Source organism: Nicotiana tabacum, chromosome 7 (assembly GCF_000715075.1).
Source record: "Nicotiana tabacum cultivar K326 chromosome 7, ASM71507v2, whole genome shotgun sequence".
In the NCBI taxonomy this organism is placed as follows: Eukaryota; Viridiplantae; Streptophyta; class Magnoliopsida; order Solanales; family Solanaceae; genus Nicotiana; species Nicotiana tabacum.
In genome coordinates this window covers 73448489-73520577 of record NC_134086.1, presented here as the reverse complement: position 1 = coordinate 73520577, position 72089 = coordinate 73448489, and the positions used below count along the sequence as shown (strand labels likewise).

Below are 72089 nucleotides of genomic sequence, written 5' to 3'. Positions count from 1 at the left end.
GAAAAAAGCAAAAGAGAAATGAGCGGGAACACAAAAGAGAAAGAAACAAAAGAAAGAGAAGAGCACAAGAAAGGGATGAGGTGATGAAATTTGAAAGAAGGGTAAAAAGAAACGAGGAACGAAGTGCCGGGATGACGCATGCGATCGAGCAAATGCATAATAGAAATGATTAATTGTATAAATGCATTCATGCCAACGTGCGGTTGTTAAATCTGTTAAAACCTAATCGCTAACAAAGTGGTTGTCTAAATGTGTGAGTCCAGGCAGGTGGTTAGTTGATTGGCAATTCTGGAAACTCACCCGTACAACACCCGGTCGAAAGATCAAGTAAAAATGACAGGGCAGGATTCGGAAATCAGCATTGTAGACCCTTCAAATGAAGTTGAGGTAACAGACGTGGGTGCTATGAAAGAAGAGATGAGGAAATTAAAAGCAAAAATGGCTGAAATGCATCGGGCATGGTCTCAGGGACATCCGGCACCACTATATCCTGCTAATCCATCTAACATCCCACCCCTGGCTCAAGCTCAGGAGACTACCACTCCCCATGCATCTTCAGCTTTCCCCTATCATGCCCAGGGTTATGGTACCACTTCATACGCTCCCCCAGCTCCACCCCCCAAACAGAACCCTTCCCTACCTATGGTCCTTGTCTTTGTGGCACCTCCCCCAGCCCCATTACATAGATCGTCCAATGAGCCGCTATTCCAAGCTCACGACACCCAATACTACCCTCCTGAACCCACTTTCAAAGCGCCTGAGCCATATACCTATTCTCCCCATTTTGAAATCTCGGGAGAGGTTGAGAAGCCGGTTAAGAATACAGAACAGGAGGAAGTGATTCGTAAAGTCAAAATCCTAGATCAATCCTTCAGGAACATGCATGGTTTAGGTAACCAAGTCAGCGTCGCATACAAAGATTTGTGCCCTTTCCCTAATGTTCAGTTGCCTGCGGGGTTTAAAATGCCGAAGTTTGACTTGTATGAGGGGCACAGTGACCCAGTAGCCCATCTGTGTGGCTTTTGCAGCAAAATGAGAGGTGCTGGGGGAAAGAATGAATTGTTGATGGCATATTTCGGTTAAAGCCTGAGCGGGTCCGCGCTGGAATGGTACACGAGGCAAGACCCCGGCCGATGGTATACATGGGATGATTTGGCACAGGCATTCATTGGCCATTTTCAATATAACCTTGAGATAGTCCCCGACCGTTTGTCATTGTTGAAACTGGAAAAGATGCCTGGGGAAAGTTTTAGAGAGTTTGGTTTCCGCTGGAGGGAACAAGCAGCGAGGTTTGATACTCCGATGAGGGAGAGTGAGATGGTAGATTACTTCTTGCAAACATTGGAGCCTACATATTTTGGTCATCTGGTGACCTCCGTCGGAAAATCGTTTAATGAAGTGGTAAAGATGGGAGCCATGATTGAAGAATGATTGAAATCTAACAAGATCTTGAGCTACTCGGCCTTGAAAGCAACCACCCAGGCCATCCAAAGCGGTACTGGTGGTGTACTTGGAAAGAAGAAGAAAGAAGAAGTTGCTACAGTTGAAGCTAGTGCTTGGTCCAGGCCCAATAACCCTCCACTCTACTACAATCAACCCAGACACCACCACCCAAACTACCAATATACCCCATATGGCCCACCGCAACACTACTATCCACCACCGGAACTGCACTTTTCTATCCACCACGCCCAGACCTACACTCAGCCCCCGGTGCACTCGCAATGGCGTACACCGAAGCCCCAAAACACACATCCACCCCCCACAAAACATATATCCCCCTCCCAGGGCAAATAGACCAGGAACCAACTTCCGCCCAAACCAAGCTTTTAGAAGTGAGAAGGCCCCAAACAGAAAAACATTTACTCTGCTGGGAGAATCTTACACTGCTCTCTTCCATAGATTGAAACAGTTGGGAATGTTGACCCCGATTGAATCCAAAGCACCAAACCCCCTTCCCAGAAACCTGGACCATTCTGTTAGCTGCAAGTATTGCTCAGGGATGCCGGGGCATGATACTGAAAAATGTTGGAAGTTGAAAATGCGATATAAGAGCTCATTGATAATCGCCATATTGAAGTACAGGCTCCAGAGGCCCCAAACATCAACTAAAATCCATTACCAGCGCATTATGAGGCCAATATGATCGAACTGATACATAAGGGGGCCGAGCCTAAAAAACCTTCGCATGTGGTTATGGTGATTCGTTCTACGGAATCCAAAGAGAAGACAGTGAGTGCAAGGTCAGTGGTTCAGTTAAAAGCAATAAAAGACAAGTCAGTGTTGGTAATGGGAAAGGGACCATTTGTGGCTGCAAAAAAACTAGAGCCAGTCAAATTAGTGGTACCAGGGTCATCATCTGCACCCGTGGTAGTTGTGAAAGCGGCCTACGTAGAACCGGTTGTCATAAAATCGGTAGTCCAGTTACCCATGGTTGATAGTAAAGCCATACCGTGGAGATATGACAGTAGTGGTGACATACAAAGGAAAGGAAATTGAGGAAGAGAGTTGCGAAGCACAAGGACTAACTTGGTCGGGACGTTGTTTTGCTCCCGAAGAGTTGAGAAAGGCTAAGGGCACTAAAGACAATACAATGCCAGTCAAAAAAGCTGTGATGGAAGAAGAGGCAGAAGAGTTTCTGAAAAAGATGAAAGTGCAAGATTATTCCATTGTTGAACAACTGAGAAAAACACCAGCCAAATCTCGTTGTTGTCATTATTGATTCACTCTGACGAGCATTGCCGAGCTTTGATGAAGATATTGAATGAGGCTCATGTGCCCGACAAAATTTCAGTGAACCATCTGGAGACAATTGCCAACAAAATATTTGAAGTGAACAGGGTAGCATTTTCTGATGATGAATTGCCTGTGGAAGGCACAGAACACAACAAGGCTCTTTATTTGACGGTCAAATGTGAAGGTTCAATGGTTACTCGGGCACTGATCGATAATGGGTCGAGTGCTAATATTTGCACGTTGTCCACATTAAACAAGTTGAAGATCGATGAGGATACAATCCGCAAAAATAGCATTTGTGTTCGAGGGTTCGACGGAGGGGGAACAAACACAGTAGGGGATATTGTACTCGAATTGACTATTGGCCCAGTCGATTTCACTATGGAATTTCAGGTGTTGGCTGCTGCAGTATCCTACAATCTTTTGTTGGGTCGACCATGAATTCACGCGGCCAAAGCCGTGCCTTCCACGCTGCACCAAATGGTCAAGTTCGAGTGGTACAGGCAAGAAATCATGTTATATGGGGAAGATCCCACATGCGCCATAAGTGATGCCATTGTGCCCTTTATAGAAACTGAAGATGATAAGGGACCATGGGTTTATCAGGTCTTCGACACGGTCCCGGTGAGTAGAGTGCCCGAGGGTAAAAGCATGCCATGTCCCAGGGTGGCAGTTGCGACCGTCATGGTAGTATCAGAAATACTGAATAACGGGTTTGTGCCAGGGAAAGGTCTGGGGGCTGAACTTCAGGGCATTATTCAACCTGTGTCCCTGCCCAAAAATCTGGATACCTTCAGATTAGGGTTCAAGCCAACAGCGTCAGATGTTAGAAGGGCCCATAAATTGAAAAAGAAAGCTTGGGTTCTTCCTAAACCTATTTCACATTTGTCCAGGTCCTTCGTCAGGCCGGGTAGCAAGAAACAGTCATTGGCAAAGGTGTCAGGTTCATTGATTAGGGCAGAGGGGAATTTGGATAAGGTGTTTGAGAGAGTATTTGCTGAAGTAAACATGGTTGAGGCCGGGGAAGGGTCAAGCGGAGCAGATATATAGTACATCGGACCACATGCTAACATCAACAATTGGGAAGCTACTCCTCTTCCAATTCGGAGGGAGTCGTGGTAGTGGGTTTTGTTTTCCTTTTGTCACCTGGATTATTCCAGGGCTTGTAATCCAGTTTGCTATGTTCCATCCGTTTGGATGAGTTAAAACCTTGTTACCTTTACAATCAATGAAATGCGATTTTCTTCGTTCCTAATTTTGTTTCCGTTTTTCTTTTTGTACAGTTCTTTTTATGCTGATATCAATGATATGACATGCACGAGAAATCTTCGGCCCAGTTTTAAAAGCCAATCTAGCTCAGAAGTAATAATACAAGAAATCGAGTGTGATGATGTGGTGGATTGTAACAACGATGAAGCATATGAGGAAATTAGTAAATAATTAAGTCATTTTGAAGAAAAACCCAAACCTAACCTAAATGACACAGAAGCAGTTAATCTAGGGGATCAAGACAATGTGCGGGAAACTAAAGTAAGTGTTCATCTGGAGCCACAACTCAAGGAGGAGATAATTAAAGTATTGCAGGAGTACAAAGATGTTTTTGCATGGTCATATGATGATATGCCAGGTCTAAGCACCAATTTGGTGGTTCATAAATTACCCACTGTTCCGGCACTTCCCCCTGTCAAGCAGAAGCTGAGAAAGTTCAAAACGGACATAAGTGTGAAGATCAAAGAAAAGATTACCAAGCAGTTTGAGGCAAAGGTCATTCAGGTTACACAGTACCCCACTTGGTTAGCTTATGTCGTGCATGTGCCGAAGAAAGATGGCAAGACCAGGGTGTGCGTCGATTATCGAGACCTTAACAAGGCAAGCCCAAAAGATAATTTCCCACTACCCAACATCCATATACTGATTGACAATTGTGCCAAACATGATATTGGATCTTTTGTGGATTGTTACGCGGGCTATCATCAGATTCTAATGGACGAGGGAGATGCAGAAAAGACGGCATTCATCACGCCGTGGGGAACATATTGTTATCGGGTCATGCCGTTTGGTTTGAAAAATGCTGGGGCAACTTATATGAGGGCCATGACAACCATCTTCCATGATATGATACATAAGGAAATCGAGGTATACGTGGATGATGTGATCGTGAAGTCTAGACAGCAATCCGACCATGTCAGAGATTTGAGAAAGTTCTTTCAAAGGCTTCGCAGGTATAATCTTAAGCTCAATCCTGCAAAGTGTGCTTTTGGGGTGCCATCTGGGAAGTTGTTGGGGTGTATAGTCAGCCGGCGGGGTACTGAATTAGACCCATCAAAGATCAAAGCCATTCAGGAGTTGCCACCTCCAAGAAAAAAAACCGAGATGATGAGTTTGTTGAGAAGATTGAACTATATCAATAGGTTCATTGCTCAGCTCACGGCAACTTGTGAACCAATTTTCAAGTTGTTGAAGAAAGATGACGCGGTCAAATGGACTGATGAATGTCAGGAGGCTTTTAATAGGATAAAGGGGTATTTGTCGAATCCACCCGTGTTGGTTCCGCCAGAACCAGAGAGGCCTTTGATTCTATATCTGACAGTTGTGGATAGTTCATTCGGCTGTGTACTGGGGTAGCACGATGTTACGGGCAGAAAGGAGCAGGCTATCTACTATCTCAGCAAGAAGTTCACATCTTACGAGGTTAAGTATACTCATCTGGAAAGGACATGTTGCGCCCTAACTTGGGTGGCACAGAAGTTGAAACATTATTTGTCATCTTACACTACTTACCTTATATCTCGCTTGGACCCATTGAAGTATATTTTTCAGAAACCCATGCCCACAGGGAGGCTTGCAAAGTGGCAGATCTTGCTTACAGAGTTCGACATTATCTATGTGACACAGACTGCCATGAAAGCATAGGCATTAGCCGATCATTTGGCTGAGAACCCCGTCGATGAAGATTATGAGCCTTTGAACACCTATTTCCCCGATGAAGAGGTGATGCACATTGATGAATTGGAACAAGATGAGAAGTCGGGATGGAAACTTTTCTTTGATGGGGCTGCAAATATGAAAGGCGTGGGAATAGGAGCGGTACTTATTTCTGAAACAGATCAACACTACCCTGTTACAGCTCGGCTTCGTTTCTACTGTACGAACAACATGGCAGAATATGAAGCGTGTATATTGGGATTGAGATTAGCTGTGGATATGGGTGTACGGGAAGTCTTGGTCATGGGTGACTCGGACCTACTGGTACACCAGATTCAAGGAGAATGGGAAACGCGAGATTTGAAGCTTATACCGTATCGGCAGTGTCTGCATGAGCTTTGTCAGCGTTTTCAGGCCATAGAATTCAGGCACATTCCAAGGATTCATAATGAGGTTGCTGACGCTTTGGCTACTTTGGCGTCGATGTTGCATCATCCAGATAAGGCTTATGTTAATCCATTGCAGATTCAGGTCCATGATCAGCATGCTTACTGTAATATGATAGAAGAGGAAATTGATGGCGAGCCGTGGTTCCATGATATCAAAGAGTACATTAGAGCGGGAGTATATCCGATACAGGCCACCGGTGATCAGAAAAGAACGATTCGGCGATTGGCAAGCGGGTTTTTCTTTAGTGGAGGAGTGTTGTACAAAAGAACTCCAGATCTCGGGTTGTTGAGATGTACAGATGCAAGACAAGCCACAACTATCATGACGGAGGTACATTCCGGAGTTTGTGGACCGCATATGAGTGGGTATGTTCTAGCAAAAAAGATTCTCCGAGCAGGTTATTATTGGCTCACGATGGAGCGAGATTGTATCAGTTTTGTGCGTAAGTGTCATCAATGCCAAGTACATGGAGATTTGATTCATTCTCCACCATCAGAATTACATACGATGTCCACACCATGGCCTTTTGTTGCGTGGGGCATGGATGTTATTGGGCCAATTGATCCAGCAGCGTCAAATGGGCACAGGTTTATTTTGGTAGCTATAGATTATTTTACCAAATGGGTGGAAGCTAAGATGTTCAAGTCTGTGACTAAGAAAGTTGTAGTCGACTTCGTACATTCAAATATCATCTGTCGGTTTGGGATTCCAAAGGTAATCATCATAGATAATGGGGCTAATCTTAATAGTCATTTGATGAAGGAGACATGTGAGCAGTTTAAGATTACTCATAGGCATTCTACTCCATACCGTCCCAAGGAAAATGGTGCGGTTGAAGCAGCCAATAAGAATATAAAGAAAATACTCCGGAAGATGGTTGAAGGATCTAGACAGTGGCACGAGAGATTACCTTTTGCATTATTAGGATATCGTACCACCGTTCGTACCTCGGTGGGGGTAACTCCTTACTCATTGGTATATGGTACCGAGGCAGTAATACCCGCAGAAGTGGAAATCCCATCTTTGCGAATCGTTGCAGAGGCTAAGATCGATGATGATGAATGGGTAAAAAGCCGTCTTGAGCAGTTAAGTTTGATTGACGAGAAGAGATTGGCATCAGTGTGTCATGGCCAATTGTACCAACGAAGAATGGCAAGAGCATACAACAAGAAAGTACGTCCAAGGAAATTCGAAGTCGGACAGTTAGTACTGAGGCGGATTTTGCCTCATTGGGCTGAAGCAAAAGGAAAGTTTGCCCCAAACTGGCAGGGACCATTTGTAATAACCAGAGTGTTGTCTAATGGAGCATTGTATTTGACAGATGTAGAAGGAATGTATAGAAATGGCCATCAATTCCGATGCAGTCAAGAGATATTATGTATGATTTCTTTATTTTCTGAATATATCTGTTTGTATTTGGCATATCTTAAAGATTGAAATGAGGAAGGCATTTTGTCCTGCTATCCAAACACTCTTATCCCTTGTTATCCCCTTTGAGCCTTACTTAATTTTCATACCCCTCTTTCGGAATCAACGGCATGATCAGGGAACACAGGTGCCGAACATAAAAGAAAGAAGAGAAAAACAAAAGGAAAAGAAAGAAGAGAAAAACAAAGGAAAAGAAAAGAAAGAAAAAAAAAGAAAAGGAAGAAGAAGAAAAGGAAAATAAAGAAAAGCAAAAGAAAAGAAAGTAGAGAAAAACAAAGGAAAATGAAAAGAAAGAAAAGGAAAAGAAAAAGAAAGAGAAAGAAAAGGAAAGAAAGAAAAACACAACAACAAAAGTTAATTATAATACAGTGAACTACGTTTGACTTGATCCCGAAAGGGTACGTAAGCAACCTTACTCCGAGGTTCAGTCATACCAAAATAGAAATCCAAAAATCCTCAAGCAAGAAACTGGAGCAAAAGTGGTGATTGTTGTGGAAATTGGAGTCCGAAAGTTGTAATTTGAACCCATTCGAATTGTTTTGAGCCTTGCATACCTTTATTTCTAACCCAATCCAAAAGCCTACATTATGGTCCAAAGAAAGACCTTCTGATCAATTTTAGGAAACGCCAAATCAAGCAGGTAACGGTAATTCGTGGCAGTGGCAACACTCTGGTTCAAGCAAAAAGAACAAAAGATGAAAATGAGAGAGTCTTACGGGTGAAAACCCTCAAGGGCACCGTAAGGCGACGGGAGCTGAGAGAAAATAAATGAGAGAGTCTTATTGGTGAAAACCCTCGCGGGCACCTTGAGGCTAAAGTGAGTTGGAAAATGTTTAAATGGCAAAAGGTTTGTGGGTGGAAAAATGTTTCGAGGTACCGCAGGAAAGCAAAGTTAAGTTCTGGGTAATTCAAACAATTGATGGAAGTTCTGGGCAACAAAGTATGGCAATCGAAAGTTGGTTATTTGGACAGATTGGGCCGATCAATCCAAAATGCATGTCATAACCATTGGTACCAGTTGTCTCGCTCAGATAAGTTTCTTTTCCTTCTCTTTTTAAAACAGCCATCTGGTTTTGGATTCTTCTTATCCTTGACTCAAAAATCATCGCATTTCATTTTCTTTTGAGGGTTTTATCTAGCTGAGATGTTTCAGTACTAGTCTTGGTCAATGCAAGTAGAAAGGACTTCAAAGCTCACTACCGGCTTCTAGAATTGTAAAGCACAACGTGGTCAAAGCATGTCAAAAACAACTTGATGTCAAGTGGAATACAGGGAATTAACGGAAGTTTCATCGGTGAAATGATTGGGGAATGTCGTGGGGAAAGGCAAAAGCTTAAACAAAAGGTCAGAAAAATGAAATAACAGCGTGAGTGTAAAACATTTGAGTCGCCGGATGTTGGGAAATTTAAAAGTTGGTCAGAAAGTCAAGCGATTTAGGGTCAGTGCATGGAAGGCAGTCAACACAAAGCAAGACAGTGGGAGGTTTTTCAGCAAGAAGGCCATCAACTAACCACCGTTTTAAACTAACGAAATTTTCTTTGATTGTAACAGGGGCAGAAAGTTAGTCGTTGAGAAGGAATTCTCCAAGAAGGAAAAACAAGCAGTAATCATATTTAATCGCAAAATGCAGTCTTATTAGATACAAGATAATCCTGAATAGCATATGGGGATATAATTTGGTTGCAAAGTTTGCATGATTAGAATAGATGCAAGTTGTCAGGACCTTCCTGGATAATAGGACATAATTCATATACCCAGGTAAGATACCTTGGTACAGTGAGAAGTAACACCTTAGGTTCATAATTGTTTGGAGAAGTCAGGAGCCCCCCTAGATAACAGAGGAATACATTCAATTTCAAATTCAGAAATCAGGAGTCCGCCTGGAGAATAGAGACATACCATTCAAATTTTAAGCAATCAGGAGCCCGCCTGAAGAACGGAGGTGACACAATTCAAGTTTTTAGCTTCCCGTCAATCTCTTTGTTTATTCTGAGGTAAGGAACCCGCCTGAAGAACAGAGGCACGGAGTTTGAAATTCAGAAATCAGGAGTCCGCCTGGAGAATAGAGACATGCAATTTAATTTTAGCAATCAGGAGCCCGCCTGGATAATAGAGGAGTAGTTTCAATTCTAAGTTCAACAGTCAGGAGTCCGCCTGGAGAATAGAGACATACCATTTAAATTTTAAGCAATCAGGAGCCCGCCTGGAGAACAGAGGTGATATAATTCAATTTTAGTTTTCAATCAATCTCTTTGTCTATTTTGAAGTCAGGAGCCCGCCTGAAGAATAGAGGCATACAGTTCAAGTTTCAGAAGTTGGGAGCCCGCCCAGATAACAGAGGAATACATTCGAGTTCGAGTTTATTTAAGTTCAGCAGTTTGGAGAGAGGGAATAACATCTCAATTCACCAGGGGAATAGCAACAGGGAAATTTATCAAGAAAGCACAAGACAATGAGGCAACAAGGAAACACAAGACAACAAGGTAGCAAGGAAGTACAAGAGCAAGTTTGAAGAATTTAGTTAGAATTTTTGTAATTCATAGAGTATAGTTAGTTTAGCTTCTTTTATCTTTGACACGGTGTAATAAGGGAAGTCAGCAAGTAGCAGCAACAGCAATCGTAGTGAAATCACAGCTCCCGGTAGTCCCAGCTACCGGTCATTCCTAAACTAAACTGACCTGATTCCTGTTTAGCCCAGGATATGTAGGCAACCTCTGAAGCAAGACGCGGTCAAACGTTTCAAAAATGCTTCACACGGAATTTTCAAACGGGCAAAAATCGCTCGTATTTGCTCACCTATCTTTGCCCGAAAACATTTCATGTTTTCAAGCAAAGAGGGGCAGACGTGAGCACGTGATTTTTGCCCTAAACATGATTATACCCAAAATCCCAATCAAAATAAATTTTCTTTATTTTTACAATTTTTGTGCATTTTGGTGTCATTTTCTGATAATTGTTGCATTCTATTTGCGCATGTTAATTTTTTATATAAAATACAAAATATGCATTTTTGCATTTTTTAGGTTTTAGTTTTAGGGTTTTTAGTATCAATTAAGGTTTAATTCGTTTAGAAAAAAACATGAAAATCACAAATTAGTGCATTCTTGCATTTTAATGATTTTTATTGGGAATTTATCATGAAATAGTTTTTAAATAATTTTAGGAATTAATTAGTCTTTGTTTTGAAACAATCAGGATTTCATGTTAGTTTTACATCTTTATAAAATTAGAAAAATTATAAAAATTGTAAAAGTAAGAAAAGAAAATAAAAAGAAAATAAGAGTAGAAAATTTGGTCTTAATAAGGACCCGAAATTTGGACCAATTTGTTGGAAATTTTCAGGCCCAAACGCCCTAAACCCGTTCCAAACTGGACCAGGCCCAATCCTTACCCGGTCCTCCTCCCAGGTGTTGAAACAACATCGTTTCCCCAGCCCCAATCATGACCGTTGGATCTCATCAATCCAACGGTCCGGATCTAACTAGGATGTTTGGTATATAAGTGTCCGAAACCCCCCCCCCCCTCACCCCCCATTCGGACCATCTCCTTCATCCTCACGAACCCTAATCCACGCCGCCATCAAATCCCTCGCCGGCGGTGAACGTCACCTACACCATTCAAGCCCAAAATTACACCACTCGTCCTCCTCACTCTCCTCTTTCCATTGCACCCACTGGTCCCCCTTGAATGTTTCCGGAGCTTGTCGAATCTTCGATTGAAGTTTCCGGTCAGATCGCGGGTTTATCCAAACCAGCCCAAAGTCACACCACACAATCCCCGGTCTTCCCTCAACACTAATCCATGATTATTTTCCTTCAAATCTCTGTGAAACGGCTCGAATCGCAGATCTAAGAATTTCTGGCCAAAACCCTAAACCAAAATCTTCATGATTTCGAACCGTAGTATCCTTAACCAGGTGTTCTCTTGTAAGAATACATGGTTAGGGATGTTGCGTGTCAAAAATCTGAAAGGATTCGGACGTCAGTGACTGGCCGGAGTTCCTTGTGCTTCTGTGAGTCTTTCCTGTTTCTTTTTACTCGCATGGTTGAAGTTTTAGTTACAGTCTTGGTTTCATTAAATGTTCTATTAATTTTACGGTTTATTTTTGTGTATTAGTATATTCTGTCAATTGCTGTTAGTTCTGAGTTTGATATTTGAATGGTTGATTGTGAGTTTATTGGTTAAGAATTAGTTTAATTTCATTTAATGTTGATCATGTTAGCTTAAGCTTTGCTTTGATCGATCCTGGTTTCTGGTTTCTCTTAGTTGATTGAGTTGGTATAATTGAACAATTGGGTTTGGTCAGTTTGATTAGTTGATTTCTGAGTGCTAATTAATCAGTTTCAGTTAGTTTTGGATTAACTTAGGGGATTGGTTTATAGTTGTTGAGGATGAGGGTAGAATCAGTAACTTTGAGAAGCCTTCAGGGGTAGTTTGGATATGGAAAAGGGTAATTCTGATAGGAATAGTAATATCAAAGTATATGGAAGGGCAGTATAGGTATTGTATGGGTAGAGGAATACCCTAGGGCTTTCTAGAATAGGATTTTAGTGCACATTTCAGCACATTAGGGATGTTTACTTGTTTAGCAAGTCAAGAATAAAGGGACTAAACAAAAATAAGGGAGGGACTAAAAAAGAAGGCCTAAAATCTGATCTACTTTCTCTTGTTGCCTATATAAGGACATGAAATGCCTTAGGAAAGGGGGCTTCTTCTTCTTCCTTCAGCTCTGAGCTCAAAAAATCCCCACCAAAAGCTCTCCTCCCTGCTTTCAATTCAGCTAGTATTTCCATTCCAGTATTCAAAAAATAAAAATAAAACATCAAAACATGAAGAAATCAAAAACAATTTTACAGTTTCATTACTAGTCTTGGATTTCAGTTGGGTTTTGGGTCTAGCAGGATTGCAGAGGTATTTAGGTTCAGCTGTGAGGGCTAGGAGTACATTTCAAGTGTGTGTTGAATTGATCTGTGGAGTCTGCTTGTATTTCTGGTTTTCAAAAGCAGTTCCTGGCATGTTCTGTGGTGTATATTGTTAAGTTTGTTGCTGTTGCTGTTCAAAGTAGCTGACTCTTTTCCTTCTCATATTTTCCTTTATTCAGGTACACAATTGTATCCCTGCTGAATGTGAGCTCAAATAGGCAGAAATGAATTATGTGAAGAATGAATTTACATGCAGAATTGAGTTCTGATTTAGCTAATTTCCATATCTACGTATTCAGTGTTCAATTCATAGATATTGTTTAAAGTTTTGCTTGCTTTAGTGCTAAATGGACCATATGAACTGTTATATTTTAGAGTCATATGAGTACTATGAAATGAACAACAATGTTAGTTGATTACATGATAGATTGATAGTAATGTTGGCATGGATTGATTCAGAAATAGCTCGTCTGCTTTATGTTATTGAGATTGTGTCTATAGCTTGGTTTTCACCTTGATGATGTCTAAGAAACTCATCAGAAGGTCATTGGATGAATTAGCCTGTATATAAAATTGGAATTCAATTGATTAGTTTCCTTCTAATTCAAGTAGATGTGTATTATTTCCCCTTGGTTGATTATTGAATACTTTAAATAGCTTAGAGGTAATTTCAAAGGGTTGTCTGAGTAAGCTGGAATCAAAGCCTTGCTGGGCTCGACGATAAGCCATCTCAGGCTGTCACGCGAGCAGCCTTCCTGAGTTTGGGCTTCTTAAGGAATTCGATCCCAGGTGCTGATGTCTGTCGCATGGGCTTCCCTTTCGTTTGCTTGACCAGATTTTGGGCCGTTTATGAGGCCCATCAGTGGTCCAGCCCATTGTGGAGGTTGGACTACTGAACTTTATTTAGTTTACATGTAATTAAGTTCCCTTTCTTCTTTTAGGGATAGTTGATCACTAGAAAATCGTAGTTACTCTCAAATGGGGTTTTTTTTAAAAATGTTAGAAATGAACTTCGCCCAACAAAAATCATGTATGCGGGCTGTCAACAATTGGTTATTAAAATGTTTAGAATTTGGGATGGCCATTTAGCGAACTCCACGGACTTCCCCAAAATGATATTACGTTAGAATCTTTAGGCGCGATTTTAATTAAAGTACCTTCTTAAACTCGGGTGCACATTGATGCGACCCAAATCCAAATCTCGACGAAGTCGCAATGTGTTGACAACCACGGGTGCATTCATTGTGACGTGGTCCGAGACACGTTTTCACAACGTCGTAATTCTTATTAAATAATAATAATAATAATAATAACAATAAAAGCGGTTCAAAATTAAATAAAAGGCACATAAGCTAGCATGTATTAAAATCAGATAAAATCAAATACAACAGTTAAGCGACCGTGCTAGAACCACGGAGCCCGGGAATGCCTAACACCTTCTCCCGGGTTAACATAATTCCTTACTCGGATTTCTGGTTCGCGGACTGTTAACAGAGTCATAAATTTCCTCGGTTCGGGATTCAACCGGTGACTTGAGACACCATTAATCTCTCAAGTGGTGACTCTGAATAATTAATAATTAAATCCCGTTCCGATTGTCCTTTAAATGGAAAAACTCATTTACGCCTTACGGGTGTAGGTAAAAAGGGAGGTGTGACAGCTAGGACTATTCTTCTTTCTAGTAAACTGCCCATAGTTTCTGGACAGAATCTGTGTACATTGCATACTACATCATAAATAGGTGCATAACTAGACCTCTTGTTGAGAAAAATCCATATGAGTTACTTAAAGAGAGAAAACCAAATATATCTCATATTAGGGCATTTGGATGTAAGTGCTTTGTGCACAATAATGGTAAAGGTTCCCTAGGTAAGTTTGATCCCAGAAGTGACGAGGGAGTATTCTTGGGATATTCTTCATATAGTAAAGCTTATAAGATCTATAATAAAAGAACTATGTGTGTAGAAACTTGTACGTGTGGTTTTTGATGAATCTAACATTCTTTCTAAGAGGCAGGAACATGAAAATAAAGAGATTGGGTTGGTAAGAAACTCAAATGACACCACATCCCAGGCTGAAGCTGCACTAGAGGAAAAAGACAGGTGATGGAACATGTCTTTCTACCCAGGGCAACCTGACAAATGGAACTGAACAAAGAAGAACTGATCCTTAAACCTTGAGGGAACCTGTCCATGAACCTGTTCCTCATCAACTAAACATTGAAGGAACATCTAGTGGAAACCAGCTAGTTGTGAAACCTTAAAAGTAACAAAGTTCTCATCCCATTGAGAACATAATTACTAATCCAACCTTTGCAATCAAAACTAGATCTTCTTTAAAGAATCTATGCGCTTTTGATGCTTTTCCATCTCTTATTGAACCTAAAAATGTTGTTAAGGCTTTGCAGGATGCAGACTTGGTGAATGCAATACAAGATGAACTCAACCAATTTGAGAGAAGTCAAGTTTGGAATCTGGTACCAAGACTCAAGGACAGATCAGTAATTGGCACAAAATGGGTATTCAAAAATAAACTTGATGAAGATGGAACGGTTACAAAGGACAACGCAAGATTGGTGGTTCAAGGATATAGTCAAGAGGAGGGCATAGACTATGATGAGACATTTTCTTCAGTTGCAAGATTGGAAGCAATTAGACTCTTTATAGCCTTTGATGCTTACATGGAATTCACTCTCTATTAGATGGATGTCAAGGGTGCCTTCCTTAATGGCTATCTGAAGGAAAAAGTGGTTATCAAGCAACCTCCGGGCTTTGAAAGCAAGAAATGTCTTGATCATGTGTACAAGCTTGACAAGGCACTTTATGGGCTCAAGCAAGCTCGAAGAGCATGGTATGAAAGATTATCAAAATTCCTGCTTGAGCATGTCTACAAGATAGGTAAAATTGACAACACTTTATTCTTGAAAGAAAATGGTAAAGACCTCTTGGTAGTTCAGATATTTGTTGATGATATAATCTTTGAAGCAATTACTGATAAGTTAAGTAAAGAATTTGCTAAACTATGGGGAGTGAATTTGAAATGGATATGATAGGTGAGCTTAATTTCTTTTTAAGCTTACAAATGTCACGCCCCGAACCTGGGGGGCGAGACCGGCACCCTGTGCCTCACCTATCCTTGTGTACCAACTTGCAACTAAGGGACTCTGAACATATGATGTCATACTTTGGCCATGGGCCACATTGCCAGACAACTGCGAATGCTAACTAAATGTCAATATAAAACTGGGCCAACAAGGCCGTTATAATTATTATAGTTGACAAACCAACCAAATATACATACATGGCCTGCAAGCCCAACATACCACACTAACTAATAGGATATGTCTACAAGCCTCTACTGATGGATATATTGTGGTCGGAACAGGGCAATAAACTAAAATATAACATATATATATATATATATATATATATATATATATATATATATATATATACAAGATGTACATAAGGCTCTAGACCCGGAGTTTCCCAAGGGCATGGAACTTATCGATCAAGCTGAACTCGGGCAACACTTAATAAGGAGGCCTACATATCTATTTGTCTGAACCTGCACGCATGAAATGCAGCGGCCCCAGAAAAAGGGACGTTAGTACGAAATAATGTACTGAGTATGTAAGGCAATATACTGAAAGTTGAAACTGAACTAATAATATAATAATTGTAAGTAGCTGGAAGTCAAAGATAATCTGAAGATATGCTTACCTGCTAATACTGACTCAACTCTTTCAATATAGTAAGTACAATAGTTGTTCGGCCCTGTAAGGCTTGCTCATAGGCGCACGACCATACTAGGCTTTGTATATCGACCAACTGGACTAGCTCATAGGCGCTCGGCCATAGTAGGATTGGTATGTAACTTACCATCTGATCAGAGATTGTCCAATAAGGGCCTGCCCATCGATTATAACTTGATGGTAATGAAAATACTTTAATACTGTATATTTAAACACTCTGCTCTCTTGACCGGAAGAAGAAAATACTCAATTGAATATGAAGTCCCGATAAGGAGAATATTGTAACTAACAAAACTAGGAAAATATACGTAATTTGTGAGACTAGCAAAATATATGTAAATTCCGGGATATGAATTTTTCCATATTCCTCGTTATCAAACTTGTGTAATGACGAGATCAAGCAAAATAAAATAAGGGCTTAGCCTTAACATACATGCTCCTTGAATTATTTGCACGAAATGAAGCTTCTGCTCCTTTGAACTTGAACAAAATTGATGCTTGGACTCTATAAAATTAGAACAAAATTATTTCTGCTTGTCTAGATTTTGGGGCGTTAGTCCCTTTTGTCCAAATCAAAAAGCTAGTCTACTGAACCATCACGTTTTCTTGGAATGAATTGAATAAATTCATAATCTTGCTATTGTTTGTCTTTGTAATGGAATGAATTGGAATGGATTGGAAAGACTTGTATTTGTAATGGAATGAGTTGGAAAGACTTGTAATGGAATGAATTTGGAAAGACTTGGAAGAAAATCACGTTTCTGTTGTTCTTAAGTCTTTAAGTAGTAAGAATGTCATATTGTTTCTTGTTTGATCAAATGAAGCCCAACTTCCTAAATGCCTTACACGTAATTCAATCAAGACTATGAGTCATTTACCTTGAATATGGGGCTGCCACCTCATTTATTTGATACTTATCCAATATATCCCCCATTAATTAGGTAATGTCCCGTTACCCGGTAATTAACCAATTACCCGCAAAATTGAGAATTATTCTCACTTACTTGAAATATTACTCACTTTTTACATACCTTATACACCTTACTATTATGGTTATGTAGTACCTTATATGGTAATAGTCCATAAATACCGAGTATTTTAGCTCGAGCCGTATTTTATCCCAACATGACAAACTTGGACGAAAATTTATTTTCTTTGACTTGATCCCCCTTTCACCTTTACTAAATCACTTGTGAAATAGCATAATCCTTATAATCTCTAAATAATCTTTTACTTGGACTCACTTATTTGAAATAGCATAATCCTTATAATCTCCAAATAACCTTTTTCTTGGACTGATGTCAATTACCTTACGACAAATTCAATGTACAATACTACAGGGTGCAACATCATCGTAACTTAATATTGCGAAGCGTAACATCATCGTAATGTAATACTGCAAGGCATAACATCATCGTAATATATTACTGCAGGATGTAACACCATCATAATATATTACTATAGAGCATAACATCATCGTAATATAATACTGCAGGACGTAATATCGACATAATATTGCGGGGCGTAACAACAAATTAAAGAAAATTCAAATGGAACTATGATCCATCAGCAGAAGTATGTAAAAGAGTTACTTAATAGGTTTAAAATTGAAGATTCCAAAGAAATTGATACTCTTTCAGCAACAGCCACAAAATTGGATGTAGATGAACCTTGCTCATCTGTTGATCAGAAGTTGTATAGGGGTGATTGGCTCTTTGTTATATCTCACTGCTAGTAGACATGACATTATTTTTAGTGTAGGCCTTTGTGCTATATTTCAGGCAAATCCAAATGAGTCTCACTTGACTGTTGTCAAGAGGATCCTGAGATACCTAAAAGGCACCACTGACCTTTGTCTATGGTATCCAAAAGGTAGTAATTTCAACCTAGTGGGATATGTTGATGTTGATTATGTAGGTTTTCTTGTGGATATAAAGAGCACCTAAGGTATGGCATACTTTCTTGGCTCATGTCTTGTGTCTTGGGCCACCAAAAAGCAAAATTTTGTAGCCTTATCTACTGTTGAAGCTGAGCATATTTCTGCTACCTCATGTTGTGCTCAATTTGTTATGGATCAAACAACAATTAATGGAATTTGAAATTGATGTAGGTTGTATCCCCATCTTTTGTGATAACACTAGTGCAATTAGTATGACCAATAACCCGGTTCATCACAAGAGAACTAAGCGCATAGATGTTAGACATCATTTTTTGAGGGACAACTATGAGAAGGGTTTGATCACTGTAGAATTTCGTGCTACTGACAAGCAAATAGCTAACATCTTCACAAAATCTCTAAGTAGAGATCACTTTGAAAGGAATAGGTTAGAATTAGGGATGATTAAGATTACCTAAAAGGAACTAGTCCTAACTCAAATTGGTTAGAGAATTTGTGAGTTTTTGTATAAAATTCGATTATATTTTGCTCAGTCTCATACTTTCATCAATATACTCTTGTACCATGTGCTAAAATAACTCATTAATCTCTAATGATATTATCTCTATATTCTTGAAAATTTCAAACTTACACAAGAGATTTCTCAGTGAAGAACCTAATTAATCAAGATTACTTGGTACGTACTCTCCTCTCTGCATATTTTAGAATAATTATATTTGTATTATGACCAAGAGGAGAGTCCCATTTAATCTCAAACTCTTTTGAACTTATCCATTATGAAATAAACTAGTTTCATTCATACAGAGTCCAAAACAGCAATAAGTGCCTACATTCTAGGGACAGTCTTCAACGTCTTTTCAAACTGACTTCCACTTTGATTAGACTTCTGAAAAGTCTGTCGTTGCCCAATTCAACACCTCCTATTTAAATTGATTAGGCCTTAGTTGTTTCTTCACTCATTAATTTCCAAGCCATAAAAAATTCTCTCTATATTTTCTCATCTTCCAAACACACACAAACTCATCTTCTCTCATACCCAAACACAGAAATGGCAAACCTCTCTGAAAATCTATCACGACCCAAACCGATGGGCCACGACGGGCACTCGGTACCTTACTCAATTGAGTACCAACGTGACGTATCTTTCATATCATTCTATCATAGGTAAATGGACCGGAGTAAGCATGAGGGAATACAAACTTATACATATGAAGTACGAGCCTATAAGACCAAAATAGCCACTCGTGTACTAAACATGGGCCGACAAGGCCATACAATCTTTTACGTACATGACATATATCTACAAGCCTCTAAGAATACATAATTTTCATAAACGTCGGGATAGAGTCCCGCCATACCAAACAATACACGTCTAAATTACACTAACCAAACAAGCAACTCCGAAACAAATAGGGCACACCGACATCTTCCGCTGAGTTGATAGCCTACTTGGAGGGCTCTCGACCTGTCTATCGGGACTTGCGGGCATGAAACATAGTGTCCCCAGTGTTACACCCCATGTTTTCGTGCATGAGTGTACGTTGTAAGTCAATTGATATAAGCTAAGAAATAAGATTATATTTGAAAGCATATAAAGTAAGTTAATCATGTTACCTTGGATGTTACAAATATTTAAGATCATGAATAACGAGTACCAAGAGGGTTGGAAAGCTTAAAATCTAAACCATTTGAAGAAAATAAGTTTCGTCGAAAGTCGACAAGTTTGGAAAGTGACCCACTTAGGCGGTGGTCGACCTACTTCCCTTTATAAATGATTTGGATGCCTATTTTTAACTCATTTTCAACTTAACTTCATCTCCAAACTTCTCCTAACCCTTATAAAAAGATACCACAAGGGTTTGAAGTGATTACACCATATTTCAACATCAAAACTTAGTTCTAGTGAAGAACAACACCTCTTTGAGGTTGTGTTGTCATTGAGGAAAGTTGTGGGTTGTGTTTGGCTGAAATTCTAAGTTGTTGCTACTATCTAAGGTGAGTATAACATCCTACTAATTGTGCTTAAGCTTGCTTGTATGTTGGTTAAGTTGTTAGGATGATAAACTACAAGATAATACTTGGATTAGCTTAAGTCACTTCTATGGTGTTGTATTGCCATTGAGGGTTGTTGTAAGCTGAATATAACTTGGATTTCAACTTGAAGTTACTGTAAGAGGTATGTGTATTGTGTTCTTGCATGTGCTTAAGGTTATCTTGATGTTGATTAATTTAAATGAATGGAGTAGACATGAACTAGTTAATAAAGTTACTAATTGAAGATAGTTGGAGTTGAGGATTGTTTATTTTGTTATAAATATATAGTATAAGGATGGAATCATTAATGAATGACTTCATTTTCATGTTAATGATACTGTTAAGTTAATGTAAGAAGTCTATAAGGGACGATATGGGTTATAAGAATAACAATCAGAGCTTGCTGCTCGTCGTGAAGTAGTTGTGATTTGTTGTTGTTATATGGTGTCTTGTTATTGATATTTATATGTTGATAGATTTCTCTAGTTGTTGTTGTTGGTATATGGTATTGGAGGAGGCCCTTGTTACAGGGAAAATACTGCCCGAATTTGCGTAAATGAGCTACTAGCTTAAGTTACAGACTTAGCCTTTGCTCAGCACTAATTTTGAATCTCTTTATACTATGATAGATTGAGTTGACTTGTTTGAAGAGTGACTTGGAAGGTATTAAGGACTCAACGGGTTTAAGGTATGTTAAGGCACTTCCTTCTTTCTTTTGGCATGATCTAAAGTGAAATGAATATGCTATTTCATAACGGATCTACTCCTAGCAACCAAGGTTGTCCATGTTGTTCTTTCCTTATAAAGTTATTCTAAGAAAGTGTGTATGATCCTTGAATCCTACTAAAGTTCATATTGAGGCTATGGATGTCCATAATGTTAATCAAAGGTGCAACGACCTTAAGTCACTCCGAAAGGTTTAGAATGTAATTCCATGAGTCTAGCATGCATTATATATAGTATCTATTTTAATCTACCGAGCCACGCTATAGTCGGTCGGGTACGGCACCTATGGTGCAACCACTAATCAATTGGGTTTACCGAGCTCCATGTGGCCGGGTACGATTCTACCGAGCCTTATGATGGCCGGGTACGTTTTTACCGAGGCGTATGTTTTTAAAAGTTTATGTGTATATATGTATTATGCATTTCATGTCAGTAGCCCCTAGAGGCACTCAGATGTTACAGGTTGTATCTCCTTTGTCTCTCTTTACATTACTGTTCTTGTTTATGCATTCCTGCCTTACATACTCTGTACCTTATTCATACTAACGTCCCTTTTTTCCTGGGATGCTGCGTTTCATGCCCGCAGGTCTCGATAGACAGGTTGACATTCCTCCTAGTAGGCTATCAGCTTAGTGGAAGGTGTTGGTGCACTTTACTTACTCCGGAGTTGCCTATTTGGTCAGTATGCTTTGGACATGTATAAGTTGGTATGACGGGGCCCTGTCCAGACCTTTATGACTTTTATATACTCTTAGAGGCTTGTAAATAGATGTCATGTATATGGATAATTGTATGGACTTGGCAGCTAATGTTTTGAGTGTAGAAATGATCATGTCGGACTTATAGGCCTGTATGTCACATGTATAAGTTCGTATAACATGTTGGGTCGTCATATGTTGAGTATTTCCTTATGTTTTATTCTTGTTATCTCATGACGGGCTTTCTCGCTGATTTACCTATGATATTATGATAAGAAAGATATGTCACGTTGGTACTCGGTTGAGTAAGGCACCGGGTGTCCGTCGCGGCCCTTCGGTTTGGGTCATGACAAAAGTGGTATCAGAGTAGTCCTGTCCTAGGGAGCCTACAAGTCGTGTCTAGTAGAGTCTTCTTTATGGGTGTGTTGTGCACCATACTTAGAAGCAGGAAGCTACATGGCATTTAGGACTGTCACTCTTTCTTCTTACTCTAGATCGTGTGGTAAAGCTCAATTGTAAGAATTCAAACTTCTAAATTCTCTTTTATTCGTAATACAATGATACCTCATCCAAACCGACAGTTGGTAAGAGATTGAATATTGTTATGGAAGAGTTGAGTCAATGGAACTAGATTTTACATCATGATTATGATGAATAAATGTAAAGTTTTTAGTAGATTATGTGTGTACTAAGACGCGTAAGTTTCTTGATCAGGAGGCCTAAGGCATAAATATCTATCCACCCATATGGTTAAAAAGCAACGAGAGAATCAGAAGGTAAATACAAGTTTAAACAAGTAAAAGAAGCAAGGTGGTGAAGGTTACGAGGTATCCAGTTAGTGAAAATTTTGAGTTTTTACAATTCAGGCAGAGAAATATATGTATTCTGAGTTACCTTCAACAGTAACAGAGGTATGTACAATTGACCACACTTATCTTAGTTATGCCCTATGGGAGCTAACAGATTTTGTTTAAGAGAAAGATGGTATATCAGGATCGAGTTGGGGTTTGAGTAACCTAAAATGGTGGATGGGTTGTTAGAATAGGCTGTCATTTTCGAAGGATATCACAAACGTGGTAATAGTTCTCCTTGTGAGATACCCCGATGGTGCACTCTAGAATAGTACACTTAGATATAAATACTAGAATGTCCAGAAAAATTTAGGGCACTGGAATCCTAGAAGGGATAAATATTTGCCTTTGTATGGATCTCGTTCCTAGTAAAGAGAGAATGTTAGGTGACCCAAAGAGCCAGTAAGATGAAGCAAGGGGAGCTAAAAGTGAAAGAATGTTTTGTTGAAGTTATCAGAATAAAGTGATAGACAGAAATATTAGCCAGAAAATAAAAAGAGAGTAATTGAAGCATTATGAGTAAGATGTGATAAATGGATGATAACGATAAATCAAATATGACAGAATGACAGAGTCTATAGTCAAGTAAAGGAAAAGATAAGAGGTGACAGGCCTTGAGACAATATAAGAGTATAGGCCAAAGGTTATATCCTCATTTCGAGAAATGGGTTGGTGACTCGAATGTGATTACCAGAAGGAAAAGTTAGACCCCAGTAGTAATAGAATTTAGTATGGGATAGTAAACAAGATAAAAAAATCGAACATGAATTAGGGATCGAAGGAATTAGGAATAGTCGGCATCACGAGAATTTCAGATATCGTGTTCAAAAAATAATAGAATAGACAACAGACGAAAAACCTTTAAAGGTCATTTAGGAAGACGCTTCCCTAAAGCAAGCACTCTGAGAAGAGTTAATCTTAAGGGACTAGGTGTGCCAGTTACACTAGGTGTCACCTTCGTGCGTAAGAAATTCAGTTATCCCTGGTACAGAAGGGTTACCATAAGGCGAGTAAGGGTCATTGATGATGTGAAACGATGCCAAAGATGAAGAGGTAAAACATCTATTGGTAGATCTTTGTAGCACTAAATTTTAGTACTCTCATAAATAGGGAAGATGGTGTGATATGGTATTAAGTCGGAGTTATTGGTTCCGGTAACTATGGAATAATAAAGCAAGAATGTGGTAGAAATGTGAAAGGAATAATATTGTCTTTATATAGATCCTATCGATATGTCGCAACTCCAGAAATATATGAAAGCACGACGCCAGGCAGAGGCAGTAAGAGTTCCCAGCCAGGATATTATTGATAAATAAGTGCAAATAGACACTTGATACATCAGGAGCAGTGCAAGAGGTAAATTAAGACAAAGGACATATACCAAGAGAGATTACACAGAGTATAGATATGACAATGGACCAATGAGTAGTTAGTAGTTGATTCCAGAAGAGCCTAGTTATGGTTAGACAAGAGGATACAGATAAATCATGCAGATTGTGCAAGGTAAACGTAGTGAACCCCAACATAGTGAATTCAGTCTCGCAGATATAATAACATCGTGGTCCTTGAGAAATATTTGGATAGGATTTGGGGTAGTTAAAGTTACCGTATAAGTGTTACATAGATAAAAGAAAGTGCCACCAGGGAGATAGTCAAAATTTCAGTTTAGAAGCAACCCTACGAGCACAAGGGCGCGAAGGTAGGTAACTAAGGATAATTATAGGCGAGTAAGAACATCAAAAATTCCTTCGATGATATGATATAATAAGCTCACAGCTTTACAAGAGTTAGAGGATCTCCCATGAGTACTATAATGAAAGGATAGCTGTGGAAATAAGGAAGAAGGCTTTAACCAAAGCATATCGAACTGAAGAAGAAATGATCTTGAAACAACAGTCTCACTACAACAATGTATACACTCTAGAAGAAAGTGGCACTTATCATGACTAATGAATGGGAAGAAAAAAACCAAAAGTGATATTTGAGATAATATGAGTTATAGGAAATTCAAGTATTCATGAGCAATAAGATAAGTCAAGTATTCATGCAACAAGTGGAAGAACAACCAGAAAAAGTAATTATTTACATTTAAAAAAAATTGAGAAGGCACGAAATGGAATCTATGGTGCTAGCAACTTAAAGGAAGTTTGCGAGTAATATAAATAGATATGTGTAGGTCGTAAGATAAATTATCACAGAGAGACAAGGTTTTATGTGGATAAGGGTAAGGATAAGATAAAGTGAGTGAGATAGTGACAATAGTAGGTAAGGCGTTGGGATTAATCCCATCAAAACAAGAGACCTGATGGTTTCCGTAAGTTATAGAAAGCTCGGTACAGCCTGAATGAACACAGAGGAGTCTAAGACTATGAGCAATTAGAAGAGATGAAATGCTACCCCAGTAGTAGAATAAGAGTGTAATTATGATAGATAAGAGGATGACATTTAGGCCTTTGATTGAGGAATAATTTAAAGAAAAGAGATTTTATGAATTGCACGGGATTGGAATGCCCCCACAAGATGAATCATGTCAAGATGCTATGAAATGTAGTTATTGAAGTATAGTATCGTCCCTAGGTGGATGGGGAAAATCACTTCAGATGTTCTCCGATGAGACGTGTGCCCTAGTGATAATGTATTACGTAAGAGGTTTCAAGTTATCAGTGGTAGATTATGGATCAACATTAAGGTGAATCACCAATGGATGGATAAAAGTTGCAAAGTATGAGATGAGGTTAGACCTTCATTATTAAGATGAACAGTAATGAGGAAGCATTAAATGGCTTAGATTTATATATATAGGATAAGCAATGGGAGAGTAACCTAGAATTAGGTGGCAGAACTCGATAATAATAAACAGAAATAAGAGTTATGGTATAGTATGACCTACCTAGTTGTAGTAAAGCCATAATTATAGATAACTGACGCTATGAAACAAGATATAGCAAAAGTCATAAGTTCTACAAAGTACCGAGCGAAGAACTTTAGTACACCTACAACTTGTCATCTATATATGTTCACAAAGTGAGGCCTAGAGATTAGTTAAAAGCTAACAAAAAAAGGAGATAAGAGTCACATAGGCGCACATTCAAGGTTAGAACCGTACACACTGCATGAAAGAAGGTAGAAACAGTTATGAGATTGGAAGAATTTCGACCACAAGTCATGGTGTGAGAAAGAGGCCTAAAGGGGGGAATGCCCTGGCCTTTGGATAATTTAACTAAACAAGTCCCTAGAGGGAAAAGACAATATTAAAGTACTCGTAAGAGCTATTGCTGAAGAGACGGATAAGTGCATCAGTCAACATTCGAGGAAGAATGTTCCAAAGGGGGGAATGATGTTACACCCCATGTTTTCGTGCGTTAGTGTATGTCGTAAGTCAATTGATATAAGCTCAGAAATAAGATTATATTTGAAAGAATATAAATTAAGTTAATCATGTTACCTTAGAGGTTACAAACATTTAATATAATGAATAACGAGTACCAAGAGGGTTGGAAAGCTTAGAAGTTAAACCACTTGAAGAAAATAAGTTTTGTCGAAAGTCGACAAGTTTAGAATGTTATAACATGTACCATAGGGTGAGACTATGGTTCTTAACATGATAAGGATGTTATTTTATGATTTATTTTAGTTGTATGATAGTCGTGTATTGTATTTTGAAGTCAAGCGAGTTGTGGAACAAAAGTTGGCAAAGGTCATCACAAGTTGCATTCATAAAGTGCTGAAATTTAGGTCAAATGTAGCTGCACTTTTCTCCCAATATACTTGGAATCAAGAGATAATCTACACATTAAATTAAATATCTACGAGTCTATTTTCTAATACATTAAACCGTTTATCGATACGACATCGGAGCAGAGACATATTCGCGTTTTTGCGAGACCACACAAGCAGCTTCAAATGGAACCCACTTAGGCGGTGGTCGACCTACTTCACTTTATAAACGATTTGGACGCCTATTTTTAACTCATGTTCAACTCAACTTCGTCTCCAAACTTATCCTAACCCTTTTAAACATATATTACAAGGGTTTGAAGTGATTCCAAAGTGATTACACCATATTTCAACATCAAAACTTAGTTCTAGTGAAGGACAACACCTCTTTGAGGTTGTGTTGTCATTGAGGATTGTTGTAGGCTGTGTTTGGCTTAAATTCCAAGTTGTTGCTACTGTCTAAGGTGAGTATAACATCCTACTAATTGTTCTTAAGCTTTTTGTATATTGTTTAAGTTGTTAGGATGATAAACTACAAGATAATACTTGGATTAGCTTAAGTCACTTCTATAGTGTTGTATTGCCATTGATGGTTGTTGTAAGCCGAATATAGCTTGAATTTCAACTTGACGTTACTGTAGGAGGTATGCGTATTGTGTTTTTGCATGTGCTTAAGGTTATTTTCATGTTGATTTAAATGGATGGATTAGACATGAACTAGTGAATAAAGTTACTAATTGAAGATAGTTGGAGTTGAGGATTGTTTCCTTCGTTATAAATATATGGTATAAGGATGGAATCATTGATGAATGACTTCATTGTCATGTTAATGATACTGTTAAGTTAATGTAAGAAGTCTATAAGGGGCGATATGGGTTATAAGGATAACAATCAAAGCTTGCCGCTCGTCGTGAAGTAGTTGTGACCTGTTGTTGTTATATGGTGTCTTTTTATTAATATTTATATCTTGATGGATTTCTATGGTTGTTGTTGTTGGTATATGGTATTGGAGAGGCCCTTGTTACAGGGAAGATGCTGCCCAAATTTACGTAAATGAGCTACTAGCTTAAGTTACATCTTTAGCCTTTGCTCAGCACTGATTTTGAATCTCCTTATACTATGATAGATTGAGTTGACTTGTTTGAAGAGTTTCTTGGAAGGTATTAAGGACTCAATGGGTTTAAGGTATGTTAAGTCACTTCTTTCTTTCTTTTGGCATGATCTAAAGTGAAATGAATACAATATTTCATAACGGATCTACTCCTAGCAACCAAGGTTGTCCATGTTGTTCTTTCCTTATAAAGTTATTCTAAGCAAGTGTGTATGATCCTTGAATCCTACTGAGGTTCATATTAAGGGTATGGATGTCCATAATGTTAATCGAAGGTGCAATGACCTTAAGTTACTCCGAAAGGTTTAGAATGTGATTCCATGAGTCTAGCATGCATTATATATAGTATCTATTTTACTCTACCGAGCCGCGCTATAGTCAGCTAGGTACGACACCTATTGTGCAACCACTAATTAGTTGGGTTTACCGAGCTCCACGTGGCTGGGTACGATTCTACCGAGCCTTATGATGGTCGGGTACGTTTTTGCCGAGTCCTTTTTTAGGCCGGGTACGATATGATGATGATGATGCCCATATAGGCGTATGTTTTTAAAAGTTTATGTGTATATATGTATTATGCATTTCATGTCAGTGGCCCCTAGAGGCACTCAGATGTTACAGGTTGTATCTCCTTTATCTCTCTTTACATTACTATTCTTGTTTATACTTTCCTGCCTTACATACTTGGTACCTTATTTGTACTGACGTCTCTTTTGCTTGGGAATGCTACTTTTCATGCCTGCAGATCCCGATAGACAGGTTGACATTCCTCCTAGTAGGCTATTAGCTCAGCGGAAGGTGTTGGTGCACTCCACTTGCTTCGGAGTTACTTATTTGGTCAGTATGCTTTGGACATGTATAGGTTGGTATGGTGGGTCCCTCTCCGGACCTTTATGACTTTTATGTACTCTTAGAGGCTTTTAGACAGATGTCATGTATATGGATAATTGTATGGACTTGGCAGCTAATGTTTTAAGTGTAGAAATGATCATGTCGGACTTATAGGCTCGTATGTCACATGTATAAGTTATATAACATGTTGGGTTGTCATATGTTGAGTATTTCCTTATGTTTTATTCTTGTTATCTCATGATGGGCTTTCTGGCTCATTTACCCATGATAGTATGATAAGAAGGATACGTCACGTTGATACTCGGTTGAATAAGGCATCGGGTGCCCGTCGTGGACCTTCTGTTTGGGTTGTGACATCCAGGCAAAAAGGGATGTTAGTACGAATAATGTATCGAGTATTTAAGGCACATAAATAAGTACATAATAGACATGGAAGAAGTATTGAGTAAATAACTCAACCTGTATGTCTGGATAACTCTGTAAATTATGAAATACTTATTGTGTCATGCATATGCATACGAATGTCATGTCGTGCATAGGTACATGTGTTTATAACATCATCAAGCCTCTGAGGGCATCCCATCATATCATCTCAGCCATTATGGGAAAATCATTAACGTATACCAGCTGATCAGGTGGTGGTACGTATATAACGCCATAACCTTTTCCCATATTCCATATACGTATATACGCGTATATAACGCTATCTGGTCATGGGTCAATGTAAATGAATGCAATCCATGCGAAGTACGTTAATAAAATCTCTCGGAATGTCATAAGACTAGTATGCCTTTGAGTAATATCATGAAGTAAAAAAAATTCAACATACGTATTTTTCTGAGATCCATGAATAGAAGATGTAATAATAAGACAGATGGGAATTTCAAGAACATAGGCACCTCTAATACTTCTATGAATATAGTCATTTATGGAAGTTGTGCATTTGCTCGTTTCTTTTGTGTCGTATAGATCATGCCAAAAGGAAAGAAGGGATAGCCTTAACATACCTGGAGTAGGGAAAAATTCTGTATGATATTCTTCGGAAAGGTTGCACCGTACTCCATTTGAATCACAAAATTTTACGTTGCTAAATCTTGTTGGAAGCATTTTGTTGCAAGTAGGATTGCTAATGTTTATCTCTTCTTATTACAAAGCCTTGGTATTGAAAATGGTCGGGAAGAGTTTGCATTTGATTGAAAATGTCTTTGAGAATGAGTTATCAAAATAGTAACGTTATTGAATGTTGTTTTTGAAAGTTTACAGTTGAGGTGTCTTTTGATTAAAGAATTAGGATGGCACCTACTAATAATTGACTAAGAGTCATTATTAATAAGTGGGTTTGCTGCCATGTTCTCACCTTAATACTTATCCAAAATTTTCAATTTATTTAATTAGGTAATATCCTGCTACCCGGTAATTAACCAATTACACGAATAATTAAGAATTGCCTCAAATTACTTAAATTTCTACTTATTTTTAATATACTTTATATATCCTACTATCATGGTCATATGGTACCTCGTATGGTACTAGTCCATAAATATCGGGGTATTATAGCTTGGACCGTATTTTATCCCAAATTGCCAAACTTCGACGAAAATTCATTTTCTTTGACTTGTTTCCCCTCTCACCTTCATGAACTTACTTATCACTTTTTTAAAATAGCATAATCCTTATAATCTCTAAATAATTTTTTCCTTGGACTGATGTTAATTACCTTATGATAAATTCAACGTACAATACTACAGGGTGCAACATCGTCATAATTTAATACTGCAAATCGTAACATCATCGTAAAGTAATACTGCAAGGCGTAACATCATCATAATATTGCGGGGCGTAACAAAATCCCTCATCACCACCCAAGGAAACTACACCAACACCATCTATCACACCTTCAACCACACCTACCTCTAAGAAAGGAAGATTCAAGATGATGGCTCGCAAGGTTGTTGTTGGTGGAGAGAAAATCAAGAAAATTAATGAACAATTGAAAGCGAGTCGGAAGAAGAACCCTAGAAATCTGATGAATCATTCAAGTCTGCTACTGAGGGGGAAGAAATTGTTTCTTCTAAGATAGAGCAGGTAATATCTGGCCCTAAAGTTACTCCTAAAATCATCTCTGAGGTTGCTACAAATCTAGAAAATTGGTTTGTTCTGGTAGGAACTGTGGCTGGGGTTGAAATAACTGAGTCTGGGATAATTGGTGGTAAAAATAAAAAGAGAAAAGAAAAGGAGAGTGAGGGTGCTCAAGGTGCTATGAGAGGAGTGGGAAAAGGAGTGGCTAAATCTTCACCCACTTCTGTTGGTTTGACTGAAGAAATAGATGCTATGGTAGTGTGGAGTGAAGAATCTGCCGGAAAAGAAGAAAATGTGAGAGAGAAAAAAAGGAAGTGGGTCTGGAGAAGCTGTTGAGGGTTGGTTAGATTGGGGAAGAATGTTCAAGAACCTATTCCATCTGAACATGAACCCCTTGCAGACCTACTAAAAAAGGTGTCTGACAGTTACCTAAAAAGAAAAGGAGTTTAGGAGTTAAAATTCCTGGTACTTCTAGGGCAAACAAGAAAAGAAAGTTTGTCTCGTCTATCCCTGTAAAGACTCCTTCTATAAGAGAGAGAGCTACAAGGAGTCAGAAGAAGCAGAGTGAGGCTGAACTGGAAAAGACCTTAGAAGAAAGTAAGAGAAAAATTGCTTCTAAGGGAACGGAGAAGGTGGTTGAGCCTGTTGAGGCAGTTGAGATTGAAGAGATGGACTTGGTTCTTCGTGATGAAGAGGAGGCATAAGAAATGGAGGTTGTGACTCCAAAGGCAAAGAAAGCCAAGACTTCCACAAAGAAGTTTGTTTCAAAAACAAAGTCTGCAGAGCCCTCTACTTTGGCTAAAAGAACTAGGTCTGCATTGAAATCTAGAATGTGAAAGTTGTGGAGGAAGAAGAATGGAGTGGAGAAGAAGAAGAAGAAGAAGAAGAAGAAGAAGAAGAAGAAGAAGAAGAAGAAGAAGAAGAAGAAGAAGAAGAAGAAGAAGAAGAAGAAGAAGAAGAAGAAGAAGAAGAAGAAGAAGAAGAAGAAGATGATGATGATGATGATGATGATGATGATGATGATGATGATGATGAAGAAGAAGAAGAAGAAGATGATGATGGTGATGATGATGATGATGATGAAAGGTAGACTCCTCATGGACTTGGAGAAGGAAGGTAGGGGTGGCAAAATGGTTAAAAGAAAATAGTTAACCACCCATATTTTCCACTAAAAAATAGGTTGGATAATAAACTTTTTAAAAAATGGGTCAAAATATGGATAAGAACCATATTATCTATTTAGAAAATGGATAACCAATGGGTCTAACTTTTACATTTGTAAAGCCTCAAATTAGGGGTTCCTCAAGTTAGGGAGACTAAGAATTATCCCAAAAGTGATCATGTGCTAGAATTCATGGATAATATGGTTAACCCTATTATCTGTCGGTTAACCCATTTTTTATCCGTATTAAATATGGGTCGAGTCAGATAATTGATCTATTTTTTTATTACCCGTTTTCGACTCGAACCATATCCGACCCGACCGCTCGTTTTCCACTCCTAGAGGAAGGCATATTGATGTTGCTGGAGAAGTTATAATTGTAGGGTTGGAAGAACATGGTCCTTTAGATTGATGGGAAACTTGCAAGAACTAAGATTGTGGAGTTCATGGCAAATTGTGAGATCAAAAATGGCATAGTCACCAGTGTGGTGAAGGGGGTGACAGTGAGTTTTGATGACAAGGAATTGGGAGAGATCTTAGGTGTACCTTCTGAAGGGTACAATGATTACAACAAGCTCAAATGGACAAGTCTAGAGAACCTCCCTACCTCCCATGCCATTACAAGGAAGTTCGGTGACGATGAAGAAGAACTTCAGCCCAAGGCCATAAACAAAAGTGATATGAAGCCAACCCACAAAGTGTTGTTCGAATTTGTTAACAAAGTTTTGCTGCCTAGGCAGGAAAGGAGGTACATTGCCACATTCATGGACATGGTCCTTATGGAATGTCTGGACAGTGGAAGGCAAATCAATTGGCTTGGATTTATTATCCAGCTTCTTGATAATGTTCTAACTGGCACCAAAACTCATGTCATACCCTATGGTTTTATTCTCACGGTTGTACTTGCACACTTCAAAGTACCTATCAAGAAATGGAAAGTTTGTACAAGAAAGGATCACTTTAGGGCAAGCACTATGACTGCTTATGAATATGAAGTCCACACCACCCCCAAAGAACCTCATTCATCCAAAAAAGTACCTGTGAATAGCAAAGTGCGAGCTGTGGTGCAAGAAAGTGAGGCTAAAGATGCTAAAATTGAAATGTTGAAAATGAGGTTGCAAGAAGTAGAAACTGAGAGAGATTCTCTCAGAGCTGAGCTGGCAAATGATAACGAGATGAATGATGGCATTCTTCATGATATGCTAAAACTGCTCCAAGCCAAGAACAAAGAACCTAGTCCTTCATAGCCTTAAGACCTCCTAGCCTAGTTAGACCAACCAGTGACCCGAATAGGATTTTTTTTATTTCTTTTGCTCATGATCTAGTGTATTTATTTCTCTTTATGCTTTGTGGATGACTAGTATCAATGATAATCAACTATTTTTGTGCTCTAACTATTTGTTGATGCTTCTTAGATGGCTAATATCATTAGATTGATAAATGAGATTTAACTTCATGATTTCATTTGAAGTAGCTCAGGTGGCCATGAGTAATTTCTGTTAAACTCTGGTTATTTAACATAATTATGTAACTTTTTTATGATGCCAAAAAGGGGAAGATAGGTTGTGCTTCTACTTTGGGACTGCGATGTTTATAACCTAATGAACCTGGTCCTTAATGATTAGTGATTTTAAAATGAAAAGTGTTCTAACTTTGTGTTGATGTTGAGCTGAGTTGAAACAGGGCTTATGCTTATGAAAAGCACAGAGTTTGTCATCATCAAAAAGGGGATATTTGTTGGCCCAAGTGAAGTTTGTTTTGATGGTTGACAAAGAAACTCAACTATGAACTAGGTCCATAGACATTGTACACAGTAACGGGCAAATTCTAGCATAAGGGATGTACGTGAAGGAGACAACTTTAAGTTATTATATCTAATATATCTTGATCGAAAAGGTTGCATAAATGATAAGGAGAATGACTCCTTACTAGAAGAGAATTTATGGGAGGAGTTAAAAGTTGAAAATAACTAGAACTCTTCCACCAAGGAAGAGTATAGCATTGGAACTCTAGTTATTTCCTATTCTACTAACTCTATAAATTACAGGATGTTCTCATTTTATAAGGACGCACAAAAGCTGAAGTTAAATGTGAGTTGAGGGGAAAATAGCAAGGCATATTGCAAGCAATTCTTGTGTAATTCAAGTGTGCGAACCTGAAGCTACATGAACCAGATAGAAGAACTAGTTCCAAGTGTCTGTCTTTTATTCTAGTTTCATTGTAGTAGGTGTTTTCAAATTGTATTTAGCTTTATCTAGAAGTAATTGTATTAGGTACTCTGAGTATTCAAGTTAGAGTTAACTTGACGTTGTCGAAACAGTTAGAGGCTGGTTGCCACAACGAGATTAGAGGTAGTCCTTAGGTTTATAAAGAATTTTGTAAATACTGTTTTGACTCAGTGATTTAGTGAAGTGTTGGGAAAAAATCCTACTGAGTAGTAGGTCGTGGTTTTTTCACCTTTTGAGACGGTCTTTTTTCACGTAAAAATATTTGTGTTCTTTACTTTTTGCATTTATTATTTCCGCAATAGTAGTATAAGGAACACATAGAAGAACCAGGTCCTTCTATAATCTGTGCACCACACAAATCACTCACGCTCTTGTGTGGCATTACAGTATAAAACATCACTGTTATAGAAGTGTAATGCTACAAAGAGCGTACTGCTATAAAGATGGATATTATTGTTATGGGTAAAAAGTTGTTATAAAAAGATAAAATGTAACATAAAATATTGGGTCCTAAATTTTTGACTTTTATATTAAATACTACTAGTCACTATTGTGTAAAAATACTATTATAAAAAGATCTAATTGTATCGGATCGAATAATATAATAAAATTTAAATATAAACTATTTTTAAAAGTAAAAGCATAAATATAACCCCTCTTTTAAAATCGTTTCAGCTACAAAGTTAACAATACACACGCATCTATACAAAAATTGTCTGGACGTGCTTTTATTACAGTGCATCTGCCCCAGGCCGGAATGTCTTCTACTTCTGTCACAGTGGGATGTAGCAAATAGTGTCATTTTTTGCATTTGCACATATATAAGACACAATGCCGCGGCAAACCTTCGTCCTTTCTGCATGCGTGGTTGTTGCCAAGTGTTTACTTCACGTGTTCACTTTGGATCTAGCAGTGACATCTTCTTAATTCGGTTATTTTGCTATACTGGTTTGTTTGCTATTTTGCTACTATGATTTATGAAGACAAATACCTGCCTCATTATGTTTCCCCTGTCACTAGCTCTCCGACCAAATGGCTCAACGGAAATAACACTCCAATAAGCATTTTTGGGTCTATAGCAAACCCTGTAGTTTTGTCCTTAATGTAATCATCGACATGTTAGCCGATCTCTCATGTTTGAGTGATATGTGTCGTTTCAGTAAAGTTGGATATCAGCACTAACGAAAATTTAAACGTCATGAGTGTTGAATTAAAAAAAAAAAACAACTATATATATAAATTTAAATTTAACTTTGTTTGTACAAGATTTTTACACATATTTGTTCAATCTCAAATTATTGAATTCATCAGAACTCACCACGCTATTGCTAGAATTCTCCACTGCTAAATTATGCTCAAAGACTAGTGAGTTAATACTTGAATTTGTATTGTAGTAAGAGAAAAATGAAAACTTACTACTTCAATTCTCCGCATTCACCCACCCTTTTTTAAATGCATACGGTGCAATAATATCTAAGCTGTATGTGGTGTAATGGAAAAAACAAAGGGGATAGCGATCAGCAAAAGCATCAATACTTATCAACTCGCCGCATATTTCCGGTGCCAGCTACGTTCATGTCGTTTACAAATTGTCCGTACACCGTACTCACGTGACATGCACGCAGTTACCTAGCTAGCCTTATCACACTTCCACTTGTTCACTTCATTTTCTTCTCCACGTTACTCTTCGTTCTCTTCATTATCAACACTTGTCAATTTGCATGCATGCATGCAATGTCTCAAACTCATCTTTCTCCACTATAAATCCCCACGAACAAAATCCACTTCTCTTCGTCCCCATCAACACTTCTCCATCACAGTTCAATAATTATGGCGATTTTCACCAAATCGAAGCTTTTGTTTCTCTTCTTCTTGATCCTTTCTCTTTTCCTTGCTTCTCAATGTGATGATGAAAACCCTTGGGGCCAAGATCCGAGGCGCGAGCTCGAGAGTTGCTTAAGGCAATGCCAGGTTCAGAAAGAAAGACAAGAAAGCCCTGAACAGCAACTCCAGTGTCAGAGAAGCTGTGTTTTGCGTTATGAACGTCAACACAGGGAGAAATCTGAAGAAGTGATTGAGGACATACCGACTCATCACCGTGACCCCGAAAGAATTTACAGAGAGTGCCAGGAACGTTGTCAGAGGCAAGAACATGGACAGCAGAGACAGTGCCAACAACGTTGTGAGCAGGAGTATCGGAGAGAACAACAACAACAACATCGTGGCCACCAGACTGGAGAAGATAATCAAGGACGAGAAGGTATGGTGATTGTTATACTCGAACTATTTTATTTTATGTGAAACAGTAGAAAGAGTTTTTCTTTATTACCGTTTAGCAAATGCTTTTTAAAAGCATTTTGAGTGTTCAATTAGTGTGGCTTATCTTATTAATTCACATAGTTTTATATTAACTTTTTACATATTTTTAATTATGTAAATTTTAAAATTGGAAGTTTTATGTCCTTAGAAAAAAGTTCACAAATTTTATGCCCTTAAAAAGTAATCTTCTCCTCAATTCATGTAGCTAATTGGGTGTTACCGTTTTTCTAGGATTATACGAGCTTTACTTTGATCATAATTTAATTATATGCATTTTAAATATTTAAAATTATTAATTATTTTAACTTATATTCCTTCTTTCGTTGAGCGTAAAATTGGTATTTTTTTGGAACGGACCAAAAAGATAATAGTTTCACGTAAACTGAAACGGAACGGACCAAAAGAAAAATAGTTTCACGTAAACTGAAACGGAACGGACCAAAAGAAAAATAGTTTCACGTAAACTGAAACGGAACGGACCAAAAGAAAAATAGTTTTTCGTAAACTGAAATGGAGGGAATATTACTTTTGATTATAAGTTTATTATATGCATTTTACATATATTTTAAATTATTTTATTTAGCTTATATTACCTTTTAATTATAAGTTTGTTACATGCCTTTTAAATATTTTAAATTATTAATTATTTTAACTTATACTATTATTTTTTCTATTGTCTTTAAATATATAAATTTTATTTAAAAAATTATTATAATTTTGGGTCCAAAATCACCGTCAAGGCACTAGAAATCGGATTGTGTCTTAGGAAATAGTTAGTCTGTCTAGTATAAAGTGGTACCATGCATGCATGTCTCCTTTATCTTAGCATTTAGCAATAGCAACATATACATACGTGTATGCGAAAATATTAAATTTATGAAACATATTTTCTTTTTGGTCATTTCAAAAAGAATGATCACTGTCTAAATTTGCTAACAATTTAGCTTCAACTTACCCTTACCTTACCCTTAACGAGAAGCTTTTATAACCACACAAATACTCTGGCCCTTTTTGACTTGTTTAGGACTACAAATTTCAAAAGTCTTTCATTTTTTTTAAACTTCGTACCTAATCAAATAGGTTCACGTAAATTTGAATGGAGGAATAACTAACACCACAAATAAATAAATAAACTGCCTTTCTTAAATTCTTTTTTATTTATTGTTTCTTGTCTAACAGGTCGTGAACCGGAGAGGAGATTCAGAGAATGCCAACAGAGATGTCAAACACAAGAACATGGTCAACAACAGAAACAATGCCAACAACGTTGTGAGCAAGAGTACAGAAGAGAGCAAGAACAACAACGCCGCGGCCAAGGGGAGATCATAGAAGAAAATCAAGGACGAGGCCAACGCGAACCTGAGGAGAGATTTAGAGAGTGCCAACAGAGATGCCAAAGACAAGAACAGGGCCAACAACAGAGACGGTGCCAACAACGTTGTGAGCAAGAATACAGGAGAGAGCAAGAACAACAACGTGGTGGCTCGGAGGAGATCCTAGAAGAAAATCAAGGACGAGGCCAACGTGAGCCCGATAGGAGATTCAGAGAATGCCAGCAGAGGTGCCAAAGACAAGAACAAGGCCAACAACAGAGACAGTGCCAACAACGTTGCGAGCAAGAATACAGGAGAGAACAAGAACAACAACGAGGCCGCGAGGAGAGCGAAGAAGATAATCAAGGCCGTGACCCCCAAAGGAGATTCAGAGTGTGTCAGCAGAGATGTCAGCAACAGGAACAGGGACGACAACAACAGAGACGGTGCCAACAACGTTGCGAGGAAGAGTTCAGGAGAGAGCAAGAACAACAAGGACGTGGCCAGGAGACTGGAGAAGAAAGGGAGAACCCACAAAGAGAAAGAGAAGAAGAGAACAACCCCTACTTGTTTGAATCTCAGAGGTTTAGGTCACGATTCAGAGCCACGCATGGTGATTTTCGAGTCCTTCAGAAATTCACCGAAAGATCTGAACTACTCCGAGGAATAGAAAACTACCGAGTTGCAGTAATTGAATTTGAGCCTCTGTCTTTCATGCTTCCTCATCATTGTGATGCTGAAGCCATATTTGTTGTGGTTAGAGGTAATTAATTATTTCCATTTTGCTTATGTTCTTTGAGTATTAATTAAAACCAAGTGAAATGGTAATTACAGTAATGTTAACTTTCTTTTCAGGAAGAGGAACCATAAGTATAGCAGAACAGGATGAGAAGAACTCCTTCAACTTGGAGCATGGAGATGTAATCAGAGTTAATGCTGGTTCAACAATCTACATGCTCAACAGGGATAACAATGAAAGGTTCTTTGTTTACGTGCTAGCCCAGGCTGTCAATACCCCTGGCCAATTCCAGGTAATAATAGTAGTATTATATGTTGCGTGACAAAACCAAATTATTCTCAACAATTAGTTTAAATTTTGGGGCTATTGCTTATGAGTATTTCTATCTTCATTAGTTAGAATTAGTCAAATCAGGACTTGGTGTAGAAGTATTCAAGATAACAGCCTCCAAAATTTTCACTTTGAGAGGAGTTTTAAAGTAACTTCAAAAAGTTATTGGGACGGAGATATTTTATAATTGTTCAATATTTCTAGTTTCACCTTTAAAATTGGTCAACTGATATTAGATGCTACCTACAATTTGTGAATACTGATGTAGTTTATCTTGGTTCAGGAATTCTTCAGTGCTGGAGGTCAGAATCCAGAATCCTTCTACAGAGCTTTCAGCAGCGATATCCTGGAGACTGCTTTCAATGTAAGCCCGCTTAATTGATAGGAGTATTCAATTATTTAATATTTCACTCGATCATTTTTATTCTCAGAGTGTATTTTGTTTATTATTATTCATTAGACCCCAAGGGACAGGTTAGAGAGGCTATTTGGGCAACAAAAACAGGGGATAGTAATCAAAGCATCTGAAGAGCAAATTAGAGCAATAAGCGAACACGCTTCGCGCTCCACTAAGCAACAAACTAAGGGTCAGACAACAGGTCCTTTTAATCCGTTGAAAGAACGCCCATTAATCAGTAACAAATTTGGGAAGTTCTTTGAAGCAACTCCAGACAGATTTGAACAGTTGAGGGATTTGGATGCTGCTGTTGCTTTCATGAACATCAACCATGTAAGGCTTTTCATAGTTAACTAATCAAAATAATGTAATCTATAATTACTTATCAATATCAATGTGTTTTAGCCAGTTCTAGAACGTTATTTAGACTTTTACTATTTCATCTGTTATGGTTTAGTTACCTGCAACTACCCAATAACATTCAAATTTAACAGTGTCAACCCCAAATTTTGTTTTAGTTCTTAGTGAATTGTAAGATAAAATTTGAAACATAATTGCAGGGTGGAATGGTACTACCATACTACAATACAAGGTCAACAAGGTTGGCAATGGTTGTAGAAGGAACTGGGCGTTTTGAAATGGCATGTCCTCATCTTGGTACCCAAAGCCAGAGGCAAGGGTCCCGTGGAGGAAGGAGAGAACAAGAATCAGAAGAACAAGAAGGTGGAGATGTCCATTACCAGAAAGTTCGTGGAACTTTATCAGCTGGTGATGTTTTAGTTGTCCCTGCCGGCCATCCTATTACCTTTATAGCCACTGGAGGTTCAAATCTCAGGATTGTTGGTTTCGGCGTCAATGCTCATAACAACAGAAAGAACTTCCTTGCAGGTATATCAGTTTCCTCTTATTTTACAGTATTTGTGTATTGACGTTGTGAAATTTTACGGTACTAGTGTATTTTAACATGTTGTGAGTGTGTCTAAAATTCTTTGGCTGGTTTGAAATTTTAGGACAACAAAACATATGGAGAAATGTGGACAGAGAGGCCAAGGAGATTTCATTCAATATGCCTGGAAAGGAGGTAGAAGAAATCTTGCAGAGGCAAGATCAATCTTTCTTTGTGGCAGGACCAGAACAGCGCGGCCAGCGGCAGAGGGAGAGGGGTGAAGAAGGAAGAGGACAACAGTATCTGTCTTCAATTTGGGACTTCGTTTTCTAAGTTGTAGATTTGCACGAGGCACTAGTAATGATGCAGCTGTGAGAACCGAGAGCTTTGTGAGTAAATAAATAAAGACTCTCAGAGTAGTACTGATATAACTACTACAAATAAATGTGGATGTGGGTCTTCCTTCTAAGCTAAGGTTGTAAATGTTTTTGGCTTCTTGTAGTTCTTTATCATGTGCTATGTAAGTTATGTGAAATATAAATAAAACTCCCCTTTTAACCCTAAAGAATGAGTACCTTGCTCTGAGCTCCTCGTATTCCTTTCTTTTCGGGAAAATGTGTTGGAAAATCGCGTGATTTATAGTTAGATATGTATATACTACATGGGAAAAGAAGATTTTGACTTCCGTATGGGAAAAGAAGATTTTGACTTCGGTATGGGAAAAGAAGATTTTGACTTCCTTTACGGAAGTAACAAAGTCACAAGAAGTAACTGGAAAATGAAATTACTACCTATATCAAATAGGAGCATCAACTTCAGAGCACATGAACATGGCTTCTCCAATTCAATATTAATCACCAAAATTTTGCATATAATAGTCTCCCACGGCAAACAAATCGAAGAGAGTTTGGAAACAGTTTTGTTTCTGAATGCGCAACGTTGTTTCTGGTTTTTCTGTTTAACTTTTACTAGTCCTTAAACTTTCACAACTTTCAGGAATCAAAATTAATTCTCCCTTCATTTTATATGGTACTTTTCTTTTGGGTCTCTTTAGAAAAGATTGATACTTTCTTATTTGCATCTAATAAAAATATATCATGTCATATGTTTTTACCCTTAAAAAAACGTATAGCAATTAAATTTATACGCGGGTTTAAGAATATGTGAATTAATTCAATATTAGTGATTAATGACATTAGATTAAGTAAATGAAAGACGTAATAAATGGTCAAACCAACGATAAAAGTGATTCCTGGCTCGGTTAATGGCTCAATGAGGAACCTGCCTTCAATTCCGAGCTTGTGTCTATGAAGAACTTATGGACAAAAATAAGAACTTTGAATAATAGAGAAAATAGAAGTAAATTGCCTTGGTATGCGTGTTGCAATGTCCTTGATAAATACTCCTTCCGTTTTATATTATATGAGGTAGTTTGACTCGGCACGGAGTTTAAGAAAAAAGAATAAGGCTTTTGAAACTTGTGGTCTTAAAAGCTTAAGGTGTAAAGTTTGTGGGGCCATGATATTTGTGTAGCTATAAAAGCTTCTCATTAAGGGTAAATGAGTTAAATGAAAGAGTTTAAAGTTGAATTATTTCCAAATTCAGAAGTGTGTCATTTGTTTTGAAACAGACTAAAAAGGAAAGTACCTCATTTAATATGAAATTGAGGAAGTAATAAGCCTCCCCTTTATATTTTAGGGGAGTTTTACCCTAAGTACACTCCTAAGAAAGGTAAAAATCTTCCATTTCGCTAATCACTTATTTTCTGTCGATACGTGCCAAGATTCACGATGTGATATCCGGTTGGGCACGGACATCACGGCCCTTTTGTTAGTCGTGTGCGGTTGTTTGGTAATGCTCTCTGAGGTCTTGAGGCTCGAACCGGTCCCGGGGGACGTGATCCCGAGGCCCCCGAGGGCAGGTGTGTTGCTCGAGCCCCGATACAATAGGCTCCTTGTTCTGACTCCAACTTCTTAAGGTCATGCTCCTGCTCCGTTTGCCTCATCAGGAAATCGAGGTGCTTAGTGGGCTTGATTATTTCCCCTCATTTCTCAAAGAGTAGGCTTGCCGAAGCGATGGAAATGACAGATGACTCTGGTTCTTTCCTTCGTACGTTACGACAAGGGAACCAAAATGTCCCATCAGTCGCGTCATTCTGACTTCGGACACATGTCACTCATCGACAGGTTGCCCCCGAATGTGAAGTGTCGGTTGTTTCCATATAAAAGCTTCCTCATTTGTTCTATTTCTACTTTTCGACTAAATTACTACCTTCGAGCTTTCCAGCCATCATCAAACTTTCTTCAAACCTTCATATCTTCGTCCTTGTTCTTTAATTTCCATAGGAATTACTAGATTTTTCCTATATCTTCATACTCTGTTCTTTATCTCCAAAACTTTGCATTCTTTCCTCAAATTTTCAAAACACTCCCCCAGATGACAATGGCTAAAACATCGAAAATCGTTCCTCAACAAGTTGCCTCTTCATCTTCTCAAGCGGTCGCTGGTACTGAAGTGGTTGCCCTTGAAACAGTTTCCCCAGTTGTGGTTGCTAATGAATCGGCCGCTGAGTCTCCCTTGACAGTGTTCATTCCCGGGGGTCCTAGGACGCCATTACTACTCACGTAGAGGGGTATTTAAGTGTTTACACTTATCCCTTCACACTGGGCACAATGGACCCCATCATTCTAGTTTTGCAAGAGGTACGAGGTGTGCCTCCGCTACTTCGTAAACAAGATCGAGTCTCGTCGGTTCACGATCGACCACCTACTCCGATTATACAGTCCCTGAATGTTTCGAGGGGAACTGATCGAGCTTACTCGTCGGGTCAGCAAGGCCCCCTTCTCAAGCATCGATGAAGACCGAGAACTGAGCTGGCAGAGATGCTTCGTCCGAGTACGGGACCAGAAAGAGGTATCGGACCTAAGTCGGGAGCATACCGACTTGGTTGAAAAGGTAAAGGTCTTCAAAGTTAGAAACGAGGAACTAGTCACAGTGGCTAACGACCAAACCTCGCAGGTCCAGCAAAATATCGACCAGATTGACCAGCTTCGAAAGGAGATGGATGAGATCCAAGCTATGGCCGACGGGTGGAAGAACAAAATGGATCTGCAAGGAAACCGACCAGACAAAGCTTTCTTCGGTAGAAGTTCAACTCCGGGTGGCGAAGGAGAAGGCTGATACACGGGCTCAGCAAAATGAGGACCTCCAAGCACGACTGGGCTCGGCCATCGCTGAACAGGATGCCCTTGGTTAGGATCTCGAAACAACGAGGTCCAGGTCAGAAGCAATCTCGACTGATGCTAACGAAATAGTGGCTCAATACAAGGCCGATGTTGAAGCAAACGAGGCCACCTAAAGACTACTGCTGAGTACGTGAGGCGGCTATCCCGAAGGGAGACCCTCGAAGAAATTCATGCCAGAGGCTTCATCATATATGCCGAGATTGAGGAGGCAAATAGACTTGAGTTCGAGGCCAAGAAGCTAGCTGAACCACGAGGTGAAGAGGGCTTCGAGGGCTCTGAAGAACCCAAAGGCCCCGATGGTTCTGGTAATGAGTCGGGTTCCGGTGAACATCAGGCGTAGATGCCTTAGGATTTTTTTTTGTTTTTGTATCCTGTATATATATTTTGTTGAGGCCGTTTTTGTTGGGCCTTTGTAAAGATATTCCAGAATATATAAAATTTTCTCCTTTGGAAATTTCAATTGTTTTAGCATCTTTTCATGTTCTTTATTCTTGCAAATATATTTAATGCCTTAGCATAGAATCTAATGTAGTAATAAGTCGTTTGTTTTTCGGAGGTTCAATCAGAACTTGGCCTCGATACAATTTTTTATTTGCTTGATGTGTTGAAAACTCGAAGCGACCGGAATTGTTTTGAGAATGTTTAGGTCTTCTTAGACGATGCTTTTGTCGAGGGTAACCTTTTGGCAGGTTTTGAATTTTTATTGAAGGCCTTATGATTTGATTTCGGGCTTCGGACGTCTCCAAGCTATTTCTTACCATGGTCGTAGCCTTTTGGGTTTAGGCACTACCTAATAGATTTTGTGCCTCCGGGATCTGATAGCCCGAGATGCCCGAACTTATTTTGGATGATAGTCCCAGAGAGGGGATAGCCCTTGGGCTCGATAGTCCCTAAGTAGGGATGGCCCGTAGGCTCGATGCTTTGCAAGGCATGCTTTCTTTTATTTCTGTGTGTAAAGTACATGAACTAAAGCGAGTAAAAGCTTGTATTATGGCTACAATGTCCTATGCGGGCATGGTTCATTTAACTATTTGGCCCTTAAAATGAATCCTAACCACCAAGCCTAAGCTGTTCAAATACAAAATTCCCTTCTTTCCTTGCTAAGAAGTCTAACCCGAGGGTGATGGCCCCCCGTATTTGAGGTCGACCATTGAGTGGGCTCGGATACTATTAATGCAACCATTAACTCCAATTTTAAACCGATCTTTGAATCTATATTAGCACGATCCACTGTTGCCTCATTAAAAACCTTGCCAGAAAACCAATTTGGGACAAAATCGGTCCAAGGGAAAAAGAGTATAATGCGTGCTTCCAGACCTAATAGTCATACTTTCCCTTGGCCATTGCCTGCAAGCGTTAGTTTGATTCATAATATTGAAAATGGGGTAACTGAAAACGTACCTTAGCAATACTATCGTCTCAAGTGTGTCACGTTTCAGTTGTTTGGTAGTTGTGCACCATTTCCTGCTTCGAGCTTATACGAGCCCTTGCCAGTAATTCCAATGACTCAATATGATCCTTCCCAGTTCGGCCCCAGCTTTCCATTGTTTGGGTTCCGGGTATGCAGTGTAACTTTCCTTATTACCAAGTCCCTAATTTTGAAGTGTTGGAGGCTGGCTCTTCAGTTGTAATACCTTTCTATTCGCTTCTTCTGGGCAGCCAACCGGACTAGGGCGGCCTCTCGCCTTTCATCTAGTAATTCTAGGCTCGTACTCCTAGCCTCACCATTTGATTCTTTGGTCGCATATCAAAACTTGAGGCTTGGTTCTCCCACTTTGACCGGTATTAATGCTTCAGCACCATAGACCAACGAAAAGGGGGTGGTTCTGATGCTGGATTTTGAAGTTGTATGATAAGCCCACTAGACCTCGGGCATAATTTCCTTCCACTTTCCTTTGCATTGGTAAGCCGTTTTCTTTAAGATTTGGAGTATGGTCTTGTTTGTGAATTCTGCTTGTCCATTCCCACTAGGGTGATCGGGGTGGATAGAATTTTTTGATCTTATGGTTTTCGAAAAATTTGCTTACCTTGCTGCCGATGAATTGCTTTCCACTATCGCACATGATCTCAGCCGGTATCCTGAACCGGCATATTATGTGGTCTCAAATAAAATCAATGACTTCTTTTTCTCGAACTTTCTCGAACACTTGAGTTCCGACCCATTTAGAAAAATAGTCAGTCATAAACAATATGAATTGAGCCTTACCAGGTGCCCATGGTAGTGGGCCGACGATCTCCATTCCCCATTTCATGAACGATGACAGGGATAATACCGAGTGTAATAGCTCCCCTGGTTGATGGATCATCGATGCATGTCCCTGACAACTATCACACCTTCTTACGAAGTATTTTGCATCCTTCTCCATATCGATCCATTAGTAGCCTGCCCTAATTATCTTCCGAACCAAAGATTCTGCCCCCAAATAGTTTCCGCATGTACCCTCGTAAACTTTTCTAAAGATGTATTCGGTATCTCCTGGCCCCAAGCATACGGAGAGCGAGACATCGAACGTTCTTCTGTATAGAATACCTTCAGACAGGCTAAACCTGGACGCATTTGTGCGTAGAGCTCTGGATTCTTTAGGGTCCAAGGGTAGCTTCCCAGTCTTGAAGTAGTCTATGTACTTGTTTCTCCAATCCCAAGTTAAAATTAGTGAATTTATTTCGGCGTGGCCTTCTTCCGTTACCGGTTTTATGAGCTGCACGATTATTCCTGAGTTGAAGTCATCGTCATCAACCGATGACCCCAAGTTGGCCACATCTTCGGCCTCGATATTTTGATCTTGGGGTACATGCTAAAGTATCCATTCCTTGAATTGATGCAGCGCCACCTGCAATTTGTCCAAATACCTCCGCATTCATTCCTCCCTTACTTCAAAAGTTCGATTGACTTGGTTTACCATAAGGAGGGATTCGCATTTAGCTTTTATCACCTCAGCCCCAAGACCTTTGCCCGATTTGAGACCTGCAATCACGGCCTCATATTCGGCCTCATTGTTAGTCAATTTTACAGTTCGAATAGACTGCCTGATTATGTTTCCTGTAGGCGGCTTCAATTTGATGTCAAGTCCGGGCCTCTTTGTATTTGAAGCCATCCGTAAAGAGGGTCCAGATCCCCGAGGAAGTCCCCAAGTTCAATAACAATTCCTTTTCGACTTCGGGCAGCAAGGCCGGTGTAAAGTCGGCCACAAAATCTGCCAAAATTTGTGATTTGATGGTGGTTTGGGGTCAATATTTGATATTGTACCCGCTAATTTTGATGACCATTTGGTCAGCCGACCCGAGAGCTCGGGTTTATGAATAATATTCTTTAGCGGGTAAGAGGTTATGACACATATAGGGTGGCATTGACAGTATGGTTTCAACTTTCTGGAGGCGCTTAGCAAAGAGAGCGCCAATTTTTCCATGTAAGGATACCTTGTTTCGGCCTCGCCTAGAGTTCTACTAACATAATAAACAGGAAATTGTGTACCTTCCTCTTCTCGTACTAGGACTCCACTTTCCGCCACTTCGGGCACCGCTAAATAAAGGTATTGTTGTTCATCCACCTTCAGGGTATGGAGTAGGGGTGGATTCGAAAGGTATCGTTTGAGTTCTCCCAAGGCTTGCTAGCACTCCGATGTCCAAGAGAAGTTGTTCTTCTTTTTCAGTAGTGAGAAGAATCATGGCTTTTTGCCAGAGGACCTCGATATGAACAGGCCTAGTGCGGCCATACGCTCGGTTAGCCTCTGCACAGCCTTAACATTATCCACCACGGTAATATCTTATATGGCTTTGATTTTATTAGGATTAATCTTGATCCCCCGGTTGGATACCATGAACCCCAGGAACTTTCTGGATCCGACCCCGAACGCGCATTTTTCTAGGTTGAGCTTCATATTGTATCTTCTTAATATGCTGAAGGTTTCCTGCAAATGTTTCAAATGGTCCTCTGTTTGCAAGGACTTAACTAGCATGTCGTCAATATAAACTTCCATTGATTTTTCTATTTGTTCTTCGAACATCAGGTTTACTAGGTGTTTATAAGTGGCACCGATATTTGTTAGTCCGAACGGCATTACGTCATAATAATAGGTGCTGAAATTAGTGATAAAAGAAGTTTTTTCTTGATCGCCTAGGTCCAACTGGATTTGGTTGTACCCGGAATAGGCATCAAGAAAAGCATCGATCATGCGATCGATGTTAGGCAAAGGAAAAGAGTCCTTAGGGCACGCCTTGTTTAAGTCTTTGTAATCTACATACATTCTTAACGTATTCCCCTTCTTAGGTACTACCACTACACTAGCTAATCAATATGGGTACTTGACTTCCCGAATAAAACCTATTTTAAGGAGTTTGGATACCTCGTCTTTAATGACAGCATGCTTGACTTCGGACCGATGCCTCCTCTTTTGTTTAACCGGATAGAAATTCGGATCCAAGCTTAGCTTATAAGTGGTAATTTATGGAGGGATTCCAATCATATCAAGATGGGCCAAGCGTAACAATCTGTGTTAGCTATAAGGAATTCAATGAGTTTTTTTCTGAGCTCGGGAGTTAACCCCGTGCCCAGATATACCTCCCGATCGGGCATGTGTCCTATCAATATGACTTGCTCCAGTTCCTCGAAAGTTGATTTTGTGGCATCGGAATCATCAAGAGTGATGAACAACCTAGGGACTCCGTAGTCATCATCCTCGACTGCCTCTTACTTTTTCGGTTCGGTCGGGCTGGTATCGGTGATTGCTATTTATTTACTTCTTTCCTAATCGGCTTCGTGTTTTTGACGCCAAGAGCGCAGACATCGGAATCACTTCGTCAACCATGAACATTTATTTTGCGACTGGCTGCTCTCCGTAAACCGTTTTGGTCCCTCCCAGTGTGGGGAACTTCAGCGCCTGGTGTAATGTCGTGGGAACCGCCCTTATGTTGTGAATCCATGGCCTTCTAAAAAGGAATTATATCTCATATCCCCTTCGATCACATAAAACTTCATTTCCTGAATGGTCCCTACGGTGTTCACCGGTAGGGTTATCTCTCCTTTAGTAGTTTTGCATTCCATGTTGAATCTGTTCAAAACCTGGACTGCGGACACTATTTGGTCTTGTAGACCCAACTACTCCACGACCCTCGATATGATGATATTGGCCGAGCTACCTGGATCAATCGACACATGTTTAAATCGACATTTATTTACAAGTATAGATATTACCTATGCGTCATTATGTGGTTGCACGATGTCTTCGACATCCTCATCGTTGAATGAAATGATCCCCTCCGGGACATAATCTCGGGTTCATTTTTCCCTTGTGATAGACACCTTGGTGCACTTTAACATTAGTCTTTGGGGGACGTCAACTTTACTGATGATCATGTTGATGCGTGCTGAGGTTCCTCTTGTTCGGTATGTTTGTTGGGTTCCCTATTCCTGAAGTGATTTTTGGCTCAATCACTCAGAAACTCTCGGAGATGCCTGTTATTGAATAATCGGGCCACTTTTTCTCTCAATTATCGGTAGTCCTTGGTTCTATGGTCGTGAGTGACGTGGTACTTACACATTAAGTTAGGGTCTCTTTGAGTAGGGTCGGACTGCAATGGTCGAGGCCATTTGGTATCTTTGATGCGGCCGATGGCAGACACGATGCTTGCAGCATCGACACTGAAGTTGTATTCCAATAACCTTGGTGCCTCCCTGGCCCCAAGTGGCCTATCGGAAATGTTTTTGCTCATGAGTCCTCGACTACTATGGTTCCAATCGTTCCTTTTCTCGTTTCTTGCAGGGTTACGCCCATATATGTTACCCTCCGGTCCCCGTTGTACGGTTTATACCAGTCCATGTTTGGTCTCGGCTCATAATAGACAATTCTCTTGGACCTGTCATTGGTTCTAATGGGATAAACGGACCCGGAGGGGGCCCCGCTGATCGTCTTCGATCCTGATTTTTGATTGGTACTTGTTATGGACATCGACCCAAGTTATCGCCAGTTATTCTATCAAATTTTATTTCAACTGTTGTGAAGCCAAGGAGCTTCGAGGTTTGAGCCCTTGGGTGAATGCTTGAACGGCCCAATCTTCCGCAATCGGAGGCAGATCTATTCATTCTATTTGAAACTTCGACACGAATACCCTGAGCATCCCGTTATCTCTTTATTTTACCTTGAAAAGGTCTGATTTTCTGGTCTCGACCTTGATGGCCCTGACATGTGCCTTTACGAAGGCATCTGCAAGCATAGCAAACAAATCAATAGAATTAGAGGGTAAGTTCTGATACCATATCATTGCTCCTTTTGATAGGGTTTCTCCGAACTTTTTCAGCAAAACTAACTCAATTTCATAAAACTTCTAAGTTGTTCCCTTTGATGGCGGACGTGTAGGAGGTGACATGTTCGTTTGGATCCGTGGTTCTATTATATTTCGGAATTTCGGGCATACGGAACTTCTTCAAGATCGGCTTTGGTGCTGCACTCGGGGGGAAAGGCTTTTGGACAAATTTCTTGGAGTCCAGCCCTTTCAATACCGGGGGCGTTCCAGGAATTTGATCAACTCTAGAGTTATATGTCTCCACCTTTTTGTCGTTGGCCTCAATTTTTTCCCCTGGATTCCACCCGCTTTGTCAGTTCCTTAATCATCTTAATGGTTTTGGGGTTAGTTCCAGGCCCAGCCTCTCCGTGATATCTGGTTGGGCATGGACATCGCGTCCCTTTATTAGTCGTGTGCGGTGGTCTTCTGTAATTTTGCAATTGATTTTGAAGTTGTCAATAAATACTTTAGCCTCGTTATGTTTCACCTGTCACTGGCTCACCAACCAAATAGTTTAACACTTACAATAAGCATTAAGGTTTAATGGACACCGTGTAGTGTTCTCCTTGATGTATATATTCATCGACATGTAAGGCTAACTCCATCTGAGTCATCATGTCTTGTTTGAATAAAGCCTGATGTTTGAGTAGCGGTAAATTCAAAACATAGAATATATGTATTTCTATCATATTTATTGTGTTCTAGTTTAAATCTATCACTACTCACTAACGCATAAATATTAGCGAGTTAAAACTTGAATATAACAAGAAAGAAAAGACAATTAGTTCTTTAATTAATTCTCTGCATGCACCCACCCATTTAATGATGTCTTGGTTGAACGCGCAGTGGCGGATTTAGAGGGTAGCCTGCGGGTTCTGGGGAACCCAGTAACTTTTGCACGGTCCTTGTATATGTATTAAAAAATTCATTAAATATCCATAAATATTTGATTGTGAACCCAATTGGTAATGTGAAATCGTTGTAGAAACCATAAACTTCAAAGTCTGAATCCGCCTCTGCGAACGCGGTACAAAGAATCGAACAAGGGGTATAGCAATGAGCAGTAGCATCAGTAGTTAGTACTTCCCCCCTCCCTCCCAATTTCAATCTCAGGAGTTTAAAAAAGAAAAAAAAACTTTATTATGGTTTAAAAAGAATTATAAGGGCTTGTTTTTTTCTCTCTCGGTGCATCTTAGCTTAACCTGCACCAGCCATGGGCAAGAGAGCTCGCATCTCATCCCAGAAGGCTCTAATGGCCAAGGAAGCATCCACATCATATGAAATTGCTCAGCGAGGGCAGAAATCAAGCAATGGTAGCGAGGAATTAGCAAGGAAAACTCAGTCAAGTCTAAAACCCAATGAAACAGTAACCCTAAATAGTGAAACAAAGAAATCTCAGCAGATCGAAGCACAACGAGTATCGTCTGAAGTGTTACAAGCTTCACCAAGTAAGGATCAAGCAGCACCAACTAGTAGTGGCAAAAAATCATGGGCAAATGAGGTTGAAGAGAAGCTGGAAACATAGATGAAGCAAGGATCAATTTGGGATGACTTCGCCATAGAAAAATTTCAAATGCTGGTTATAAATTGGAATATGTAGCACCTAAAACACATGGTGAGTCCTCAATAGTAGAAATTGAATTGGATGATATTAGTTCTGAAATTGATTACTGGGGAAAAGAAGTAGTATATTATGTGTTAGGGGCACATCCCATATTCACAGTAATACAGGGGTACATCAAACGTTTGTGGGGGAAATATGGCATGGACATAATCGCTATGCTAAAAAATGGAGTGATAATTGTTGGATTTGAGACAGTGGTAGGGAAGCAAGAGGTGATTCGGGGTGGTATTTACCATTTTGATAACAAACCATTCATTGTAAAGGCTTGGACACCTTAATTGGAGTTCACTAGAGAGGAATTTCAAGCAGCTCCAATTTTGGATTAAGTTTCCTAGATTGAACTTCAAATATTGGAGTAACAAAGGTTTGAGCAAGATAGGCAGCTTAGTGGGAAAACCTATTATGGTGGACCAAAATATAGAAAAGAGGAATGGATTGAATTTTGCAAGGTTACTAGTTGAGGTAGGAATGAATGCAAAGTTTCCAGATGTAGTTCTTTTTAGGAATAAAAGAGGCAAGTTAATTGAACAAAAAGTCAACTATGACTGGAAGCCAATTCTGTGTGATCATTGCTCTAAATATGGGCATGCAGAGGAAGTGTGTAGGAACAAGAAGAAACTAGCAATGGCAAATGCAGAACAACAGAAGGAGATGAACATTATGGCACAAACAGAACCTAAGAGTAAGGAACAAATTCAGGTAAACTCTGAACAAAGGAAGGAGGCAACAAGTACTAGAGCTGATGGTAATAGAGTGCAAATGGTAGGGAGACAATAAGGAAAGCAAAATCAAGGAGATATTACAAGCTGGCAAACCCCATCAAGAGTAGGAAAGCCACAACAGAAGCAGCAACAACAAGTTGAGAATTCAAACTCTTTTCAAGTCCTGCATAGTAAAGAGACACATAACAAATAAGGGAGGGAGTAGCACAAATATGGGAGGCCAAAACAATCACTCCCTTGGGGATGGTTAATATGTTAAATTGGAATGTTACGGGGCTTAATGACCCTAATAAGCAAAAGGGTGAAACTCATTTGCAATGAGGAACGAGTGGGGTTGGTTGGTCTACTAGAAACCAAGATAAAAAGCAACATAATTGAGAAGCTAGCAAATAATATATTTGTGGGATGGAAGTACCTTACAAACCTAGAGTACCATTATAATGGTAGAATTTAGATTACTTTGAGACTTGATTACTACAAGGTCATTCCTAGGAGTATGTCAGCTCAAGTAATCAACTATGAAGTTCATTACATTCCTCTTCAAATGACATTTGAGTTGTCTTATGTCTATGCTTTAAATACTAGAAAAGATAAGAAGGAACTATGGGATAAGTTAGTGTCTCATAGCAGGAAATGTACAAGGCTTTGGATGGTTTTATGGAATTTTAACTCAGTCCTCAAATCAGAAGACAAAATAAGAAGAAACCCTGTGACCTGAGCAGAAGTGAAAGATTTCCATAACTGTATAGTAGAATGTGGCTTATTGGAGTTACTAGCACAAGGCAATAGGTACACATGGAATGACAAACATGAAGAAGATTGGTTGGTTGTTCATAAATAGGGAATGACCAAATGTAATGCCATCATGTAGGGCCATATTTCTCCCAGAAGGAATCAGTGACCACTGTCATGCAAAATTGTCACCGGTAGAGGTAAGAAGTAAGTTCAGAAAATCATTTTAGTTTTTGTAACATATGGGTTCAACATCTACAATTTAATACAATAGTAAGAGAAGGGTGGGCTGACAGTATTGAGGGCCGCAAAATGTATCAAGTAGCAAAAACGTTGAAACTACTTAAGAAGAATTTGAAGGTTTTGAAGTCACAATATTCTCATGATATTGTGAGAGAAACAGAAGAAGATATGAAGTTGCTTAACAAAAGTAGGTTGAAACTCCAAAGGGATCCTTCAAATAAAGAGGTTCAGCAGTCTTCACATTTGGCAGAAATGTACCCACAACAGAGAAGTAAAGCTACATGGATTAAGTTAGGAGATGATAACACACGATATTTCTACTTAATTATAAAGCATAGGAAGCTGAAACAAGCCACAACACAACTTAAAGATGATGCAGGCACATGGCAAACTGATCCGGGGGCTATTGCAAACTTGTTTGTGGATTACTATTCTAAAATATTAGGAAGAAAGCCTACTTCTAGAGTGTAAGCTTTTACTAGCATTCTAAAAAAAATGGCCCTACTTTGTCAAATGCTCAATAGCTGGAGTTACTAAGGCTAGTTGTGGATAAGGAATTTAAAGAGGCAATGTTCCATATTGACAGCAACAACATATTGGCAACAACAAGAGTACAGGTTCAGATGGCTTTAGGAGTGGTTTCTATAAAGCTGCTTGGCATATAGTGGGGTAGGATATCATAGAGGCAGTAATAGAATTTTTTCACAATGGAAAGTTCTTCAATCAACTCAACTCAACAATCATAGCTCTTATCCCAAAGGTGGACAACCCAGAATTTGCTAGCCAATACAGACCAATATCATGTTGCAATACTTTACAAGTGCATTTCCAAATTTATATGCAACAGACTAAAGGCAGCAGTTGATCACTTAGTAGCAGAGAACCAGTCTGCATTTGTACAGGGGAGGTCCATGCTGCACAATGTCTTAATCTGTCATGACATTTTAAGACATTATAACTGGAAAACAACTCCAAGATGTCTTATGAAGATTGATCTCAGAAAGGCCTATGACATGGTGAGTTGGGAGTTCCTAGAAGAAGCTCTGAGTGAATTTGGGTTCCCAGACAAATTTACTCAGTGGATTATAGTGTGTGTGTCTACTACAATAATTTTAGTTGAAGTCAATGGAGAAAGTCATGGATATTTTGCTGGGAAGAGATGGCTTAGGCAGTATGATTCTATCTCTCCTCTTCTATTTGTGCTTGTTATGGAATACTTATCAAGGATGTTGAAGACAGTTGGTAGACTTCCTAATTTCAAATATCATCCCATGTGTAAAACACTAAAGCTGACTCATCTCATATTTGCGGATGATCTGATGAACTTTTGTAAAGGAAATGAAAGCTCAGTTAAAAGGATTGTGGAGGCAATAAATTACTATAGCAATGTAACAGGGTTGAAATCAAATATGGACAAGTCTAGTATCTTCATAGCTGGTGTGGATGATAATACTAAGAAGAAGTTGCTTGAAATAACTGGTTTTGTGCTAGGTACTCTTCCCATAAGATACCTTAGACTTCCCCTCTCCCCAAAGAAATGGAATAAGATTGACTGTCATATGCTGGTAGAGAAAATCACTCAAAGGATCAGAGTTACCTACTCAAGGCTTCTATGCAGACTGCAAATTATTAATGCAGTGTTGTTTTTCATCCATAGCTTCTGGGGCACAGTGTTCATATTACCTCAAAGTATACTCAAGGAGGTTGACAGAATATGCAGAGAATATCTCTGGGATAGCTCAGAGGAGATAAAGAAACTATCCTTAGTTTCTGGGAAAAGATCTGTTATCCTAAGAAGCTAGGAGGATTGAATGTTAAGAGTTGCAGAAACTGAAATATGGCATCAGTGGATAAGTTGTTATGGCAGCTGATTAAATGCAAATAAGCCTTATGGGTGAAATGGGTACATCGGGTGTACATGAGAGCAGAAACAAATATATGAAACCATCAGCCCCGATAGATAGTATTTGGTGCTAAAGAAACATTAATGGTCTGAAAATCAAAATGCAGAGCTGTTATGAGCAAAATAATTACAAGCTTACTAGAATTGGTGACTACTCCATTACCAGTAGTTATCTTTCTCTCATTGGTGAACATCCTAAGTTGAAGATAGCTAATCTGATATGGACCTCAATAGCTCAACCTAAGCAAAGGTTTATAGTGTGGTTGGCAATGCATGGAAGGCTACTCACAAAGGAGAGATTACTCAAGTTGCAAGTTCCAGTGGAGGATAGCAGGTGTTGTTTATGTAATACTCACATGACTGAAACTAACATACACTTATTTGTGGAGTGTACATAGATCACAGCTCTAAGGCAAGACGTAAATCAATGGAAAGACATCAAGATACCAGTAGGGAATATAACAAAGTCTTTGGATAGTATAAACAGGAAATATTGGAAGGTCTATACGAATGAATTGGAAGCTGCTATCAATGGGGTTGTGATTTACCACACACGGCGTGCAAGAAACTAGAAGATTTTAAGAGGTATTAATGTACATAAAGAGGATGTAGTACAACAGATAAAGCAGGAGATCATAGAAAGAATATAGGTTACGAGGAATGCACATAGAGCACGTAGATGTAGGAATTTAGTACAGCAAATCCTATGTAATTAGAGTACAGTGTAGCTATTTTTCTGTTTTGTTGGAGGCCAAATTTCTGATACAAAAAGGAGGTGCTCTTTAATTATAATGATTTTTTTTGGAGTTAATAGTAAATTGACAATAATTACCAAAAAAACTGTAAGTATTTGTGTGACCGTAAGTTCATTCATAAAGAAAAGGCATTATTTTAAATAAAAATCTAACATTAAAAAAATATTATGTAAATTGAGACAGATTAAATACTATTTATTTATATCCAATTATGTCAACAGGTTAATAGCCTGTTTGGCCAAGCTTCTAAAATCAGCTTATTTTGACTTTCAAAAAATACTTTTGGAGAGAAGCAGTTTGTGTTTGATTACTTAATTTAAAAAGTACTTTTAAGTAGCAATTAGTGTTTGGCCAAACTTTAAAAAGTGCTTATAGTGTTTTTCTTCAAAAGTGCTTTTGAAAAGAAATTGTTTTTTTCTGCTTCTCAAAAACTGCTTCTGTTTTTTTTTAAAATTCTTTTTTTTCCCTCCAAAAACTTGACCAATTACCTTAATTAAAAAAAAAATATTTTGGGTGAAAAGAAGTTTTGACAAACACCTTAATTTTGAAGAAAAAAATTGACCAAAAAAATAGTTATCCCGCCTAAAAAGAAACTTGGTGTTATATATCTAGTCCTTTACAAAATTGTCCCAACAGTGTACCCCATGTGACATGGGCTAGCCTTATATATCACAGTTACACCTCTCCTCGTTAGTGTTCAATTCAACACTTGTCAATCTGCATGCTTGCAGGGTTTCAAACTCATGAAAAATTCCCACTCTAAATCAAAGATCTCTTCATCAAAACTTCCGAATAAGCTTCCATCGCAGTTCAATATTCGTAACTATGGCAATTTTCAGTAAACCAAAGCTCTTATTTCTCTTCTTCTTGATCCTCTCCATCTTTCTTGCTTCTCAATGTGATGAAGCAGAGAACAATCCCTACTTATTTAAGTCTCATAGGTTCAGATCTCGATTTACATCAAAACATGGTGAATTTCGAGTCCTTGAGAAATTCACTGAAAGATCTGAACTTCTTGGAGGACTAGAGAAGTATAGAGTTGCAGTCCTTGAATTTGAACCTCTGTCTTTCATGCTTCCTCATCACTGTGATGCTGAAGTCATATTTTTTGTTGTTAGAGGTAAGTCCCTTTTGCTTATATATTTGCTCGTGGGTGGTTCATACTAAAACGACTAAGAGAAACTCTGTGAATTACTAACCTAGCGTTTGGCCATAGATTCCCAACTTTGTTTAGAAAAATATGATTTGGGTGAAGTTTGGTTTGGAGATGAAAATGTGTTTGACATCTGTTTTCAAAACATAGTTCCCAAATTTATTTTGGAAAAACATGAAATATAATTTATATCCACAAGTTCTAAAAACTATCACAAATATCCAACAGTACCATTATCAATAACATTCATTATATTATCGCAAATCATAGTTCTGAACATAAATAAATTTGGTACAAAATAATTATTTTTATAGTGAACTATATGATATACTATCAGATGACCGAGAAGACGAAACAATACTGCTACAAAATAATAAATGGTGGGCTCTTTTATAAAATACAAAAGTTTGGGGCAATTTTTAAAAAATGTAATAGTGATTATTTTGGCCCAAAACTAGCTAGTGAGCCTTCGTGTTTCGGGATTTTGCCAAATGTAGGCAAAATCTATGGCCAAATATATGTTTATCAAATAAAATCCAAATTTATTTTGACAAAATCTATGGTCAAACGGGTCCTAAGTAATTGTCCTTCTTTAATTTCTTTTCAGGAAGAGGAACCATAAGTATAGCAGAACAGGATGAGCAGAACTCCTTCAACTTGGAGCATGGAGATGTAATCAGAGTTAATGCTGGTTCAACAATCTACATGATCAACAGGGATAACAATGAAAGGTTCTTTGTTTACGTGCTAGCCAAGACAGTTAATATTCCTGGCCAATTTCAGGTAACCATATTCCCTCCTATTTCAATTGATATGGCTTAATTTGATCTAACACAGAGTTTAGAGGTAGATGAAAACTTTTGAAACTTATGGTATTAAGTCATAATTGAAAGTAGGGGGGAGGGGGTGAATTGTTTATTTTTAAACTTAATAGCTATGAGTTGATTAGTTTTGCGATTAGTCGACTAGATATAAGAACTTGATACTAGTAAAGACAGAATTTAAGATGCAAAAATTAAATGCAGGAATTAAAAACACCGGAGTTTTTATACTGGTTCGGATTCAATGTGAATCCTAGTCCAGTCCCCTTGGGTTGCAAGGGAGTTCTTTTTTAGTGAATGAGTTTCTTCGAGTACACAGAGCATGGTGTGATCTACACCGATAGCTTAGTTCCTATGTTACTCGTTTCTTTTAATACAATGCCTCTAGTGTTGTTCTCTCTTTCTTCTCTAACTTGTTACACATCAGATCTAGTAGAGCTACAATGTTTGTTTGCAGTAGAATAAAGAGGGGGTATTTGGTTCGATCAAAGTATATGACTCTAGGGTACAGATACAAGTTTAAATACTTTGAGAGAGGCTTGGTTTCCGGAGAGATTTGTCAACCCAAGAGATTTGATCCTTGGAAAGAAATTGATTCTTTCCAAGAATAAGGTTATACAGCAACGGCTATGTTTGACGAGAGACTTGAATGATTTTCTATATATGTTTCCCAAAATCTTGCTCCTTCTAGATTGGGATACGCTTGATTCCTTAAGTCTGTTGCGGAAGCCAAATGTATAGAGTGTGAATAAGTCACAACTACTATACCAAAAATTATGACAGCCACCAAATAATAAATAAGACAATAAAGCAATAATAAAGGGAACACCAGAATTTACGAGGTTCGGCTAATTCTGCCTACTCCTCGGACACAACCAAATATTTTATTCCACTCCAAAATACAAGTGAAATAATACTAAAGAGAGAAGATACAAATGCCTTAAACAGATGAGAAGGCAAATGAGAGGTGTGTATCAATCCTAAACATTAGGCCTTCTTTTATAGGGGAAAAATCCCCTCCAAACTTAACTCCCAACCAATGTGGGACTTTGGCATTTTGCCAAACTTCAACAAATCTCCACCTTGGCAAAATTCCACATTTTCAATTCTCTCTCAATAACAAATTTTGGTTGTGTCTTCATCTTCAATCTTCAGTGTTCAACAATGTTGATCAAATCCAAACAATGTTGAAACTTGACCGCAGTCACCACCTTTGTCAGCATATCAGCAGGATTCTCTGTAGTATGAATTTTCTTCACCGTGACTCCACCTTCTTCTATGATTTCTCGTACGAAATGATACCGAACATCAATGTGCTTCGTCCTTGCATGATAAACTTGGTTCTTTGCTAATTGAATAGCACTTTGACTATCACAAAAAATTGTGATACCTTTTTGTTCAACACCAAGCTCCTTTAGCAATCCTTGAAGCCAAATTGCCTCTTTCACAGCATCTGTAATAGCCATGTACTCTGCCTCTGTTGTAGACAAAGCAACTGTTAACTGCAAAGTAGACTTCCAACTAACTGGTGCCTTTGCAAAAGTAAACACATAACCAGTAGTTGATCTTCGTTTGTCCATATCACCCGCAAAATCTGAGTCACAATATCCAACTACAGACTGATTGTCTTCCTGCTCAAAAACTAACCCGACATCTACAGTATTATGAATATACCGTAGAATCCACTTCACAGCTTGCCAATGCTCCTTCCCTGGATTGTGCATATATCTGCTAATAACTCCAACAGCTTGTGAAATGTCAGGCCTTGTGCAAACCATTGCATACATCAAGCTACCAACAACATTTGCGTATGGTACCTTTGACATATACTCTCGTTCAGCTTCATCCATTGGCGACATAGTAGTACTTAGCTTAAAATGGGAAGCAAGTGGAGTACTAACTGGCTTAGTCTTGTCATCTATGCCAAAACGTTGAAGTACTCTCTTCAAATATTCCTTTTGAGATAAACAGAGTTTCTTTGAACGTCTATCTCTAATTATCTCCATGCCAAGAATTTTCTTTGCCTCACCCAAATCTTTCATCTCGAACTCCTTCTTCAGTTGAATCTTCAACTTATCAATTTCTTCCGAATTCTTGGAAGCTATCAACATATCATCAACATATAGGAGAAGATATACAAAGGAACCATCTTTAAGCTTGTGCAAATACACACAATGATCGTATTTGCTTCTCTTGTACCCTTGCCGCAACATAAACTCGTCAAATCGCTTGTACCATTGTCTAGAAGATTGTTTCAATCCGTACAACGATTTTTCAAGTTTGCACACCATATTTTCTTTTCCAGCAACTTTGAATCCTTCTGGCTGAGTCATGTAGATTTCCTCCTCCAAGTTTCCATGTAAAAACGCAGTTTTTACATCCATCTGAACTAGTTCCAAATCCAATTGTGCTACCAAAGCCAACATAATTCTAATGGAGGAATGTTTTACAACTGGAGAAAACACTTCATTGTAATCAATTCCCTCCTTTTGAGCATATCCTTTGGCCACCAATCTTGCTTTGTAGCGAACATCTACTTGGTTAGGAAATCCTTCCTTCTTTGCAAATACCCATTTGCACCCAATTGCTTTCTTTCCCTTCGGGAGATTGGCCAATCTCCATGTATGATTCTGATGAAGGGACTGTATCTCATCATTCATGGCAATCCTCCACTTATCTTCTTCTGAACTTTGAACAGCGTCTTTATAAGTAGTAGGAACATCATCAGCTACAATTGAGGTTGCACAAGCAACCGTCTCTATGAGACGAACAGGTTTCGTTATTGTTCTTTTTGGCCTGCTGGTTGCTATTGATTCAAGTTGTTGTTGAGATTCCTGAGTTGGAATCTCCTCTACTGGCTCTCCTTCCAGAGGGTAATCTTCATTTGTTTCCTCCTCTGCTTCTTGTGTAGGAAAAATAAATTTTCCCTCAAACTCCACCTGCTTAGAAGCACCTTCATTTTGTTTGGTATCTTCTGTTACCTTATTTACCATAGCAAATTCATCAAAGGTAACATCTCTGCTGAATATTACTTTCTTTGTCATAGGGCACCATAAGCGATATCCTTTGACTCCAGAAGTAATTCCCATAAAAATAGCCTTCTTTGCCCTTGGATCCAATTTTGACTCCGTCACATGATAATATGCAGTTGAGCCAAACACGTGCAAAGAGTTATAATCTACAGCAGGTTTTCCGTACCATTTTTCAAATGGTGTTTTGCCATCAATAGCAGCAGATGGTAGACGATTAATGAGGTGGCATGCATATGTAATTGCCTCAGCCCAAAATTCTTTGCCCAAGCCAGCATTGGACAACATACACCGTACCTTCTCCAGCAAGGTCCGGTTCATACGTTCTGCCACTCCATTCTGTTGTGGTGTATGTCTAACAGTGAAGTGTCGGACGATGCCATCATTTTCACAGACCTTATTGAAATGATCATTTTTGTATTCACCTCCATTGTCTGTGCGAATACACTTGATCCTCCTGCCTGTTTGATTCTCCACCATCGTCTTCCATTTGAGAAAAATTCCCAGCACTTCATCTTTGTTTTTCATTGTATACACCCACACTCTTCGAGAAAAATCATCAACAAAGGTTACAAAATAGTGCTTCCCACCCAATGAAGGTGTTTTGGAAGGACCCCAAACATCAGAGTGTACATAATCCAAAATGCCTTTAGTATTATGGATCGCTGTACCAAATTTAACCCTTGTCTGTTTCCCTTTGACACAATGCTCACAAAACTCCAAGTTGCAAGCCTTTACTCCTTTTAACAATCCTTGATCTGATAGAGTTTTCAAGGATTTTCCTCCAGCATGTCCCAAGCGCATGTGCCATAGCTTGGTTGCTTCTGCCTCTTTGTCGTCACTGGATGTCACTGTCGCTGTCCCAATAACTGTACTGCCACGATAGCGGTACATATTATTATTCTTCCGATTAGCCTTCATTACCACTAGTGCACCGGAGCATACTCTCATCACTCCATTTTCTGCAATGATTTTGAACCCTTTTGATTCTAGGGCTCCCACAGAGATGAGATTCTTCTTCAAATCCGGTACATATCGAACATCTATCAATGTTCTGATCATTCCATCATGGTTCCTTAATCGTATTGAACCAATGCCATATGAGGTAAGAGGGCTGTTATCCGCTGTGTGGACGACTCCATATTCTCCTTCTTGAAATTCCACGAACCAGTCCCTGTTGGGACACATATGATAGCTACAAGCCGAGTCCATCAACCATATGTCTGAAGATGTTGATGACTCTGTTGTAACTAATGAGAAGTCTGAATCATCACAATCAGCTACATTTGAATCCATAATGGCCTTTCCATTGTTATGTTTGGCCTTATTCTTCAACTTCGGACAGTCTTTCTTCCAGTGCCCTTTTTCTCGACAAAAGGCACATTCATCTTTGCTGGGTCTGGATCTTGACTTGGATCTTCCCTTCTTTGTCCTCGTTTGATTTTGAGGACGACCCCTCACAAATAGTGTTTCTCCTTCTCCGCCCTTCTGTTTTTCTCGCTTTCTTTGTTCATAGCTGTACAAAGCCGAACAAACTTCTCTGAGAGAAACTTCGTCATTTCCATGGAGTAGAGTAGTTTCAAGGTGCTCGTACTCATCAGGAAGTGACGCCAACAACATCAAGGCCAAGTCACCATCATCATAAGTTGTATCCATATTTTGCAAATCTGTAACCAACTTATTGAAACTGGTGATATGTTCATTCATCGTGGTACCAGGAACATAGGTGAAGTGAAACAGTCTCTTCTTCATGTACAATTTATTTTGACTGTTTTTCTTCAAAAATTTATCCTCCAGTGCTTTCCATAATTTACATGCAGAAGTTTCCTTTGTGTATGGATATTTCTGCTCTCTAGCAAGGTAGGATCGAATGGTACCGCAAGCAACACGGTTGATAATTCTCCAATCTTCTTCTCCAATAACATCTGGTTTCTTTTCTTCAATGGCCAGATCTAGCCCTTGTTGAAAAATGACATCTAGAACCTCGCCTTGCCACATCCCAAAATGTCCGGACCCGTCAAATATTTCGACCGCAAATTTCGCATTTGACACAATTCTTGTCATAAGCGAAGATGCCAATGATGACGTATTGTTGACACTTGATGTAGATTCTTCTTGTTTATTGTCTCCCATCTTTGACACAAATATTATTTAATAGCTGACGACACAAATCAAGATTATTTCCTTTCTGGTGTGGAAGATCAGACTAAGCTGCAACCACAGAGCATACTCAGACAGAACCTTGACTCAGTTACCAAGATAAATCTTTTCTGATGTGGAAGATCAGACTATGCTGCAACCACAGAGCATACTTAGACAGTACCTTGGCTCTGATACCAATTGTTGCGGAAGCCAAATGTATAGAGTGTGAATAAGTCACAACTACTATACCAAAAATTATGACAGCCACCAAATAATAAATAAGACAATAAAGCAATAATAAAGGGAACACCAGAATTTACGAGGTTCGGCTAATTCTGCCTACTCCTCGGACACAACCAAATATTTTATTCCACTCCAAAATACAAGTGAAATAATACTAAAGAGAGAAGATACAAATGCCTTAAACAGATGAGAAGGCAAATGAGAGGTGTGTATCAATCCTAAACATTAGGCCTTCTTTTATAGGGGAAAAATCCCCTCCAAACTTAACTCCCAACCAATGTGGGACTTTGGCATTTTGCCAAACTTCAACAAAGTCTAGGTTTGATTGATTCCGTCTTGGCTTTGATTGATTTCTTTAATCTCGGATTGCTTTCCTTGATTCTTTCCATCTCGTAGTTGTCCATTGATTTCTTGATCTTTTCTAATCTCGGATTGCTTTCCTTAATTTTCCTGATTGATTGCTTCAAGCTCGTAGCTAACCATTGATTCCTTGATCTTCTCTCCTTGATCTTCTCTGATTGATTCCTTCAATCTTTGAATGCTATCCATGAGTTCCTGCACATAGAACAGATATATTATTTGCATCATTAAAATCAGATCTAACAATCTTGTATACTTTTTTTCTTATAATTTGTGATTTTAAATATATCTTAATATTCATGTGGTTATAAGCTTGCATGAACGGTAGAATAGAAAGTTCAAACTAAAATTGTTTAAAATTTGAAATGTGTTCCTTTTTTGAAAAAAATCTAATAAAGAGAGTGTGTCATTCTTTTGGATTGGAGGGAGTAGAGTTGAAGATAATAGGCCCCAAAAAATTTTCTCTCACTTGGGAGATTATTTTATTCAACCTTTTAAATTTGGGAGGGAATATTTTTAAAATTGTTTAATATTTCTAATTCTTGACCTGCAAAATTGGTCAAATGAGACTTCATACAAAATACCGTCAATTTGGGACAGTGTAGTATAAGATGTTTTTGGATACTAATTTAATATCTTAATTCAGGAATACTTTAGTGGTGGAGGTGAAAATCCAGAATCCTTCTACAGAGCTTTCAGCAGTGAGATTCTGGAGACTGCTTTCAATGTAAGCCAGCTGCTTAATTCAGCAAAAGAATTACTCCTCTTTAATTCAGTTTATTTTGTTCCCTTTACTTGTGTTTGCTTATTATTATTCATTAGACCTCAATTGACACGATAGAGGGGCTATTGGGACAACAAAGAAAGGGAATATTTGTCAAAGCCTCTGAAGAGCAAATTAGAGCAATAAGCGAACACGCTTCACTCTCCACTAAGCAACAAACTAGAGGTCCTTTCAATCTATTGAATGAACGCCCATTACTTGGAAACAACTTTGGACACTACTTTGAAGCAACCCCAGAGAGATTCGAACAGTTGAGGGATTTGGATGCTGCTGCTGGTATCATGAACATCAACCAAGTAAGCTGACTTTTCAATTTAAATAGTTTTCAGAGATGACCTTGCATTGGATTTTGCTTCGTAACACTAACATCCCTAGCAAAGGCGGATCCAGGATTTCAAGAGGATGTTTGCACTGTTGTAAGGAGGTGCATCTAGAATTTACATTTGACGGATTTAACTTTATTCTCCCACCATGAACCCACTACAGTTTTGAAATTATAGGTTCAAAATTATATTCTTTTTTAAATTTTAGTGATGTTCACATATATTTATGCTTCAGGCGCTGAAAACAAGACCATTCGTAATGAGATTTGTACGGCCAATTTCACTTGTAAAGGTGCACCTAATAATAATTACACCATAAGAGTCTTTGAGCATGGGTGCGCACACATATGTTTATAAGTAATTTTGAAGAAATATAACAATATTATACATGGTTTAGGGAAAGGAGTATGGGTTCACGTGAACCCATATCCCTCAAGCTGGATATGCTTTTGATCCCTAGTGTTACGAAATGGACCTATACTGAATGGAGCGATATGTACGATGAAGATTTATATAGCTGGAGCGATATGGACGATGAAGATTTATATAGCCGAACCTTACTTTTGAACGTTCTAGAATTAATTTTGCAGGGGGGAATGTTATTGCCAGTCTACTGTACAAGGACAACATGGTTTGTCATGGTTGTAGAAGGAAATGGGCGCTTTGAAATGGCATGCCCTCATCTTAGTAGCCAAAGCCAAAGCCAGAGACAGGGGCGCCACTACCAGAAAGTCCAAGGTTCTCTATCAGTTGGTGATGTTATGATAATTCGTGCAGGCCATCCTATTACCGTTATAGCCACCGGGGATTCAGAGCTCAGAATGGTTGGTATTGGATTCAATGCTCATAACAACAGAATGAACTTCCTTGCAGGTATGGTGTTAGTTTCCTCATTTAATTTTTTTATTACTTGTCATAGTCGGAACATCTTAATTATTTTTCATTGTACTAATTCCACTTTCTATAAACATATACGTGTAATTATTTACATTATAACTCTCTTTTAAATTCTTGCTGGTTTGAAATTTAAGGTCGACAAAGCATATGGAGAAATGTAGACAGAGAAGCAAAAGAAGTGTCATTCAACAGGCCAGCAAGGGAGGTGGAAGAAATCTTGCAGAAGCAAGATCAGTCCTATTTTGTGGCAGGACCAGAGCAGCGACAGCAACAGATGAGGGAAGAAAGAACAAGGGGACAACAATATGTTTCTTCAAGTTTGGACTTTGTTTTCTAAGTTGTAGACAGCACGAGGCACCTTTGGCTAAGGTAAATCCGCCCCCTTAGCGCGAGGCAGCAAGAATGAAGTGAGAACTTTGTCTTTGTTGGTAGATGTACTTAAAATAAATGGGCGTCTTCTGTGGCATAGCGTTATCGGCGTCTTCTAATAACTTCTCGAGTGCAATGTAACTTTTGTAACATAAATAAATTTCCTCCTTCTAACACAAAAGATGGAGAGAACCTTGCGCTGAGCTCCTCGTATCCTCTTCTTTCTGTGAAGAAAATTGCATTTATTATCTCAGTCTTATCCCAAAATCTTCAAGGACTTGAGATTTAAAGTTAGAAATGTAGCCTACTAAAAATGTGGGAACATGGAATTACTATCATTTTCCTAAGTAATTAAGTAGCAAGTCAGCGCAACTGGAAAATGAATATATAAACTGATTATTAAATGGGCAGAATAGCCTAAATGACACTTATACTTGTGCCACTTTGTCATGCCGGTCCTCAAACTTAGCAGTTTGCCAATTGAACACTTACACTCGTTCAAATCGTGTATAATAAACGCTTATGACATGAGCTACCCATATGTGTAATACAATCTCCTACATGTAGGACGCCACGTCATTACTAGTGCCACATAGGAAAATAAACTATTTGAAAAATAGGACTGGCCACTCTACACAAATACCGAACCCATAGAAAAGAGATACAGTAGTAGGTTCTTTCTTCTAAACCTGAATATACCCAGAAGCTTCAAGCGAGCTTTAATGGAGTCTCTGCTTGTCCCTCCAGTTTTGATCCTCAAACACAAATGTTTATCGCATTTTCAAGTCTAAATTTCAATACCCAGCTGAGTTTTAGTACTAACAATTTGAGGTTTCAAATCAATAGATTCGTTCTTCACAAGACCATCAATGGAATTTCGAAAATTCTCAACAAACAAGCCTTTGAGTCTCCTCCCCAAAATTCGATTAAAGATCCAAATAGCGAAACACAACAACAATAATCAAAACAGATCCATTCGTCAACCTAAAGAGTCATCGAAAACAGACCACCCTTTACCTACAAAGCTTCTTCACAATCAACACTCCACCGTTGTACCACCAATCAACCACTAGAAAAAGAATTTGCCATAAAAAATGACTACCCAAAAGACCAACATCACCCAAAACAATCTGAAATTTTGCTACATGAAAACGATCGAAAATAGGTTTCACAAGCAATCTTCTTTCACTATTTCTATTTCTTTTCTTTGCAAAGGCTATCTTCCAAAGTAAGGGAATGGGGATGTGAGAAAAAAATTCCCCAAAAATTGCTGCTAATTTAATAGAGGTTTTGGATCTGTGGTGGATGCAGTGAAGGGAAGGGCTGTGTTATTGGGGGTGTTGGGTTAAAATGGGGAAGAGGAGTAACATGGAGAAGGGAGGGGGTGTTGGTGGGCTGCAGAACTAAGAGAAGTAGAGACGCCATTAAAGAGCTTAGGCACCTTCATTCTTTCTTTTTCTAATTTGATTTTTTTTATTTTTCTTTTCTTTTTATTTTTTTCCTTATTTTAATCATTAAATTTTTATGTCCACGCTCCTTATACGCGTGAAATACACGTATGTTGTCCACTTCAGCAATTAAATTTCCACGTAGACTTGGTCAATGGTCTGAGGGGTTTAAAATATCGATTTTGAACAACTGTGTCTGGACGAAACTTTATCAAGTATAGGGACCAGGATACAAACACGAACAAGTACAAGTGTATACCAGACTATTCTGCCTATTAAATGGGAGCAAGTTTAACGTACAGAACATGACTTCTCCATTTTTTATCCCAAAAATTAGCATTTACTAATAGTCTCCAAAGGCAAACAAATCGAAGAGAGTCTTGAAACAGTTTGGTTTCTGAATTCAAAAGATTCACAATGGCCAAGTGCGCAACCTTAGTTCTTGTTTTTCTAGCATATCTTTCAGGCTTTCACATCATCGAGAAATTCAATCTAAAGTACTCCTGCTACACTTTAAGATAAATTTTCCCGTTGTTAATTGGCATTATTTTTCATTTGAAGGATTTTTTTTTTTAATTTAACTTTTTTATATTGTCAAAGAATTATTACACTACTAATGTATTTTATCGGGTTATAACGAGTAATCTGTCTTATTTTTTAGGTTGATGATTTTAATTTTTAAGAATGCTTTTTTGTAATTTTCTTTTAGGTGACTTGAAGGTAATAAAAAGTTTTTACAATATTGTTAGTGTATTAAGTTTAACACTTTTTTTTAAAACCCTGTTTTGATAGTGGAAAGTATGCTTACGCCAACAGATGCTTGCTACTTAGACAGTATACCAGGTGGTTGCCCTGATAAAAATGCATGCTATGAAACTTGTAGACCATGCTACAGAGGCATTGGGCTAGTGTATACTTATTGTGTAGCACCTGGTGGAGGAATTTATTGGTGGAGATGCCGTTGTGATTTCATGAAGGGAGCACCTTGTCCACCAGTTGGACCCCCTACTTGTCCTAAACCACCAGCTATGGCTCGTTATAACCTCAGTCACTCTCACTGTTACAACGCAACAGCCGTTCCGGCGCCGCCTGCTACTGCTCTTGTCCACGGTGACATTACTCTGGAGTTTTTTGCTTCAAACAAATATCTGGAGTAGATCTGTTTCCTGAGTTTTATTAGAGTGTTTTTTTGTTTTTTGGTTTTTTGTTAAAAGTTTTACTAGAGTTGCTTTTTGGATATATGAGCTTAAGTAAAAGATCTGAAGTTTGGAAACCTGTTCTTCCTATTCTTTTAGGCGAACTTTATTTAGCAGCTTATCGCGTGTCAATCAGTGGCGAAGCCAGAAATATTTCCAAGGGTGTTCAAACTTGAAAAAAGTAGAAAAAAAATTCTGACAAAGGGTGTTCAATATAGGTTTTATATATCTAAAATCAATATTTTACTTATATACACAGTGTAATTTTTAATAATTTTTCAGGGAATGATGGTCAGTTGACCACCTTTTGCTGAAGGTGGCTTCGCCCATGGTGTCAATATGGTATAGGACTGTTGAATCAGCTACAACAATCATGTCTCAATATCAAACTAACAATCAGGTTGTTATCGATATTGTTCCGTTTAGTTTCGTCGTACAACTTTAGGTCCTCTGACGTCACTGAAGAGACAGTTAAATCAATCAAAAAAATTTAAAGTGTATGATAAAAAGGACTGAAAAAATATTTTCTTTCCTTTTCTGTTAGACTAAAATACCATCAAAGCTAGCTTTTGAATATTACATTTGAAGTTTGGTTGCATTTTGTTTAGTTTTGATTGGATCATTATGAAGTTTGGTTGGATAATATTGATGTTTGATGGGATAAAATTGGATGTTTGTCTAGTTCATAAAGTTTTATTGTTGTTGATTTGTGTTTTATTGTGGTTGTATTTCTGTTTCTGTTGAATATTCTGATTTGCAGGTGGTGCAACAAAAAATAAGTACTGTTTGTCAAAAATATACCAGATTTACCGAGGGACTTACCGACAGAGTCCGTCGGAAAAATATTTGTTTGTCAATCCATAATTTCTATTTACCGAGGGAACACGACGGTATACTAAAAATAAATTTTCAAATTTTGTTGAGCATACCGACGGATGTCCATCGGAATATTAATTAATACATATTTTAAATTTTTAAATTTACAAAATTAAAATTCTAAATATTAGATTATAATATTTAATTTACCGAGAGATCTACATCGATATGGATATTATTGAGATTATATTATTTTATAATATATTGTTGGATGTCCGTTGGTAAGTAAAATTATTTGACCACATTGTGTCAGAAAGCTACCGATGGATGTCCGATCGGGTCCATCGGTAATTACCGAGGGATTCTATCGGTCACTTTTACCAAGGAGCGATTTACCTACGTACCCCTTACCGACGGACTTCCCTCGGTAAAAACCGAGGGACGTCCCTTGATAATCTGAGTCGGTAAACAGTTGTTTTTTAATAATGTTGTTAATACCAAAATAGCTTATTATTATTTTAAATTGAGTTAAATAAAAAATTCTCTTTTATTTTAAAATTGAATAGATAAGATTATTTTAAATATATATACGACATTTACTGATATTACATAATGTGAACTATGTAACCTTTCAAACTATGACAGGAATTTCAAAATGTAAACCTCATTATACTAAGTCCTCGCAAGGAGTGAATTTCTTACAAATCTATTTATTTTATGACTTGTGAATGAGAGAATAGAGGCATCAGAATGCGTCACATTGAAAAAGAAAATTAATCGGTAGATTGCTTCATGAAAACCACAGTCAACGAAAGAAATCAAATGAAATCTTACATATTACTGTAATAATTTGACAACCTGATAAGCTATGTTTACCTTGAAAACGATAATTACAATTAGATTTGATTTTGTGGTTCTAAAAATATGCGATTTATTTTACTGCTAATTGTTAGGAAGTAGATATTAAGTGTGAGTAAGAAAAGTAAAGTAAGAGTAAAGAGCAGCGTTTTTATCCAAACCAAACAGTTGTGGATCGGGGCCTCGGGCTGGACTAAGCAGGGCCTCGGGGTCGAGCTAAATGCTTGACTGGGGCCGATCGATGGGGGAATAACGGTCCTAAGGGCCTTGATGATGGCTCTTTATGATCAATGATGAGTAATAAATGATGAACAATCAATGAATTACAATAAATGTAAGCAATAAATCAAAGGAAAGACAATAGAGAGCGTTTAAGTTAGAGAGTAGGGAATGTTCTTGTTCTTGTATTGAATATCATGTGTCTTTACAAAATGACAAGGGTCCCCTTTATATAGGAGGAAACATTCCAATATAATACATATGCATTTATTATAAAATATGAGGCTGGTACAGCCATTTAATGCCACAGTACGTACTTGTACTATTCTTATAGACTTGGTCGGTTCTAACCACTTGCCTTGGGAATCTCCCACTCGTTCATCATAGCCACCGATTTGTACTGCCCCGAGGTCGAGCTGTGCCTCGAGACTTCTGGTTCATCAAACCTCGAGTTGTGCCTCGAGCCTTCTAGCAATGAACTATAGAATGCCATGATGATCCCAAAATCGGACTCTCTGATTTTGGCCGTATACAGATAGTCCCCGTGTTTCTTAGAGTGAAATAATAAGAAACAGTCTTGAATTCTTGCCTCTTTGATACTCCCATTATGACGTCAGCCCATCAGAGCATTAAATGCCATGACTCAAATATTGCGTAGAGGTCGTTGTCAATACGATTATCGAGATGCCCACGAACCATCATTGGTTCGACCTTTCCGTTCCTCAAACATCGCCCAAATGGCTTCTATAAATACGTCAATTTGTTTTGCCATTCAAACTTTTACAACATCAAGTTTTTAGGGCTAAGTTCACAATTTTCTACATCCATCTTTTTCGAGTGCTTGTTTCTTCATCCTCTTCCTTTGACATTAAGCTAAAATCATGGCAAAAACTTCAAAACGGTACCTCAGAAAGAGGGCGCCGCCAACTCGTCATGCCCGTCTAAGGGCAAACCAAAAGTGCCTCCAAGTATCGAATAATTTACCCCTGGCCACTTCGATACTGTCTCCGATTTTACCATAGAAAACCCCCCTTCTACACCGGGCCGATGCGAGCCTGTGTCTCGGTACATCAGCATGGTGACCGACACGAAGAGGGTAAAGAAAGACTGCCGATGGGGGGAGGCAATGCAAGTAGAGATCCTTAACCCTGAGGAAAGCATAGTAGACCACAAAGCTGGCTTTCTCAGCATATATACATACCCCTTCACTTTAGGCACCGTAGATCCTTCTTCCCCGTCGATAGTGTGAGCACGTGATTTTTGTTTTCGCGACAATCACTCCAAAAGAAACGAAATAATAGCAATTGGTCTTGCTGTACAATTTTTGGATTTTTACGTGGCATTTTGTTAATTATCTATGATTTGTGCCCATTTTTTTATTATTATTAAAACAAAGTACAAAAAATGTGTGTGTCATGTGCAGTTTGAACCGTAATCCGGTTATTAAATGGAAAATCATGAAATATGCATTTTTGTCCTGATTGTTGCCTTGGTTGATTTTACCTACTTGAAATATTTTAATATGTGTGTAATAATTACATTAATTGTTAATTATTGGTGTTTAATTTTATTTAATTAGGTTTTGTGTTGTTAAAATTAGGAAAAATAAAAGAAGAAGGATTTTTCGGATTGGTCCAGGCCCAAAGCAAAACAGCGAGCCCAAACCTAAATCATCCGGTCCAGATCAGTTCAGCCCCAGGAGTATCTCAAACGACGTCGTTTGGGTCATGCTTGATCTGGACCGTTGATCTCAGAAAGATCAACGGCCGAGATTACATCCCCCCTACCCACGAACAAAACCGACCCATTCCACTCGGACCAACCCGACCCTGGTACTAAACCAAACGGCACCGTTTGGATTAATATTTAGATCCAGGCCGTTGATCTCGAGTGATCTAACGGCCAAGACCCAACCATCTACCCCGTATATAAACCCTTCCCCCTTCACCCCGCGCCTAAACCAAACCCCCCCTGCCTTAGGTCGTCCCCTTCACAGACCAACCCCTTTGAACCCTAGCCGCCCCCTTTCCCCTCACCATTAACCCCGGCGGCATGAACGCCGGTGACCCCGACCTTAACATACCAGGACCACCTTGACACCCTGAACATGAATCCATCAACCACTTAGCTCGAATCCCCTCCCACCTTCTCGAATCTTCATTTGAAGATTCGAGTCGGACCTCGACTTACACCGATCTACCCTAAATTCATTCCAGACAGTCCCCGGACCTCCCTCGTGACCAAACCATGTTTGGTTTGGTCCGAATCTAACCAAGGAAACCCAAAACCCAAATCTACCCTTAGGAACCCTAGAAGTTCTCATGCCTGGTTTGTGTCCGTTTAAGCCAAGTGATTAGGGTCTAATGGACCTTAA

The 72089-nt window shown here is 38.7% G+C and overlaps 2 protein-coding genes across 2 annotated transcripts; both read left to right on the top strand.

Annotated features, from left to right (window-relative positions):
• Positions 1-35351: 35351 nt before the first annotated feature.
• Positions 35352-40122, top strand: LOC107819682 (vicilin Jug r 6.0101-like). Its single transcript, XM_016645819.2, has 7 exons — positions 35352-35830; positions 37069-37965; positions 38058-38233; positions 38555-38635; positions 38732-39001; positions 39229-39556; positions 39679-40122. The coding sequence occupies exons 1-7, from the start codon at positions 35401-35403 to the stop codon at positions 39885-39887; spliced, it is 2391 nt and encodes a 796-aa protein (XP_016501305.2). The 5' UTR covers positions 35352-35400; the 3' UTR covers positions 39888-40122.
• A 15610-nt stretch (positions 40123-55732) lies between these two features.
• Positions 55733-65381, top strand: LOC107819683 (vicilin Cor a 11.0101). Its single transcript, XM_016645820.2, has 6 exons — positions 55733-56177; positions 56818-56993; positions 63452-63532; positions 63628-63885; positions 64503-64785; positions 64944-65381. The coding sequence occupies exons 1-6, from the start codon at positions 55883-55885 to the stop codon at positions 65144-65146; spliced, it is 1296 nt and encodes a 431-aa protein (XP_016501306.1). The 5' UTR covers positions 55733-55882; the 3' UTR covers positions 65147-65381.
• Positions 65382-72089: the final 6708 nt, after the last annotated feature.

Coding starts and splice junctions, on each gene's coding strand:
- LOC107819682 (XM_016645819.2), top strand. CDS start 35,401: ATGGCGATTTTCACCAAATCGAAGCTTTTGTTTCTCTTCTTCTTGATC. Junction 39,002..39,228: donor CTTTCATGAACATCAACCAT/GTAAGGCTTTTC, acceptor ACATAATTGCAG/GGTGGAATGGTACTACCATA. Junction 39,557..39,678: donor CAGAAAGAACTTCCTTGCAG/GTATATCAGTTT, acceptor TTGAAATTTTAG/GACAACAAAACATATGGAGA.
- LOC107819683 (XM_016645820.2), top strand. CDS start 55,883: ATGGCAATTTTCAGTAAACCAAAGCTCTTATTTCTCTTCTTCTTGATC. Junction 56,178..56,817: donor CATATTTTTTGTTGTTAGAG/GTAAGTCCCTTT, acceptor ATTTCTTTTCAG/GAAGAGGAACCATAAGTATA. Junction 64,786..64,943: donor CAGAATGAACTTCCTTGCAG/GTATGGTGTTAG, acceptor TTGAAATTTAAG/GTCGACAAAGCATATGGAGA.